General features: G+C 35.4%; 5 protein-coding genes across 5 annotated transcripts; 2 read left to right on the top strand and 3 right to left on the bottom strand.

Moving 5' to 3' along the window:
- Nucleotides 1-8,206: 8,206 nt before the first annotated feature.
- LOC141652622 (uncharacterized) lies at nt 8,207-9,480 on the bottom strand. The gene has a single exon (XM_074460167.1). The coding sequence runs from the start codon at nt 9,413-9,415 to the stop codon at nt 8,546-8,548; it is 870 nt and encodes a 289-aa protein (XP_074316268.1). The 5' UTR covers nt 9,416-9,480; the 3' UTR covers nt 8,207-8,545.
- A 15,099-nt stretch (nt 9,481-24,579) lies between these two features.
- LOC141652621 (uncharacterized) lies at nt 24,580-34,823 on the top strand. Its single transcript, XM_074460166.1, has 18 exons — nt 24,580-24,924; nt 25,389-25,535; nt 25,630-25,720; nt 26,184-26,302; nt 26,539-26,729; nt 26,818-27,028; nt 27,237-27,462; nt 27,877-28,202; nt 28,832-29,024; nt 29,593-29,789; nt 29,903-30,243; nt 30,674-30,758; nt 30,857-31,075; nt 31,300-31,539; nt 31,988-32,197; nt 32,793-33,044; nt 33,242-33,442; nt 34,370-34,823. Exons 1-18 carry the CDS (start codon nt 24,784-24,786, stop codon nt 34,529-34,531), a joined length of 3,552 nt encoding a protein of 1,183 aa, XP_074316267.1. The 5' UTR covers nt 24,580-24,783; the 3' UTR covers nt 34,532-34,823.
- Nucleotides 34,824-48,642: 13,819 nt separating this feature from the next.
- LOC141652620 (7-deoxyloganetin glucosyltransferase-like) lies at nt 48,643-55,368 on the top strand. The gene is made up of 2 exons (XM_074460165.1): nt 48,643-49,230; nt 54,235-55,368. The coding sequence occupies exons 1-2, from the start codon at nt 48,702-48,704 to the stop codon at nt 55,197-55,199; spliced, it is 1,494 nt and encodes a 497-aa protein (XP_074316266.1). The 5' UTR covers nt 48,643-48,701; the 3' UTR covers nt 55,200-55,368.
- A 1,997-nt stretch (nt 55,369-57,365) lies between these two features.
- LOC141653927 (cytidine deaminase 1-like) lies at nt 57,366-57,914 on the bottom strand. Its single transcript, XM_074461793.1, has 2 exons — nt 57,794-57,914; nt 57,366-57,682 (listed from the first exon to the last, which is right to left on the bottom strand). The coding sequence occupies exons 1-2, from the start codon at nt 57,912-57,914 to the stop codon at nt 57,366-57,368; spliced, it is 438 nt and encodes a 145-aa protein (XP_074317894.1).
- Nucleotides 57,915-67,060: 9,146 nt separating this feature from the next.
- On the bottom strand, nt 67,061-68,580 carry LOC141653926 (cytidine deaminase 1-like). The gene is made up of 2 exons (XM_074461792.1): nt 68,058-68,580; nt 67,061-67,119 (listed from the first exon to the last, which is right to left on the bottom strand). Exons 1-2 carry the CDS (start codon nt 68,578-68,580, stop codon nt 67,061-67,063), a joined length of 582 nt encoding a protein of 193 aa, XP_074317893.1.
- Nucleotides 68,581-72,089: the final 3,509 nt, after the last annotated feature.

Here is a 72,089-nt window from a genome sequence, read left to right as displayed (position 1 = left end):
TATTCTCAGAAGCCATGGATTTGGACGCCATTGATGTATAGCAAGCTTATGATTGAAGAAACTGAGTAAATTGATTTGAGAGCAAATGTAAATAGAATTGTTTGATCTTATTGAGAAATGAAAAGTGAATAACATTACAGTATTAGCTCTGTATTTATACACAGTGTGGATTTACAACTAACTACAGCTATTAACAATAATATCTGTAACAAACTGAAAATATCTGTAACAAACTCTATAACAAACTTTGACTAATAGTTGACTATAGGCTGACGTGCTGTTTGTTGCTCCTGATCCAAGAGGTAGAATGTTCCAGAATAACATAAGCACAACATACTGTTCCATATCCTCCCCTCAAGTTGGCACTGAGTTTGCAGAACACAGTCCCAACTTGGAAGTCAAAAAGTGATGCTGTGACTCTCCCAAGCCTTTAGTCATGAGATCGGCTAACTGAAGAGAAGATTTAACATGAACGGTAGAAATGAAACCTTCCTGCACTTTGTCTCGTACATAATGACAGTCGATATTGAGATGTTTAGTGCGTTCATGGAAGACGGGGTTGGCCGCAATATGTTGAGCAGCACGGTTGTCACAAAGAAGGGGAATCGGTAATGAAACTTTGAGCTGTAAATCATTAAGTAACCCTTCAACCCATTCTAACTCACTGGTGGTGGCACTCATGCTACGATACTCTGACTCGGCAGAGGATTTAGAAACAGTTTTTTGCTTTTTTGTTTTCCAACTGATGAGTGCCGTCCCAAGAAAGACACAATAACCAGTAAGAGACTTTGCTGAGAAAGGGCAGTTACCCCAACTAGCATCAGAATAACCATGAAGCTGCAAGTCAGAAGTAGAAGGATAGAAAAGCCCATGATTGAGAGTGCCTTTTAAGTATTTAACAACATGTAAGGCAACCTGAAAATGAGAATGCCGAGGAGCACTAAGAAATTGAGATAGTTGTTGTACTGAAAAGGATATATCAGGGCGAGTCAGATTAAGATATAGCAAACGTCCAACAAGCCGCCTGTAAGATTCAGCGTCAGACAATAATTCACCATCATCATGAGATAATTTGACACCTCGAGGAAAAGGGATGACAGCCGGTTTACAATCCTGTAAACCAGTTTCATGAAGCAAATCAACAATATATTTCCTTTGATTCAAGAGTATACCATGGTGATTACGAGCGACTTCAACCCCAAGGAAAAATCTCATAAGTCCAAGATCTTTGATTGTGAACTGCTTATCAAGGGCCGTTTTAATTTGTTGAATAAAGGAAGAATTAGAACCAGTGATCAAGAGATCATCAACATAGACAAGTATTATTGTGAAATCGGAACCTTGGGCCTTTGTAAAAAGAGAATAATCATGTTTGGATTGGGAAAAACCCAAACTTTTCATGAGAAAACGAGATAATTCAATGTTCCATTGGCGACTTGCTTGCTTTAATCCATAAAGAGAGCGTTTTAAATGGCAAACTTTTCCTGGTTTTGCCTTTGTATATCCTTGAGGAAGCTCCATATATTCTTAGAAGGAGTAGAAGAATTAAAAGGGGAAGCTGTAGAAATAGATTCAGAGGAAGGTGTTACCAGAGGAAGTAAGATTTGAGAGGGAGAAAAATTGGAATTTCCATGATTAGATTTGTATGGAAAGATATTCTCATAAAATTGCACGTCCCTGCTCAAAAAAATTTTCTGAGTATCCAAGTCAAAAAGCTTATATCCCTTGCTCCCAGGTGGATAACCAAGAAGTATACAACGTCTTGCTCTTGAATCAAATTTATCTCTATTAATGGTTCTGTTATATGCATAACATAAACATCCAACAACCTTCAAGGCATCATAATCCACGGGTTTTTTAAGCAGAAGCTCGATAGGTATTTGCCAATCAAGCACAGAAGAAGGAAGCATATTGATGATGTGTGTGGCAGCAAGAAGGCATTCTCCCCAAAACCGTTTAGGGAGGTTAGCATGAAATCTAATTGCTCTTGCTGTATCAAGCAAATGACGGTGTTTCCGTTCAACCCGTCCATTTTGTTGAGGCACCCCTGGAATACTACGCTGAGAAATAATACCCTTATCTGCAAAAAGCCGCTTGCACGAACCATGTATAATTTCTGTCCCATTATCACTACGAATTTGTTTAATGGTAGTATTGAATTGGTTCTCTACATAAGCAATAAAGGCAGACAAGATATAATAAACTTGGTGCTTGTCCTTAAGCAAATGTGTCCAAGTTGTGCGTGTGTAATCATCAAGTATTGTGAGGAAATAAGTATCACCAGATATGTTAGGAACACGATAAGGTCCCCACAAGTCAACATGTACCAAAACAAAAACATTATGTGCCCTTGAATCACTTCTTTCAAATGGAAACTGATGAAACTTTTATTTGAGACAAATTTCACAATCCAATTTAGTAATATCTCTACAAAAATTGCCAGGAATATGCTTCAATTTAGAAACTGAACTATGTCCTAGCCTGGCATGTAAAACGGAAACATAACTATCATCACTTGTTTTATCTTTTATTACATTATTCATCGAACTAGAAATGCAGTCTTTATTTATGCTTCTCAGGAAACCCAAGCCTTCATGGTCATTGAGTAGCTTGTATAGTCCCGAGCTCTTCACCCCACAAGCCAGAGTAAGCTTAGTTGTAGGGTCCTGAAATACACACCCCTTGTTATCAAAAATAACCTGATAACCAGTATCCATAGCTAACTTGCCAACAGAAAGTAGATTATGTCGAAAATCAGGAACAAACAACACATTCTTCAGCAAAATATGTGCATTAATTCTTATATCCCCAACTTGTTGCACAGATTTTACCCTGCCATCAGGTAAACTAATGCAGATATGATGATGCAATTTCCTCAAATTTTGAAATAATGAAATCCAAGGACTCATATGATCAGACGCCCCTGTGTCTACTATCCAATGCATAAAATCATTTTGCGTATGCATATTAATGGCAGATAATGCAGAATGAATACCTGCAAAATTGGCCAAATTTGCAGCACTGGTAGATTCACCAGTCTGCTGATTGAGGTTCATGTTTCTGACGACTTGTTGAATGACGCGAGTGAGATAACCTTCATCAATAGTCATTGATGGAAACTGATTGCCTTGCCTTGAATTAATATGAGACTGATTGAAATTGTCAGAAAATTGAGATGAAGAAGGATTGAACTGTACTTCAGCATTCTTGTTGAATTCCAGTGGATCTGAAATACTTTCTTCAGCAACATTAGCTGCAAATCTTGATGTGCCTGGATTTCCATTAGATTTGTTTCCCTGCTGTTGCTGCTGCTTCTTCCTCTTGTATTCAAGTATGCGGCAGTTCTCAATGTTATGATTATCCCTTTTGCAATATTTGCAAAACATAGTTTTAGCAATCGCATCAGATGAGTCTCCAGTTTCAGCTCCATAGTTGTTGAACTTTGATCTCTTGAAGTCTTTGTACTCCTTGTGCTCTTGGCCTTGATACTGATTCTTGTGATTATAATTTTTGGAAACAAATAGAGCAGTAGATTCCTCATTGACAGGCAATTTCTCTGTGATTGACCTCTGGCTTTCAGCTTGCAATAATCTTGAGAAGACCTGATTAACAGTAGGCAAGGGATCTTGTGCAAGGAGAATCTGTCTGAGATGATCATATGCTGGATCAACTCCCATCAAGAACTGAATTAACCTTCTGTTATTCTCAGCTTCTAGGAACTTCTTTAGAAGGCTACAGGAACACTTTTCAAGAACTCCACACACACATTCCGGAATTCCTTCAATGTTTTGCAATTCTTCCCATAGATGCTTCATTTTCCCGTAGTATTCAGCTATGGACATGCTTCCTTGTTGAAGATTATACAAATCTTTCCCAATCTCATAGTACATAGGACCATTAGTTTGACCGTATCTCTCATTTAGATCATCCCAAAGGTGCTTTGAACTATCAACATAGTCGAAATCTCCAGAAATTTCTCCTGCAATTGTGTTCATAATCCAACTTGTGACCATATAATCCACCTGAATCCACTTTTGATGATCAGAATGTCCTTCAGCAGGTTTTTTGAGACTTCCTGTGATGAAACACGCCTTATTTTTTGCTGCAAGAGCGCGTTTAATTCCTCGGCTCCATCTTGAGAAATTCTTTCCATTGAAAGGTACTGTGAGTAGGTGCATCCCTGGATGATCACCATTAGTAAGATGATAAGGATCATCAAAGATTCTTGAATCTGAATTCGAAACAGTAGAATTTGCTGATTCTGTAGGCATTTTGTTTGATTTGAAAATTTTGATTGATTTGTGATTGAATTTGTGGAAAAACGATTTTTTTTTTTTTTTTTTTTTTTTTTTTTTTAAATTTGTGAATTTTAAGAAGTTCAATTGAAGGATTGAAGAAAAATTATGTTTTAATTTGCGGAAGCTTTGAAGTATGCAGAATCAGGATCTAAGATCCTGCTCTGATACCATCAGAAGCCATGGATTTGGACGCCATTGATGTATAGCAAGCTTATGATTGAAGAAACTGAGTAAATTGATTTGAGAGCAAATGTAAATAGAATTGTTTGATCTTATTGAGAAATGAAAAGTGAATAACATTACAGTATTAGCTCTGTATTTATACACAGTGTGGATTTACAACTAACTACAGCTATTAACAATAATATCTGTAACAAACTGAAAATATCTGTAACAAACTCTATAACAAACTTTGACTAATAGTTGACTATAGGCTGACGTGCTGTTTGTTGCTCCTGATCCAAGAGGTAGAATGTTCCAGAATAACATAAGCACAACATACTGTTCCATATATTCGCTATTATGACTCCTTTTACACTCAAAAAAAAAAAATATAAGTCTCATATTATTGTCTCTGAAACCGTACTATAGGTTTAGTATCGATAACATGCCTAATTATTTGAATTTATAACATATATGTTGACATTAAAATTTACATTATATGAAAAGAGAAATGCGAAATCGGTTGGAAATTTAGAATAATGTCATTCGAATAGTATCCTTAAAACTGACTTACAAATAATTATCATAATAAAACTATATGATATACTATCATATTCTAGTTGGCAATTGATAACATCCTATTGTCTTAACACAAATTCTTATTTCAGACCGCCATATTCGTTTGAAATTGTCAGGCGGATATCATTTCCTCTCACAAAAAGCCCATTTAGGGTGTGAGTGGAAAAGCACATGGGTTGTCTCACTACTCATGTGCTTCTCACTTGTGAGAGGTCTTTTTACGGTCTGAAATAAGGCGGTCTGAAACAAGACGGACTGTCTAACACAAATGAGTGGGTTTACACACTTTTTACAATGTGATGTTGATTCGTCTAATGAGGTAATATCATGCTTCCTTGATAAAATGGACCAACACTTAATTATCAATATGAAAACGTACGTACATCATTTAGTTTGCCCTTACACTACAAACGCCAATGCTTTCTAACGTGTACCACTTATATATATAACTTAAAAAAAATGGGTTTAAATGTTTAATAGGGTAGATGTTCACTTTATTTCTTAAATATGAGGTTAGGATTTCGATCCTTGTTTATGAGAATGGAACAAACTCTTTGATCAACCATTTATGATTTACCTTCTCGTAAGATCGAGCACTGAACACCCATGATAAGTGGATTATACATTGTTATCGACGGTACACTAGAATAATTGCCTAAACAAATGGATAAGCTGCCACACTAATTGCCTAAACAATGCTCTCATAATTGAAACCCAATTAAAGAATGATTTATTTCTTGGTTTCCCACTAATTGTTAAGTACAACTTACAACCCCCTTTGTATTTGGGAAAATTTCCACACTTTCCAAACTTGATTATGAAGGGTTGTTGTTTTGTGGGGTGGCACTTAGAATAATTATGGAGAATGACAAATAACACAACTAAATGAAGGTATTAAGATGGATGGGGTCATGAGTTTCTGTTCACATCACTATCTTTCTCTCTAATTCTCAATTATTCATGGAATTATGGTACGTATGTAGGGTATTAAATTGATTTTGGAGGTCGTAAGTTAAAGTCCTGAAATTCATAAATTCTTATTTAAAATGGATATATCCGTCTTGAATCTAACAAGGTCCACTACATTATTTCATTTTACAAGATATAATAAGTTATAACAGACGGCAAAGTAACACAATCGGTCATAATCGACTAACCTATGTGGACCGTAAGCCACACGTTTCTTATAGTGTACACAATTGTGAATAGTGTACAAAAGTGAAATAGGTAGAGTGGAGTTGAATGGAGGAAGTATATGATAGCATTTCGATTCCTTTTAGAGATAAAACAGATATCTAATCCTAACAAGACCTATCGATGAAATTCAGGGGCATGATTGACTTATTATGTCCAAATGTATCTCTATTTATCCCCATTTTAGAGCAGGTGAAATGGTTGTGTTAGTCTTGTTTTTTTAGGGGAGATCCTTTGTCTCATTTTATGTCTCATCTTGTGTCTCATTATCTCTCCTAATGACACATTAGTGCTTTGATATATAATATTGTCATTTTTATTATTTTAAGTGTGATGTGTCAAGATCTTAAGGGAATGGGACATAAGATAAAACATAAAAGTGGGACAGGTGATCTCTACTGGTTTTTTTGTTAATAAAAACTTTAAAAATAAAATTCTTTCATTATGGGTGTCAGCGTGTCACTGGTCTGTCAAAATAAAAACCAGTTCTTATATTATTGTAAGAAGTAAAATAAGTTAATGGAAGAATAAAATTAGTAGTGGGTCGTAATTTAGAACACACAAAAAAAATTGTACTAATTTGAAAAATTATTAATCTTAGTATTTGGTGAAAAATGACTTGATAAAACACATACTTGGCGCATTTTTTTTGGATTTGAAACTTATATGATCTGAATCGAATCAACTTATAAGATCTCGAATCGAATCAACTTATAGGATATGAACTCAACTTATAGGATCTGACTTAACTTAAACTTATAGGATCTGAACTTAATCAACATATAGGATCCGAACTAAACTTATAGGATCTCGAATCAATCAATCAACTTATAGGATCTGAACTAAACTTAAATTAAGTGAGTATAGGATCTGAACTGAACTTATAGGATCTGAACTGAACTAAACTGAACTTATAGGATCTGAACTGAACTAAAATTAAGTGACTTTAAGTTCAAAAAAACAGGGCCTTAATATGAAGTTTTTCCATCGCACTTGTAACTATGGAAAGTTAATTCCAAATCTACAACTTTATACTCCGTAAGTAAGCTGCCGGAATATTCAAAATATTGATTAAGAAATAAGAAAGTGGGCACTAAATCACTAATCAATCAAAGTACTTTAGTTTTATTCAAACATCAAATTATGAGAAAAAAGAAGGAAAGATAGACATTAAGGTCGTTGTCGATACAGCTGATATTCACTACTGAATCATGAACTGATTATACTAACCTATTTTATCCTTTCTTTTTTGTTTAATAACATGTTCATCAATCTCATCACTTTACATTTTAATAATAAGAATATTCAAAGATTAATATTTTTTCTCATAGTGGCTTTGATTATTCTTCTTGTTCATTATCATGACGAAAACTTCTGATTTTGTCCATTAAAGACTAGTTCAAATAGAGTATGACTTTGGTATTCAATATTCTAGACAAAATCTTTTGTTGTGAAACACAAATATTTAATAGATATTGCTAGGATTTGATATTAGGGGGTCGAGATATTCGAGAAAACTAGAAAAAAAAAAATCGATAATATAAATTACAATTTTTAACTTTTTCGTTGTTTAGCGACGGCCCTACTAGTCCCAGTTTAGCTCCGCCACTTTCATCCAACCAAGAACTATACGCACATTAAAAATGGAACATTAACCGACAACATATATATCGATTTCTCAAAATATACGTCCATTTCTTTGCGAGTTAAATCGAAAAGAATCCACTTATGTAGATCATATATATATTCATATATGGTATTTGAACAATAAACCACTATCAACAATTGGACATCCCATTATATTCATCAAACAATAATGAAGACGACTTACCCTTAATCTTAAAGTAATTTAAGTTGGATGAATATGAATCCAAATAAAATACTTCCATCGTATGCAATAAAGTAAATTATACTACTATTCAAACATTACTTTTCTTTGCTTTATTTATTATTCAAAAATTACACATGGTACAAAAGCTAATTAAACAATAAAAATAAAACTTTAATATTTACAATAACTATAGCGTAAAACCGTTTAGGCGTCTACATAGTTAGACACCGAGACAATACCTCTATAAGTCTATACAATATATAAAGACACTCTTTTTTTATTTATTAATAGTAGTAATAAATGAGTGTAAACCAATAAAAAGACGGTATTTCCTATCACTCAACTCCTCACGTATTTAAAACTCGATTTTATAAAAATATCATTATCGTAAACACTTTAAATTTTGGTCCAAAAAGGAAAATAATAAAAAAACTTTAGTTAGGTGGACACCCAATATACACATGAAATTAACAAAAAGTAATCAAAATGGGCGGATAGTCCGACTTATACCGTTGACATTCGAAAATAACCCAACTAAATCTTGCCGATACGGTAAATACGATTTCTTCTTCATTTCCCCGGTCTTTTTACCCGCATTAAAACTATTTACCGCGGCAACATTATCCCTCCCCTTCATTTCCCTTCCGTCACTTAAAAAGACGAAACTACCCTTCCCATCACTATTACTCCTGTGTAACAAATCCTTAAATCGCCACCGTTTTGACGATCCTACCCCTGTCCCCGTAGAATTACTCTTTTTCTTCATCGTTAATTGTTCCTCATCGTTGTTCTTTTTTGGGGCCCACACGCAGTAGGTCTCCGGTGGGACCCCCTCCAGCTCACCATCCGATGACGAACTCGAAACGCTGTCGTTTCCTCTTTCTATTGGTTCGCTCATCATCAATTTCCTCAACGGCAACCTCAACGACACCGTTTTACCCTCATCCGACGCCGTTTTGGCTCCGTAGATTAAATCCGTATTGAACAGAGGATAACTCGTCTTGATTTGACCGTTGGAAAATATCTCGTCCGCTGAAATCGGTGATGACGTGTCCTCGCCGCCTAACACTGCGAATTCAAATTCACTTTCCTCGTCATCGGACACGTCATCTTCCACGTCATTGTCCACGTCGTCATTGGCTTTGATATCGTCATTGTCGGGTTCAACGGCGTCGTTTTGGTGGATGGAAGAGTAGAACTCGTCGTCGTAGGGGTCTTCATGTGAAAGGTTGAGCTCGTGTACAACACGCGCAGCGATATCGGCAATGTTTTCGGAAGAGTAGGTGGTAAAGCTCGGCGATGTCGACGAGAGTGATGAAGACGCGCCACTATTCCAATTCTCTTGCTGCATTTTGTGGTGATCTCTTTTTTCCTTTGTTTAGAAATATTGAGGGAAATTTAGGGAATTGAGATTTTGAAGGGATTTGGTGGATCTTGAATTGGGTATTTATAGAGGGAAAATAAGTTTGAAGTCAATGACTAAAATACCCTTCATTTTTCTTTTGAAGTACTTTAATTGAAAACAATAACTACTTTAATTAATTGAAAGAAGTGAAAATATACGCGCTTTTTAGAGGAAAGAGGCATGTGTATACAATTATTAAAGTGTATGTTGGCCTCCTATAATTTTTTGTATTAGAAAGTTTGATTGATTGGAAACACAAATTACATAATAAGACGATTTTACATTGTAAGATAGTCCGATTTTATAAATAATTATTCATTTAATAATAATAAATAAGTTATTTTAATACATTAATGAGACTGTGATACAATAATTATTGGATTGAAAATTGGTATAATAGTACTATAGTAGCTTTCTTGGATTTACACGTCGTACAAGTAAAGTACGTATTTTTATTTTAGTTCGTTTTATTAAGTTTACACGTTATTACATGATTTTATATGGTGGAAAATGAGTCTTGAAGTTTATATCGCACTTGCATATATGTTATCTTAAGATCAGAGTGTGTGGGCTATACCACCATTTATAAGTGATAGAATGCGTGTCAGCAACAATAATATGTGACAACATGTATACCACAAACATAATTAGTTTTTTTTCATCCAGATTAAACATACTAGTAGTATATAATGTACAATAATGCGCTACATTGTATAATCTTAATTTAAATTAGACTAAGACAAATGGAACATTCTTTAATTTATATTTAGTCAATGAATAAATCGAGCCACATTAATTTCACCTAATAGGAGATGGTGATGAAATATGCACATTGTTTAAACAAACGAGTAAAGTGTTGAATAATTATTGTGATTTTCTATTACAATTTGTACAAAACTTCAATTAAATGCAATAACAATTTACAATTGGTGTATGTTACGTAATTAGGGGAGAGGAAGTATAAGAGTAGGAAAGTTGAGGTTGCTTTGTTCACACGGTAATATACAAATACGTGGAAGGGGACATGATTTGGTAAGTAAGAAGTGTACCAAGAATGTGCAATGTGTCAATATACTTAATTTTAAGTGGACAGTGTTCACATCATTAACATAGGAATTTTGTGACCCAAGTTTTGCTTTTTTTTTTCTTTTTTAGTTTTGGGATAAAGTTTTCTCATTTTATTGGTCTAGAAGATTGAAAAATCATGGGTTGGCGTCTTTCTTGTGAGATTTGATTTGGGCCACTTGCTATTTAGCCAATTAGGGTTTGTTTAACTTGGATATGTAGTCATTTTTGGGATTGAAATTTGGAATATTTGGGTTAGTTTCTCTAGAATATAGTTTGAGCAACCGTCATAATTAATTAGTTTATAGTTACTCAACCTAATGTGGAATTTTGTGACGTATGTGATTATGTTACACCAATATGAATTAGTGTAGTCGATTACTCCCTTCGTCCCAGTCAATAACTTTCACAAAATAAAGTAAATGTAAACTATTCACTGAGACATGTAGTACATTTAAGATGTTGAATGCGCTATTGAAATAAGGTGCACAATATCTATATACACACAACACACTTTTACTAAGTAAACCTTCTAAGAAAATTAGAATGGAGCCGGCTTTAAATCAATGTCGGACTACGGCTCGCGACGACCACAACCCCTTGCATAGCTTTTCTCGCAGGAATATCTGATGTTCTTGTTGTTCTTGCTACTACTATTTTATCATCTTGAGATTTTTATTTGAAGTCTACATTCTGCAACATACCCTTCTCCGATCCGTTTATTTCCTAAATAGATGGTAATAATCTGCAATATGAGCTCTAAATTTAAGGGCTAAAGTCCACTCACCCCATGTTGTGTTTTATGTTTCTAGTCGAAATCATCATTTATGATCTCTAATAGAAACAATGAAGAAATATAACTATTTAAATTTGCAGAGGATTTTAGTTATGCGAGAGGAGGATCCATAACCCCTTATTTCTCATCAGTTGGTCTTCCTTCAGACGGACCATTTTGGTCTGAAACAATAAGACGGGATTTTGTTACCAGTTGACAACCAAATGTGGCCACTCCTGGAAAACAAGTTACCATAAGCTGTAACACTGACTAAACCATTGTGGTTACATTTGACCATAAAACGGTCACAAAATCCCGTCTTATTATTTCAGACCAAAATGGTTCGTCTGAAACAAGAATTTGCGATTTCTCATATTTAAGTGGAAAATTAAATTGCTATCTAACCTTCCTTAACTCAATAACTAAGTCTTAACTATTCAAACAAACTCAATGTTCTACTCATTTACACCAAGACCCACCGCTAAGTAAGACCTACATGATGCAAAGCATATAAAATTATGTAGGTGAACAATCAATGGGAACATACTCAACAGCCATAATATGCAGAACTACATTGTTGTAACTTGTACGTACATAGATTGATTATAAGTAAAGGATGGGTTTTGTATGACATTTGGACAATGCATATAGTCTTACATGAAATTTGGACGGTCATCATTCAATTCACTATGCCGGCATGCCCATATCATGCATTACACTTGAACATCGTCCTAATTTAGCTATATTGAGTACTTGAGTTATAGGTGAAATAATACTTCATATACGCAAGTGTTGAATTAATTTGAAGTGCAATTCTCTGGACACGTGTGTGACCTAAGCCCAAGCACCTGTCTTGTTGGTTATCAACTAACTCTATGATGGAGTATGTATGGATTTAAATCCATAATAATAATGAGCTAATGATTAATGATTAATCTACTCAATTATTGTTGAAATATTATATAATTCCATTTTTTAAGCTGAATTAATGTGTACTTCGTATATATTTGGTTGGTTGTAGGGTATCAGATTGTTAATATTGTTAATGCATTATGAAATGGTATATAATTTGGAACGGATTGACGTATATTTAATTATATATTGTGACTATTTAAACGAATATATTGTTTCACTTGTTTTGAAAAGTAGAGTTTCATTTTAGTTTTATTTTTTTCACTTACTTTTTTTTTGGATGGTTTAAAAAAATACTGATAAATAAGTTTTTCTTATTCGAAATAGAAGAGGACTAATTAATTTGAAAAAAGTTAAGAGGAAAAGGGAAATATGTTTACTCTCATTCATTCCCCTAAGGCCACTTACTTACTTCTAGTTAATTCTACAATAACGATTGTAAGTAAGACTTACGGATTCGACTAGCATCATTCAAATTTTATGAGAATCATCATCATAAATTCATAATATTTTAGGCCCTGATTGGCAAACAACAGAAGTAGATTCATAACGGATAACGTTTGCAGAATATGGTTAGCAGATTTTAGTAGCAGGTTTGACTATCAAACAAATTAGCAGAATTAGAAAAGGGTGTTTGGTAATTAGCAGATTTTAGGATAATTAGAATGGTTTCATGAATAAATTGAATATGCTAATGCAATATGCTTTTATTAGCAGCGTATTCATAAACAGTAGATTCCGATCAATATGCTATCCGAATACGCCGTTTACCAAACACATGAAAATAGCAGATTGTTTGGTCAAACTACTAGTTAGGCCGAAATCTACTAATTTCGCTCAATATATATGTTATTTACCAAACAAGGCCTAAGTAGGGGTGTAACGGAGCCGATTTGAGCTCGAGCTCTAGTGGGCCTAGAATCAGCTCAGAAACTTGAGCTTGAGTTCGGAATTTTCCGAACTTAAAAAATCAAAGCTCGGAATCAACTCGGATTAGACTCGAGCTCAACTCGATCTATTGAATCATTATTTTTCTTTACTTTCTTGAACTTTTAAATCAAATTAAAAATAAAAATATTTTAAGAAAAAATACAAATATAAAATACTTATCAAATATTACAAAAATATAATTATAAATGCTAAATAACATGTTATTAAAAATAGAAACAATTGTAAAATACCAAAATAAATACTAATAAAAAATAAAATGAGCCTAAATGAGCTTCTGATTTCGAACTTAGTTTTGATTGATTTTGAAATCGGCTTTGACCGATCTGATTCCGAGGGCTATACGGACCGGCTCAGATCATTTACAACTCTAGGCCCAAGTGACCTTTTTTTTTAATGAGGAACCCGCAGCCGCTACCTTCGGTGCGCACTGGGTAAACTCGGGTATACGTGATAGTCTGCAAACCACATATATCAGGTAAGACACCGGAGGGTAACAGGCTCAAAGTCTATTAGACATGGACTCATGTCAAGAATGTTCTACAAGATGAATTTACCCAAGTTTTAACCATTAGATTCTACCCTTATGACTTACGAGCGCCTAAGTGACCTTAACAAAATGAGAAACGATTTGTTTTGTCAACGTGAAAGTAAGGCAATATTTATAAAATTGCAAATCTTTCCTAAGACCATTTCCAAGCAAGGTTATCGGCTGGGTCGTGACCTTGTTGCGTCACTTTAATGATACCTTAAATTAGGAATAAGGGGATGATTTTGGTGACCTTGAAGTACTCAGGGTCAATTGGTGACCTTGAGTTAAGTTGGTGACCTTGTTGGTGACCCGGTAAGTGGCACTCTCCCATTGGCTGGAAAAAAAAAAAGGACAACCGACAAAACAAAAGGAAGGTGACCTTTGGTTGAGTATGGTGACCCGGTAGGCGACACTCTCTCATTTGCTGAAAAGTGAAAAATAATTGGGTTCCTAACCTAGGTCGTGACCTTCTGCTTGGGAGGGTGAAAGTGGGTCAAGATAATTAAAGTGTGATTAAGAGGAAAAATGTCGGTGACCCGATTAACTCGACCTTCTACTTGAGGATGGTCCAAAAGCCAAAATTGCGGCACAAAATTCAAGTCAACCGAATCATTAGAGATATTGCAAACATGTTAGTAACATGGGCACCATATCAAATGTAATCGGTCTTTCTCGAGACTGTCATTTAGGGATAAAACGGATTAGGCACTTGTATCATCCATTCATCCCCATAAATAGGTGAGACAAAATTCTCACCATTTTTATTTTGTATCATCTATTTATCTAATTAATTCCTTATTTAAGACGGTTATACCCGTCTCAAGTAAGAATTTGTGTATCAATTTAGTCATTCCATCATATCTCATAAATTGGTGCAAAAATAAACGACAATGTCAAAGTCAATGACACTACATATGAAATCTTTGTGTGGAAGACAAGGACGAGTTGCTTGGGCTAAAAGGTTTCATGTGTTATTAAGCGTAAGTCACCCTCGTGATCCCTAGAAATTATATCATCAAATGGGGCAGGTGAGCGTGACACCGCGAGTATATATAGGACTAATACTAGTCTCTAGAAGATCTAGAAGATAAACAAATGTTATTAAGGGCACAAGAAATGTGTGAACCATCACAATATATATAATAATCTACTCAATTATCCTTGGAAGTAAATCCAATTATTAGATTATCTTTTTAGAGCACTATTATTATACACAGCGTAATGGCAATAAGTCTCTCTTAAGACGGATATATCCGTTTTAAGTTACGACGGGTCAAGTAGTATCCACTTGTAAGGATAAGACAAAAAAAAAATGTCTTGGGGAATAACAAGCTCTTTGTCTTATCTATGCAAATGGGTTATTACTTGACCCGTCTTAAGCTTAAAACGGGTAGTTCCGTCTTAAATCAGAATTTGTGGAGTAATGGTGGGGGATTCTTATATTTTGAGGGATTCAGAGTTTGAACAAACAATCCAAGGGGCTGTTCAGAATTAGAGTTGCAATACCTTTAAGGCAATGCCTATTTTTTGAACAAATAACGGTGTTGCTCTTTCACATACGACTTTTACTCTTTCACATACAATTTTTCACAATGTTTCCAAACAGTACCCTCCCTCAACAAAAAGAACCTTGATTTTATTTTGTCTTCCTCCTAAAACCTAATTCAATTTCACTCAAATTCATTAATTTTCACATTCAACAACTACTTCGATTTATCAAAAAATTACATTAATATGCGTGTTTGTTTAGGGTAGGCATCAAAAAATTACATTAATATGCGTGTTTGTTTAAGGTAGGCAAGGTATAACGGACTACACAATTGGCAAATTTCAATCAACTTGTCATTTAAGACTTCATTGTTTGTCAAATTGTTTATGGTTCCATTTCTTTCGATAAATTTCTTTCTCCACTAATTCAATATGAAAAGAATGACAAATACAATATCCATATTGCTTGTCAATTTGAGATTTTAATTAAATAGTCATTCAAGATTTAATTGTCTTGTCAAATTTTTTTCAATGAATGAACTCCACTATACATAAGAGTACAGTATACATACATAAGATTACAGGGAATATGGATGATGTGCGTTGGGAGTGGACAGGTTCATCGTGGTGTGCAAGCATAACATCGGGATTAACTAGGGCTGCTTGAAGGATCGTTCGTTTGTTGGTGGAGTCGTGGTTGTGGTCGTCGGTTGGGGTAAGAGCATGGTGTCTCTGGTCGGTCCATGATGGACTGGTCGCTAGCGGGTAGGATGGCATGGCTGGTGATACGGATGGTTGGTGTTCAGGTACGGGAACGGTGGAAAAGGGTGAATGATTTCTTAAATAACTACTCCAATGTAGCATGAGAGATGAGGGATGAGGGAAAATATGAGAGGGGTAAGAGGTAATTTGCGTATGCAAAAGAGTAAAATGTGTATGTGAAAGAGCAATACCCAAAAGAAATTGAGGCTCTTTTTGTGAGGCAATTTTCTGAAATTAAATGCAACAAATAAAAGGGATATAATTATCAACTCAATTTCCAAGCAAGCACATGAAATTAAGCTAATAATTTGGACAACTTAATTTAGAGCAACCAAGCAAGCACATGTGACTCAAACTTAAGTAAACAATGAAGGCCAACAGCTCCAAGCAAACACATGAGTTGTTCACACTTCACCATAGGTACTTAATAAACTCCTAAGTAAAGCAGAAGGAGTCACCAAGCCTGACTTACAACTAAGCAATTTGTCCAAGTTGATAAGATTTAATTTTTGAGAGAAAACTCAGTTTTTCATTCAACATAATCTGAATATTACAATGGAGAATTGCTCTTTATATAGAGCTTACAAATGCAGCAAAATAAAACCCTAAGAAAAATCTAACCATTGATGTAAAGCTACTTTAATCTAAGGGTTGATTTTGAATAAAGTAAGAGGACAAATTGATAGGATCTGAATGTCAACTATTAAGGACAAATAGGAGTTGTTGTATTGCCTTCTTATATAGTCCAAAGCTGCTAAGGACAGTGCAGAACAAAAAAGAGGAGACAAAGGGAAGAAGAGGACAAGCTGTCACTTTCATTGTGTCTCCTCAAAGGTAAACTGCTTTTGATCACAGGTGAGGGTCTTCTTTGTAACACTCCGACCCAAACCGGGTCGGGAGCGGTTACTTATGATAGCTCACCAGGCTGTGTACATGGCCCACAGATCAACACGGGTCTTTTCCAGCGCATTTTGTCCTCACTCATGCGCATCCCGGAAACCTTCCCAGGAGGTCACCCATCCTAAGACTACTCCTAGTCAATCACGCTTAACTTTGAAGTTTTTTTTTTCATGGATAACCGAAAAACAAAGTGCACTTTGTTGATATGAGTAGTACTTCCAATCCCTTTAAGCACTAGTCATTTAAGCCTATCACTGGACCTCTTCAATTAACACGGGGTCTTACATCCTTTTATTGTTTTCTTATGCTCACATACTTGGAATCAATTAGAGATCATTTGGCATCCCTGGACGTGCCATTCAAGCCATGTAATTGGACAGGAATGCCCCTGCTACACACATAATGCAGAACAGACAACTTAGTATCATTCAGAAATCAGGCCTTCCTTGCAGGAGCCATAACTTGTTGTCCAAGATGAACTAGGGTGCCTCCCTTATACCAATGGAAGGCTAAATGAGTTAGCTCCCCCCTCCAATTAGAATCATTCAAAGATCATGTCCGGATCTTCTCTTATAGGCCTTTGAGTGAGTTCAGGTCAGGACTGAACTATACAGCAACTTTCACATATCTGCCTTGTATTCAAAATCATATCTCTTGCCCCATAATGAAATAAAATGCCTCGCAGGTACCAAATGAAAGCTAAAGGAGTTGACTTTCATGTCAAAAAAGAAGCACCTAACAATGTGTCATGGAACTTGAGATATAGATTTTTGAGTAAGAACGGGTCAGGAATGACTGTTCAGCACTCTTCCTGTGCAGTAGCAGCATCTTTGAAAATTCATATCTTGCAACTCAGGTTGGCTAAAAATACCCATGATAACTCAAATGAAAGCTAAGGAAGTTAGTTTCACCTCCAAAAATAATCAACCAAAAATAACCAGTATATTTTGAGTTATCCGAGTTTGAACACTGACAGGTCATTTCAGAAAACTAAATTGCATTCTTGCGTGCAGTCTTTGAAACTTGATTGTGAAACATCTACATGATTAAAGTTGATGATTCCAACTCCATTGGAAAGTAGACTTCTTCAAGATTTTATCCATATAAAGAACATAAATTTTAGTCATGTAAAACTTCAAATATGATCATCTGAAGTTAGACTTGAAATCCTGAGACTGTTGGGAGAATTTCAGGTTTCCTAAGCTTCATTTTGATCTAAAATATGCATTCAATTGTTTCATTGCCTTGCACAACTCCGTGGAATGTTCCTTTGGTTTGAAAATGAAAGACTTTGCCCCTAGCTATTGCTGCATATTATTATTATTATTATTATTATTATTATTATTATTATAGAGAGAAGCTGTAATTATTATTATTATTATTATTATTATTATTATTATTATTAAATATTAAACTTTGTCCTATTTAATTTAAAATAAATTAAACAACAATCAAAAATTACGATACATACTAAATTTTAAAATTCTATGTTTATCATTAGAATAAGATAAAGAAAAAAATCACATCATTCTAAGTTTACGCTATGAGAAACTAATGAATTTTTGTAAATGTTAAATGCAAATTAATAATAGCAAACTAATAAACAATTAACTTTGGCGTTTTAATTGTTGATATAAAAAAAAAATAAAACTGAAAATCAATATCCAAACTCAACATTAAATTACGACGTTACTTGTTAGAATAAGTCAAACTAAACTAAAAATTACATCACTCTAATTTTAAATTGTTTATATATTCAACTCAGACTTTTTGTTATAAAGTTTCCAGTTTAATTAAATTAGATACATTTCATATAATACGTCAAAGAGTTTTTTTGGAGTATGTACCTACTTTGACCGCATGTAATTATAAGAATAATATAGTGTAATAAAAAGAAGTTTTCTAAAGTCAAATTATCATACAATACAAAAAAATATATTACAAGGATATTTTAAAAAAATTGTATTATAAAGAGAGAGAAAATATATTAAACAAAAAATGTACTGTAGTGGAAGATTGTTAATCATTCAATTTACCTTGAGTTATAGTTCGAAAATAAAAATATAGAAATTTCTATTTTGAAAATATTCTTTTAGGTTGAATTAATTACATAAAACAATTGTTTTTAATGAAACAACAATAAAAAGTAGAAAATGACCGAGATGGAGAGAGCATAATAAAAAAAGAAACAAATAGGAAACAATAATAACAATAATCGTTGCAAAACACTAACAAACATAGCAATATTTGTGACAAAATACTATTAAACCGTGACAAAAGTTTAGTAAATTGTGGTCATATATATAACAATAGATATATATATACTTTGACGGTATATTATGACAATATACGTATTGCTTAATAAATTGGCTTTTTTCTTACGAGCCTTATTTTTAGTGCGATCGCAAATCCGGGCTTGCATAACACCACCAACATGACAATATAGCTAGCCCGTAAATTTCACGAGTAATGAAACTAGTTAACTAAAGTGGATTGACTACTCAAGTTGACTTACTAGCTTTCGGTTTTTCAATAACTTTTTCAAAGTATTCAGTACTGACTTTAGGCAAGGCACCATCCTCTTCCAAACTGGAAATCTCCTCAAAAGTAATATCCTCTAACACTTTTACAAGAGCTCTAGACACCACAACTTCCAAATCAGAACCGGAAAATTCTGTCGTCAAAGCACCTTAAACCAAATAACCATTCTATCAAAAATAATCAACACTTAGACTATCGTCTTAATTGAGTACCACCGGAAAAAAGTAGACATGCTTCACTACGTAATCTCTAAAAATTATACTGTAAGATCAACCAAAAACACAAAACAGTTTTGTATACTAACCTATTTTACCAACATCTACGTCTTCACCAATGAGGTTCTCTCTTGCATAAGGTTGGAAAACAAAAAAAACAACGGAAGAAAAAAAATTCATTACCATTGTAAGCAGTTGAGCCACCATCCAATTGTTTCCTTCATTGTCACTCCTCTCTTTTCTTCGTTGTTTAAGATAAACAGAGAGAAATCAAATTTCACAAAAATATTATCAATGAAATTTAAATAATTGTAAAAAAAAGGATTTTTTACATGGTATCTCTCGTTTTTTTTAAGACATTCGTACCTCTAAATTTTATAAATTTCCAAAAATATCCAATCTAAGGGTTAAATTTAGTAAAGAAAATATATTTAAAATTGATTAAATGGAATTACATAAATTAAATATTTTAAAACAACGGATTAAAAGTTTTTGGCTATTTTAAGAAGTTTTTGTAAAGCTTTGGATTACTAATGATATATTCAAACATGACCTTTTGGGTGATATTTGGTAGATTTCAAGTAGTTTGGGTCATTCTCTATGTGGGCTTATTATGTGTAAAAGATATGTGATGTTGTGTTTTGTGGGAGGGTGTGGGATTTTTTTCAAGGTAATAAAACAAAATTGATTCTCTAATATAGGACGAACTTATCTCATTCTTGATAGAGGTAAGTTAAAGCTATCGGATTTCAAACCACCTCGAAAGAGTTGGACATTTTTTTTTTGGTGCGAAAGATTTGCAAAGCCCCGAAATTAACTACTGGCTATTACTCGGGGAATAGCTACTCCAAATATGCATCAAGTATTTTGCGTGGGGGTTTCTTTACCATCATCCATTCACCAAAATTGTCCTTTTCCCAGGATGGAGTCCAGCTTCAATCGAATCATTTGACTTAGAATTTTGAGCAATTGTCTGTGTCGTGGTGTCTTCGAGTTCTATATTAGCGTTGTTCGATAAATTTTTAGGGCAATGATCTATCGAGTGACCTAATTTGCCGCACTAACTGTAACACCCCCTCATACCAAGGTACCTTACCAGGACTACCCCAGCATGAAAGGTTGTTACCATCTCGGTTGCCCGAGGTTAGTATATATCAAAAGCAACAGTTCAAACACATTTATTAATGTACGGTAATTATAAAGGTTACATAGTCTCCAAAATCTAATAAACGAATTATCCAAATGGCAACAACTACCAAAACATTAACTAAAGCTCGTGATGGTGTCATCTAATCCAGCGTGGTGACTCTCCCATGACTGCCCCCAAGCGCAATAATCAGTATCACTGTCACAATCCGCTCACCATCCCCGAATGGATCACCGCAGTTTTACAAAACAACAACACGGGGTCGATACTACTCAATCAATATAAGACAAAGAACATTACCGCTAGCTGATCATCGATCTCACGCACAGTAACCGACTACACACCGTAGTGTGTAGCCCTGCCAGATTACCCATCGCAACAGGTAATCCTCGCCGCCAGTGGGTGACCGCAGCCCATCCCCACCTAGTCCAGCTCATCAACGAGCGACTAACCATCCCTGTCCCTTAATGTGCACATCCCCTCCCGTGGCGGGTTCCACGGAGGGCGAACTAGGGTGTGAAGCCACTCCCGCAAGTGACTCCACCACAATCACAATCACATGACATCACAACCATCTCAATCCGCTCATACCAACATCGTCACAACAATCTCCATACTCCGATGATCAGCAGATAACAACAATTACAACAAGCACAATCTCAAATCAATTGACATGAACCGAGTAGGAAACCCTACCTTTTCGCAATCCGCTATCTTTGTAAATCAACCACACAAATGCATAACAAATATCACGTCGTCACCTACAACAATAATCACATACTACAATTACACATTGCACAATCCCATTTTCCCCAATTCCATATATACAAAGAATCCCAAAAGAATACAAATGACAAGGGAATGAAACTTACCAACAAAGAGAATAAGAGACTACACGCAAGGATCACGACGATTTGCACACACAACGAGATATGAGGATGATTAGGGAGTGATTAGGGAGAGATCGTAGAATGATAAAGCTTTCAAATGATATTAGAAACTGACGCGGAAATATAAAATACCCTAAACATTCCCCAATCAAACCGTCGAAATAACACTCCGCCAAACCGGGCACTCGACCGAGTAAGTGTATACTCGGCCGAGTGTCCCATACTCGGTCGAGTGTTAACTATACTCGGCCGAGTGTTCCTCGGCAGAACCAAAACAACACACAACCTCAGCACTACTCGGCCGAGTAGGCGCTACTCGGTCGAGTAGTCACCAAGTAAAATCCGTAGTGTTACACTAACATATCATTTTTAGGCCTTCATATTGTATTTTCGACAGTAGTATTCGAATCTTGCTTACCGGGGATAGAATCAAACTTTTTGCGTGGGGGTTTCTTCACTATCATCCATTCACCAACATTGTCCTTCTCCTCAAGACGGAGTCCAGCTTCAATCGAATCACCTGACTTAGAATTTTGAGCAATTGTCTGTGTCGTAATGTCTTCGAGTTCCATTTTAGCGTCGTTCGATAAATTTTTAGGGCAATGATCTATCGAGTGACCTAATTTCTCGGACTTGAAACATATCATTTGTAGGCCTTCATATTGTATACAATAGACTTTAACATTTAGGCGAAATTTCGAAAGCAATGGTTTTGAAATATCAACTTCAACACTTAGTCTAGTGAATTGACCTCGTTCAGCCGTGCCGTATTTTTATCAATGCGGAAGACTTATCATATTTTCGAACCTATCTTTTTTAGAAACATCTCGTTGAAATATTCGACGGGTAGGTTTGGAATACGAACCCAGGCTGTCAAATACTTGATATTATCTTCGGATGGAACGACATTTGGAATCCATTTTCTATTCGTCAGATAATGATCGTCAATCATCCAAGGGCCTTGAGTTAGAACGAATTCATAATCCTGTTTAGAGGAAAATCTTGCAACATAATAATTTTCTATAAGATTTGTCAAGGTAAGCTTACCTTTGATTGACTACTTCGCTTGCAATGTCCTCATCAAAGCGATGTACCTAATTTTTTTTATCGAACATTTTGATGATAAGGGAATGGCGATATGGTTTTTGAATGAAAGCTTTTTCCTTCTTCGTGAGACAAATGTGTGGGCATAGCGCTTCGTCCTCTTCCTCCCCATCCTCGTCATCATCCTCTGAATCAACATCGATATCGTCCAAAGACATATCGTCAAATGAATTCTCACCGGAGACAAATCCCAGAACCATCGCTATATACGACACAGGGGCAGAATTTAGTTGTGTATGGTGAGTGCCAGTAGGAGTCCGAGTCAATGGTGGAACTTTCGATACATCGACACTCGATGAACTAGCGGGAAATTCATCGATATGCATCGTTTTCGTTTTTGCATTTTTTTTTATGATGGTGGAGGGGTGCATACGGGGCTGTCACTTATGTGGTCAGCGGTGGATAAGGCAGTGGTGGGCTGATTGTAGGGATGGCAATGGGTGGGATATGGATGGGGTGGAGCCATATCCATATCCATATCCATTTAATTTATGGTCATCCATATCCCACCCTCATCCATTTAATATTTTTTCATCCATCCATATCCATATCCACCGGGTGAAGCGGGTGGAGCGGGTACCCGTTGGATATTTTCACAGCATATAAAATTTAAAGATAATATATCGTAAAAAATTGTGGCGATAAAATTAAATGACATACATAATTCAAGTAACAATATGTGTTAGCAAATAGCAACCTAGTATATATCCAACAACAAAGTGTCTTTGCAAAGCAAGTGACCATACAAATACGCCACGCTAACTACAAAGAAACCACCAACGCATTATATTATTGATTAAACTAACAAAAGTAAGTTACTTTGATTAGTGAAAATAACAATATCCACATAAATACAAGTTTTACTTTTCCTAAATAACAATATGATATTAAAATTAAGTAAAATTTCTGATAAAAAAAATATACTTTTGAAGGGAAATCATTAATGACCTAAATAATTATTAACTTAATAAAAAATTAATTATAAATATAAATTTCGGATATCCACAGGGTGGTTAAGCGGGTGAGAGACGATAATCCATATCCCACCCTAAATTCACCCATATCCATATCCTACTCTAAATTCGAAAAAAATTCGTCATCCATATCCCACCCATTTAATTTCGGGTGGATGGATATCCACAGGGCAAGGGTGGGACTGCCATCCCTAGCTGATTGGCCTCCAGTGGGAGACTGATAATAGGCTCAAGCATTCAAAATTCGACAATTTTCTCTCTCTATAATATAATTTTCTCAGAGTAGGACATGAATGTCCAATAGAAGCCATAAAGTCGGCAACTTTGTTGGCTTCACGAAAATAATGTTTAATTATCAATTTATCAAAGAACTGAAGATCTAATTTTACATCCTTAATAATATATTAAAAATTTCCAAGGAATTTGCCAAGTAGTTAGGCAGGAAAAAAGAAGTTTTTGATGGTTGTATTATTATATTTTATATTTATTATAAATTCCTCCATTTTCATTTTGAACATATTTTTATGAATAACGCCATCTAAATTTGCTTAATAAAGCAAACTGCGAAAAATATATAAACCTAATCCAAACTCGTTAAATCCACATTGTTACTTAGAATATTATCTACAAAAAAAGCCTAGATTTGGCGCGTAATCTAAAGCCAACTCGACTTGACCAACCCAATCACTTGAGCAAAATTTTATAATTAAGCTCAGTCCAATACGGTCAGTCCATAACACCTTTATATTAGCAAAATACCCGAACCGATCCATTATCGTCGCAGTTCAACCCGTAAGTCCTCATCTATTGGACCCGTCTCTCTGGATCAAATAGATCCGGTTTATACCGATTCTCGTAGATTTCCAATTATACCCTCATCTCCTTTCTAAACCCTCAATTCCAGTACCCACATACATAAACCCTAATTATAATTACACCCAAAAATCCCCAAAATTCACGACTCTAATTACACCGTTCCTCTTTCACAAATCACTTCAACATTCAAAACCCAGATACCATATTCACAATTGTAATCAAGATTAGGGTTCTTCGGTACAACAATGGCGGCTCCTGGTAATGGTGACCAATCTCATAAAGCTCATAGGACTAGACAAGCTGGTCCAAAGAAAAGGGTTAAATCTAGTAAGAAAAAGGGTGTTGATGATTCTGAAGATGCAAAAAATCCACCTAAAAATCCCAAGGTTTGGTCAATTTTTAGTAATTGTAGTGTTGCATTTCATGATTTTAGTACAACTTTATGAATTGTTGATTGTATGATGGCTAATTGGCTATCCATTCATATTGTGGGTTTCCGAAACAACCTCTTTGTGTTGCTAACATAAGTGCAAGGCTGCCTAAACCCGACCCCCTTACCTCGCAATTTGCGTAGCTCTTGAGGCAGTGGGTTAATGTTGTACTGTGTTGTTGTTGTTTTATATTATGGGGTGGTATTATAGCAAGAATCCACCTGAAAAATCGTATTCAATTTGCGATTTGTTATCTTAGTTTTTGTTATTGTATAGTTGCATTTGTGATTGTAGTAACAAAGTTTTGAACTTTTGATGGTATGATTGTGGGTTGTCAATAATATGTGTTGGTGTAAGTATTTATGTGGTTGCATTTGATGCTGAAGCTGAGAAGTTTTTGATGAATGTATGACTTTCAGGCCTTTGGGTTCCGTTCAAATGTTAAAGCTAAGAAGTTGCAATCTCGTGCAATGGAGAAGGAACAGAGAAAATTACATGTTCCAAAGATTGACCGGAATATTGGCGATTTTCCTCCATTTGTTATCGTTGTCCACGGACCTCCTAAGGTGGGTTTCGGTTTCGGTTCCGTTGTGTGTGTGTTTGAAATATTTCCTCATGTTTTAAGTTAATGATGTAGATTCATTGTGTTAATTGGTGTAGGTGGGAAAGTCCTTGCTTATTAAATGTCTTGTTAAACATTATACCAAGCATAATTTACCAGATGTTCGCGGCCCAGTTACTATTGTTTCAGGTTTGTTCTAGACTTTGTCATCGTATTTTGTTATTTTATTATTGTCTACATTTATTTTGTACGGAGTAGTATAATAAACATATTGCTTAAATGCTTTAGCTTGCGAAGTGGGTTGGTCTTTCATTTAGAATTAGGTTAATGCATATCCAAGACCGTTCTCTTTATCGTAGCTGTGTCATTGGTGGATGAAAGAGGTCCTCCATGTAGTAATAATATTGATAATGAAAATAGTTGTAAGGGCGATAGTCATAGTATATTTTTATATTATGATTTCTTTGTTTCTTTTGTGCAATAAAAAGACTTCATCTTTTACTGTCCTTGATTGGGGGATGTATCTATTTGGTTGATTTATGCATATTGGTTGATGGGTCTCTAGTGTAGGAATCTTTGTAGGAAGGCTAAATGTCTAACTAGTAAATCTTTTGAAGTTTGTAAAACTGAATGCCGCTTCTTTCTATTGCAGGTAAATTAAGGCGTCTGCAGTTTGTGGAGTGTCCCAATGACATGAATGCCATGATTGATTGTGCAAAATTTGCTGATTTGGCTTTGCTACTAGTTGATGGGAGTTATGGCTTTGAAATGGTGGGTTGTGTATTTCTTTTTTTGTGTTTGTTATAGTTCGTTGGATTTTGTAATCTGAAGTTCTGAAGTGGTTATAGTATCTTGAAGTTTTGTTGAAACTGCATTACTTTAACTGGTAATATACTGCTTAATGGCACAATATGAAACTCAAAGTGAATATCGTTTCCCCTCTCTGTGGTTTATCACTAATTAGTGCTACCAGACTTTTAATATCTCATATACTGGTTTGTTTGTAGGAGACTTTTGAGTTTTTAAACATCATGCAAGTGCATGGATTTCCTAAGGTGATGGGAGTCCTTACGCACCTTGATCAGTTCAAGGATGTAAAGAAACTGAGGAAGACAAAACAGCGTCTCAAGCATCGTTTTTGGACTGAAATATATGATGGTGCCAAGTTGTTTTACTTGTCTGGTCTTCAACATGGGAAGTAAGTACTCTTCAGTTTGTTGTCATTTCTCACGCTGAAGTACAAAATGTGTGCTAGATAATCTAACTCACTTTCACTGCCTAAACAGGTACCTTAATCGAGAAATCCTTAATCTCTCGAGATTTATCTCTGTTATGAAGTTTCATCCACTGTCTTGGCGTACCACTCATCCTTATGTGCTTGCGGATCGTTTTGAAGATGTCACTCCACCAGACAGAGTTCAGACAGACAAAAAATGTGACAGGAATGTTACAGTATATGGGTATTTGAGAGGCTGTAATTTAAAAAGGGGACATAAGGTAGGTGACTAATTTCTCCGGAATTTTGTTCCTTTGGTGGCTCCTTTTAGTTGTTTGTATTCTTGTTCTCTTGGTCCTTGGTGTTCTTCACAATTCATATATTCACCTGCTTTTTTGACGGAATGAGGAATGGAAACTCTGTTGTGATGACATGTATTTTTGGCATGTGAAAAACACGTTTTTATTTTTATTGTTATTTTCCTTGTAGGTACATATTGCTGGTGTTGGTGATTTCGACCTTGCTGGCGTAACTAGTTTGGCTGATCCATGCCCTTTACCATCAGCCGCTAAAAAGAAAGGATTACGCGATAAAGAAAAATTATTTTATGCACCCATGTCTGGTGTTGGTGATCTCATATATGACAAAGATGCGGTCTACTTCAACATAAACGACCATTTGGTACAGTTTTCTGAAGGAGCAGAAAACGGAAAAGGTTTGTCTATAGTTTCTAGCTCTACTCCTCTACCTTGTTTTAACCGTTGATTCATTATCTTTACTTCAGGAGTGACTTTTGTTCATGTATTTCGTTTCTAACATGCTTTGAAATTCTCAAAACAATTGTCGTCATGGGGTCATTTAGAAATAGCCTGTTTGTGTTATCAACACGGAGTAAGGTTAGTCTATCCAACCCCCCGATCTCTAACATGATCTGAAATTCTTGAAACAATTTTCATCATGGGTTCATTTAGAAGTAGCCTTTTTGTGCTGTTAATATGGAGTAAGGTTGAATCTATCCAACATCTTTATTCTGCCATCTGCGGGAGCCTTTAAAACACTAGGTAATGCTGTTGAATTGTTGATGTATCTAATCTCTAACATGCTTTGACCATTGTTCTTGTTTAACCAGGAAAATTTGATATTGGTGTGGAGATGGTAAAATCACTTCAAAAGGTGAAAAATCCTATTGATGAGCAGCTACAAGAAGGCCACCTCAAACTTTTTAGTGGGAGTCGAGATAAACATGAAGCTTATGTGGCTTCTGCTGAAGACAAAGCGTCTGGTTCTGATAGAGAAAGTGACAGTAGTGGCTCTGATAAAAATGGTTTAGACTCGGATGATGAAAAAGATGGTGAAGAGAAGATAAGAAATGATGTCAAGGAACATGCTGAATTTACTGATGGTAGAATTAGAAGGAAAGCAGTGTTTGGAGATGATGGTGATGCTTCTAAGCAGGTACTTGCTACTTCGATACAAGCTCTTTATATCTGCTCAAAATAGATACTTCCATTAGGCTCCTTTTCATTTTCTATTTTGTCTCTCTTGGTGGAAAAGCAGTAAGAATATCGCTTTAGTGACGTAAAATAAAAAAAGTGAGCTCTATGTGTAGGAAGAGTTATTTTTCATCTGCTTGTTTGTATCTAGCATTCGATCGATTGTGTTGGCTGCCTTTTGGGACATGTTTTTCTTGGGAGGGTTTAACTTTTAACTGTATAATAAATAATCACGCATTATGGATGTAATAGATTAGCCATGTAACCTGAAAATTTTATGAAGTACATTAGAAAAAAGAAGTCTTAGGTACATTGTACCTTCTCTTGGTTAGTATGTAGACTATCACACTGACATGTTGTACTTTTTTTCTTTAATTAGTTAATTATTAGGGTACTGCATGTGCAAGGGAAAAAAATTCAGTGTGAATGACTGCTCTTTATCTGGTGTCACAGTTTGTACTGTTGAGTTATTTTTAACTTGATGCACAGAGGGACATTTTAATTCTGATTTTTTAAGATCATAGTAAAAGTTAAATGTATAGCTGTGTTGCTTGGTAATCATTTCTACGTTTTTTTAATTGTTGATTGCAGCTCTCTGATGGAGATGATGATGATGATGATGATGATGAGAAAGATGACAGCGATGGGGAAGATGATGAGGCAGATGACAGTGATGGGGAAGATGATGAGGCAGATGACAGTGATGGGGTTGATGACGGTCAACTAGCTGAAATATCTGGTTCAGATGATTCTGAGGACAATGAGGATGATGAAGCCCATGAAGGTATGACAAGTTTCTTAGTATACATAACTAATCCTTCACTGCTTCATAATTATATTCATATTATCCTTTGTCAGAACATGATTCTGCCAGTGTATATCGATCAGGGAGTGTTCTAGTATTAAATGAGGGGTTTTGATATTATGAAAAGGCTAGAAACCATACTTACTGCTATATGAGACTGATTTCTATGTTCTTTTTTTTTTAATGGAAGTTCCCATACATGATTTTCAAAAAGTCTTGAGAGTAGTTTATAATTCTGATTTAGGAGCGATTGTAACTCAAGTGAGAGCCTTGAAGAGTAATAGGAGACGGCTTGTTTGTGTGCCCCTATAGTCCTACATCAGACAGAGTTCTGGACTACTAAATGAAGGAATTAAATGAGCCAAGCTCCCTGCTTTGATAGATAAACTAGGGTGATCATAGCTACCTCATTAATTCATAGCTTGATATTTTTGAATTCGTGCCTTTCATGATAATTTTTAAGGGTCATGATCTTTTGTTTGTCTGTTTTGGCTGCATATCTGTTGGCTTTGTGTCTTCCTCTATTAACATTTGTTCATTCTCATAGAAGAAGATGCTGGAAACGCTTCTAGATGGAGAGATTCCTTGTTGGAACGAACAATCTCCAGACAGAATAATAATCTCATGCAGATTGTGTATGGGAAATCCACATCAAATTCGACTCCTGATATAACTGAAACCCAAGCCAGCAGTGACGATGAAGGAGGCGATGATTTTTTCAGACCGAAAGGGGAAAGAACAAAGGTTTGTTTATGAATGCCACATATGTGTTTTTGATCAGATTTTTAACTGGCTTTTTCCTTGGGCGAAGCATGTTCAAATATTTGACGAGCTTTTCCTTTTTATATTTTGAACAGAAACTGGCAGATGATATTGGTGCTGTAAGTTTTGATAATGATGATTGCTCAAAATTTGCCACTGCTTTGAGTTTTAAGAACTGGCAAGAAGATGACAAGCTTGTGGAAAGCATTCGAGATCGATTTGTCACTGGAGATTGGTCTAAAGCTGGTCAAAGAGCTCATGAATCTGAGGCTAACAGTGATGATGATGAGGATGGCGATTTTGAAGATGTAGAAATGGGTGAACTTGATGCTATCAACTTGACTGGGGACAGTGGCGCAAAACAGAATGAAGATAAAGCAGCAATTGAATTACGGAAGCTAAAAAAGCTTGCTCTTCGTGCAAAGTTTGATGCACAATATCCTTTTTCAGTTTTTATTCTAAATTGCTCAAACTTTCCTGCTTTCTTCTATTATTCGCTTAAAATTTCTCTCTTTATGCATGGGCACCTCTCCCAGTTCCACCATTATTTTTATATTTTCTCCTGCTTGCACTTAACTTTCCAGTATATATAATCTTTAGATGGAGATGAACCAAATGTTCTCCGCCCATACCCTTAAGAATACCCCCATTGTTACAGGATAAACTCAAAATAATATTATCCCCTCAAACTTTATTCCTTTGTATTTGGTTGTATTTGTTGGAGTGGGTTCTGGATGTCACTTTTCTTTAGTCAAGGATGTCTGGACCTCGGTATTAAAAAATTGGGGTCATTCAAGTTCTGTTTTAATTTATTGTGGTGAACTAATATAATGGATTTGTTATTGTTTACCTTAATTTGAAATTACATACAACGAAGATGAAGATGTAGAGAAAGAAACTGCACCAAAGTCTGATCATAAGAATACTGGTGAAGGTGATCATTATGATAAGGTGAATTTGATGGCATTCTCTCACAAACTAATCTTAAATTTGGAGTTTTAAAGTTATTAACGGTAACATGACACTAACATCTGCCTCTGCATTTGTAGCTTAAAGAGGAAGTTGAGCTTCGACAGCAAATGAATTTAATTGAGCTGAATGATCTAGATGAAGACATGAGGATAGAAATAGAGGGCTTTAAGACAGGGACATATGTCAGATTGGAAATTCACGGCGTTCCTTATGAGATGGTGGAATATTTTGATCCCCACTATCCTATCCTAGTGGGAGGAATAAGTCTCGCTGAGGAGAATGTTGGATACATGCAGGTCTGTAAAGACATGTTTACCCTCTTTTGGTCATGCTCATTACATTACATATTCAATTTGTTGCATTCAAGATACATAGCGCCTTTTTTCAGTCATACTCTGTATTTTGTTCATGAATCTTGGTTGTGTACATCCAAATATGGCATAAGAAAGTTTAAACGTTTAAACATACGTGACTGAGCATACGTTTAAACATTCATGTTGTTCTCAACCGTCTCTTACAGGCCAGGATAAAGCGTCATAGATGGCATAAGAAAGTTCTGAAGACAAGGGATCCAATTATTGTCTCTATGGGATGGAGACGCTACCAGACTCTACCTGTCTATGCAATTGAGGATTCCAACTCACGGCTTCGTATGCTGAAGTACACCCCTGAACATATGCACTGTCTTGCAATGTTTTATGGCCCTCTTGCTCCTCCAAATACTGGAGTTGTTGCTATACAGAATCTATCAAACAACCAGGTTAGATTTCTTTTTTGCCCTTTAAGATATTTTCCCTTGGGGCAGGTGTCTGGGATTTCAACTCACTTCATGACTCATGAGTACTCACTTGGAATACAAGCCACACGAGCTATTTGCCTTAGCTCTTCAGTGTATTCACACAGATTCTGTTTGTTTTGTCATTTACATTCCACTACAGCCCTTTGCTATACTCTGTCTCTTGATGAGTGGTGGTTACTTTCGGTTTGTACCTTTCATCATTTTTAAAGAATGATGATCAGGAGAGGGAAGGGAGAGGGAATAGAAGGAAGTAACGAACAGTAGGAAACAATTCTTTGAAGATTGTTTGATTGGTAGTTTGCTACTCAATTCTTTGTGAAATGTTCAACTATTTACCAGTGTTTCTTATGCCTGATTCTGCGTTGATTTTTTTTTTTCCCTCTTTATCTTTTGTCATGGAATTGCTCAGGCTTCATTTAGAATTACAGCAACTGCTGTGGTACTGGAGTTCAATCACGCCGCTCAGATAAAGAAGAAAATCAAGCTCACAGGTTATCCTCAAAAAATATTCAAAAAGACGGCTTTCATTAAGGATATGTTTACTTCAGATCTTGAAGTAGCCAGATATGAAGGTGCAACAATTCGAACTGCTAGTGGAATTCGTGGAAGAGTAAAGAAGGTAGGGTTTACACAGATATAGTCCCTCTAAAATACTGGATGTTCTAAGACACTAGCACACTATCTTTAGGAAATAGTCTGTTGATTTCTCGGAAAGCCATCTACCTTATATCTTACTTTTTTCCCTTCTTCAAACTACCTTATATTTATTTCTCGCATCTTATATCATTCGTAAGTAAATTAGTCAAATTTGCCCTCAAGTCTCAACTTCTCTGTTGCACTACGTGCAGTTCTTCACTTAGATTTTTAATGTTCATACTCTTAAAGATGACAGATGTCTACCAGTATTAAACCTTTCGGAAGTATAAAAAGCAGCAAAAGTGTGTTTAGGAAATGGTCTGTTGATTGTCATTTGCGTTGGCCGTAACATGATGGTGGTTCCCCCTTTGAAAAACCTCCAGTTGGTTTACGCTTTTTCTAGAATTTTTCTAGAATTATCTGGTCTTTGGGATAAAGATGTTACTCCCAAGACCCGGTAAAGGCAAACTTAGCATGTTCTTTAAGCCGACTTATATGAATGGAGGCTGTATTTATCGATATACTGTATAATTTGAATTGGGCTTTCGGTTGATGCCATAGGTTTTGTGGTTTTGTAGGCTGCAAATGAACTTATTGGACAAAAAGGAAAGGACGGGGGAATCGCAAGGTGTACCTTTGAGGATAAGATCCTCATGAGTGACATTGTTTACTTGAAAGGGTGGGTTTCAGTGGACATCCCCAAGTTCTTCAATCCATTGACAACTGCTTTGCAACCTCGTGATCAAATTTGGCAAGGAATGAAAACTGTTGGACAGTTAAGAAGCGAGCAGAATCTTTCAGTACCAGTCAACAAAGATTCTGTGTACAAGGTAGAAAAACATGGGATATTCTATCATGTTTCCCGTCCCATTTCCTTTTCATCTTTTCTTTTATCTCATTGCATCTCGGGATGTGCCAGTATTCAAGGATGATTCATGTCGGCCAACCTCAAACCATTTTGGGATCAAGGCTTTGATCTTGTTGTAACTGAATCTTTTATACTGTTTCCGGTTGTGATGGATTGCAGAAAATTGAGAGAAAGAAGAAGGTATTTAATAAATTCTCCATCCCCAAGGCATTAGAGCGAGACCTTCCGTTTTCATCAAAGCCGAAAGATATCCCGAAGAAACGAAGACGGGGTGAAAATAGAATTGCTGTTGTTCCAGAACCGAATGAACGAAGAATCAGCAAGCTGCTTCAACAAATCCAGCTTATGCGTCATGAAAAGGTATGACTTCTTAAATGCAACTGTCGAAAACTGTTGGCGAGTCAATAGGACAATGGGTGATGTCTTGCTTTATGCTAGAGGTGAGTAGGTGACCATGGGCCGACCTGTTTTGGAACGATCCATGGCAATTTAAATTTTGTTTGGGCCATTTGCAAACTAACTTTGTGCGTTCTCAACACAAACCTAAGAATGTCGACGGTCGACCCTTTTGGCCACAAAATTCTTTTTTCCTCAATCTACCCATTTACTTTTTGGAGGTCAAACCTTAAAAACTTTGACCGTAAATATAGTAAAAACTATGGAACTTTGAAAGATGAAACTAGCATATTTTACATTTTTTATGAAGTCATTCATAAAATTATATTTTTGTAAAATAAGGTCATGTGTAAATGAAGAAATTTATTGTCAGTGTTTCTTCGAAAACCACACAAAGTAAATGTGATTGGATTTGGTTTGGAGGCAACGAATCGGCTCTCTGGATCTTTCTAGCCCTTGGGAAACTTAAGTTACTGCTATTTAAACAATGTTTATACTTCTATCCCAAATTCTTATTTCAGACGAGCTGTTTTCCCGTCTGAAATAAGACGGATAAAATGTTGTACTTCTATCAACTTGCTCGAACTTCCCAACCTTTTTTTACATCATCTGGAAAACATGTTCAATACTTCCAATTCATGCATAATTTTTGCAAAATATGTACAATCCTGGTTTTTGGAATATTGAAAATATGACGTATACGTGGACCATACACACGTATCGTCAGTGTGTCTTTGTTTTTTCTTATAAGTACATTATGCTTTCAGCTTAAGCCTAACAGAAATGACATCTTACAGAGTATCAAGTAAATATTCATTTAATGTTTGGTAATATATTTGGTAAGTTGAGTTTTAACTCATTAAACGGTATTCAACCGTGGGTATTGTACAGGAAAAGAAGCGGAAACAAAAGGAGGCAGAAAAGAGAGAAGAGTATCAAGCACGGAAGGCCAAAGAAGCAGAGATTCGTGAAAGGCTACAAAAGAAGGAGCGGAAAGAAAGATACCGTGAAGAGGGCAGGGCTCAAAAGAGAAGGCGTATATCCGAAGACTAGTATGGGTTATTTTGATTGGGTCATTTTCCTGGATCCAGGTCAAGTTTTGGGTCAGAACGGGTTAGAAGCTGCGGTCTCGGGTTGTCCACTGGGCCAGGTCAATTGTTGACAGATCTACTGATATAGGAGTACCCGATAAATATCAAGTAATCTACAGTTTTGAATCTTCCTTTAGTGTCGGCTTAAAAATCTGGGATTTTAGTTCTAAGTTATTTTCGGCGTTGACGACAAATGTAATATATAATGATTTTTGAAGAAACTGCGGAAATATAAAGGAATACGGTTGCATTCACCAGTGGTCTTTGAAGAGTTTCTCACATTCTAAATTGTTTGAAGTATATTCGCCCTCCTAACATCAAATTCAGAACCAGTCGCTGGCAAGTGGCATTAGCCTGAAGCTAAGCAAGGGGGTTGTAACTTGTATGTGCATCTTTTTATTCGTGTTTAATTAGACCTGGCAAAACCAACCCGATCCGAAAAGGCTTACCAGAGACCTGAAATTGACTAGAATTACATCACCCGAATGTAATCTGAAATCCGAATTGACCCGAACATGACCTGAGCTTTCTTGACCCGTAACTAACCTACCCCGAAAATGACCTGATCCGAAATCATCCAACCCGTAAATGACCTGACAAAACATAACTCCAATTGTACCGAAAAGACTTAAAGTGACTTTTTCACTCTTATTTATTGACCCGAAAATGACTCGTTCAGAAATAGCCCGACCCGGTTGACTCGAAACAAACCCAAACAACAAACCCGCAACAGACCTGAAACCCGAAATAACCCGAGCTCAATGAAAGACCCGAACTGACCGACTCGATTAACCCGTTTGCCAGGTCTAGTTTTATTCACTTGTATCCCAGAGTCGAAGAATAGGCCTGCTTACAGGCCGACTCGGAGATCCGAAATTACTCGAAATGCCGCACCCGAATGACACCCGAAACTCGAATTGACCCTACCCGGCCCAAAAATGACCAGAGCTTTCATGGACCGTAGCAAACCTGACTCCAAACGACTCGATCCGAAACCACCCAACCCGAAAATGATCCGACAAAACAAAACTTTAATTAACCCCAAAAGATTTGAAATGCCTTTTTATCTCTTAATCTTGACCAGAAAGTGACCCGACTCACTTGAGCCGAAACAAACCCATAACCCGAAATGACCCGAAGCGATCAGAACTAATCCGAAATGACCCGATCCAAACCCGACCCGATTGACCCGATTTCCAGATCTAAGTAATCAATATTATATATTAATTCCAGAAACCAAGGGACTTCAATGTAATTAAAGAAAGTTATACAAATTAGTTATACTATATAGTTTTAAATCACTATCACCGTGTGATGAACCCGATTAAGGGATCTCAATGCAAATATTATATAGTTTGGGTTAAAACTAAATTATATAGAAGCTTGGTAATTTTCCTAAACATTTGTAAGAGACTAAATCATGGTCATATTCCTTAAAATAAAATAATTAATTAAGATGGTCAATTTCAAGGAAAGAAAAAAGATTTTTGGTAACTTTCCTAAATATTTATAAAAAACTAGAAGATGGTCAATTTCCTTAAAATAAAATAATTAATTAGTATAAGCATGTACACTTATGGTATTAATTATTATCATCATAAAATTATATATTAAATTTAAAATTTATGCAATTTTATTAAATTTTATAGTTTATTATATGTATAGAAATGTTAATTATTTAACATACAAAAAATATCTTATTGCATAATTCTTTCGATTTGATTGAATGCATATATGTAATATATTTATATATATATATATATATATATATATATATATATATATATAGAATTAGGTTCAAGTGAGTCCTCTACTCTTAGATGAGTCCCTAAGTCCTATTTTTAACCCTTAGATCAAAAAAATTGGATGGTTAAGATTAAAACAAAAAAAGAAGGGAGATATAAAAGCAAGCAAACCCTAATACATCCTCACTCACTCATTCATTCTCTCTGCCTCCTCCTCTCTCTAACTCCCTCCTCTCTCCTCTTCTCCCTCCTCTCTCTAACTCCCTCCTCTCTAACTACCGCGGCCACCACACGGCCACCACACGCCCATCGTCACCACCATCGCATCCCTCTGCCTCCCTCTCTCCCTCGGCCACACCCCGCGTCTCCTCGCCTAACCTGCTGCCGCCGCCTTTCTTCTTCTTTTTTTTTTCTTTTTTTTTGTGTTGTCGTGTTGGTTGTTGCGTAGGGTGGTTGTTGGCAGGTCAGGCCTCCACCAGAGGCCGCCTCTGTCCCTTTTTTTTTTTCTTTTTTTTTTTAGATCTGAAATCGTTTGTTGTTGTTGTTTGTGGTTGTAGACATAAGCATTTCGCCTGCTTATCGAGTACCTGACATAGTATAGAAACGAAAGTTCTTAACCACAAACACTAATCCGCGGAGTTCAGTGCTTAAATCCCTTGCAAGCTTTGCATTTTTCAATGGCAATATTGCTAATCTGAACAGTAGAGTTGTAGACAGCTCCAGGCTTCCATTTCGCAGGAAGAATTTGTTCATTAGTATAGAAGTATTCTGCATCAAACCCTGATGCAATTATAAATCTGAACTGCAATAATCCTGTAGGTGTGTCGGTGCTCCTCCTTTATTTTTTTTCAAATCTGGTGGGGTTGGGTTGTGGTGGGTGTTGTTGGTGGTCGGTGAAAGTAGTGGCGGTTGGATTGATTAAAGTTGCACACTTTACTGTTAATATTTCATAAATTTTATATATGTGTGGTGAAATGACTCAATACATTAAAGTTTCACTCAAAATATATTAAAGTTCCACATGCACTACATTAAAGTTACAGTTGTAAATTAGAGATATTTCATAAATAGAAATTTATATTAAAAAGGACTAAAAATACTAAAGTTTCAGTTATTATCATTAAAATTTCAGTCATTTAACATTAAAGTTTCAATTTTAAATCAATGAAATTAAAATAATCACAATTAAAATTTTACTCGTCAAATGGCCTAAAAAAATTAAAGTTTCATTCGTCACCATTAAAGTTCCACTCGTTTAACATTAAAGTTTCATTCATAAATCAATGAAATTAAATAAATTTTAGTCACAATTACATCATTACATATATTCAATTTTTTTTATTAAAATAGCCTAAAAAAATTAAAGTTTCACTTTTAAGCATTAAAGTTGAACTCGTATAATATTAAAGTTACATTCAAAAATCAGTTAAATTACATTAACATTAATCACAATCACATCATTTCATAAATTCAAATTTTTATATTAAAAATGGCCTAAAAAAATTAAAGTTTCACTTTTAAGTATTAAAGTTTCACTCGTAAAACATTAAAGTTATATTTAAAAATACATAAATTTAATTTTTTATTTACAAAATGACTTTAAAAAACTAAAGTTTCAATCGTAAAGAATTAAATTTGCTCTCACAGATTAAAGTTTCACTTTTAAAACATTAAAGTTTCATTTCAAAAATTGATTAGAAGTCTCAAATCTCAACCATCAATCTTAGAAGATCTAATGGCTTAGATTAGGACTTATGGACTCAAATATATAGGTGGACTCATTTGAACTTGTCTCTCTATATATATATATATATATATAATTCTCTTAAAATTGCATGCTTAAGTAGTAAAAGTAATTTCGTCAGTAAAGAAAAAAATTGTAGTAACATTGGACATAATTATATGATAGTAATCATTCATTTGAATGGTAAAATTAACAATTTTATCAGCGAGATTAGTGAAAGTGGTAGAAACAAAACGGAAATTGTGAAATAATCAATATTAATGCGGCAATAGTGAAAGTCGGGTGTAGTGAAATTATCAATATTAATGCGGCAGTAGTGACAGTAACAATAATTACGGCGGGAGTAGTGAAAGTAACAATGATTACAGGCAAGTAGTGAAATGTTATTACTATTGTTCCATTAATAATAGTAAAATATTAATAGCGAGAGTAGTGAATTTGTCTCAAAATTTATTTAATCGTAATTTTAAGATATGTCATACAAAAATATATTAATGATAAATTTATGGGTTATGCAACTTTAAGTAATTTTATTTAATGAAAAGAAAATTTAATGGTAAGTAGAGGTAGCCCGGGCGAAGCCGGGCACCAATACTAGTACTACTTATTTTGGGATTTTTATACACGGTTTGTGGAATTTCAGGGTCCCGGAACAAAATTCTATAGAAATCGTACAGAAGGTTCCTCTGGTCAGCTAAAGCGGCAACGCAAAATTTGAGGAACAAAAGAGGATATTTGGGGGTGCCGGTATGCGATAAACTAGCATTCATTGAACATCGGATAATCGTGAAAAATGGATTAATACTCATTATTTAAGGCTAAAATCGAATAGGTTAATTAACTCCTGAAATGACCTCGGACATGTGGTAAAAATCCGGGAAAAAATAAATGTGGTCAGGTACGACCTCCCGAACGGATCAATTTGAACTCTATAATACACGTTTTTCGGGATTCCAGGATCTCGGAACGAAATTCTCCGTGCAAAGAAGGTTCTTGGGATAAGTTAAATCGGCCAGACAAAATTTGTGAAGCAACGAAGGACATTTGGGGGTGCCAATATGCGATAAACCAGCATTCGTCGAACCACCGATAATCGTGTAAAATAGATCAATACCTGTTATTTGTGGCTGAAATCGAATAGATTAACTTCTGAAATGAGCTCGGACACGTGGTAGAAAACCGAGAAAAAAAGAAATGTGGTCCGGTACGACCTCCCAAACGGATCAAATTGAAGTGTAATACACGGTTTTCGGATTTTCAGGGTCCCAAAACAAAATTCCCCGGAAATAAACCCAGTAGGTTTCTGGGTTCAGTTAAATCGGCCAGAAAAAATTTGACGAGCAACGAAGGACATTTGGGGGTGCCAGTATGCAATAAACCAGCATTCGTCGAACCACCGTTAATCGTGTAAAATGGATCAATACTCGTTATTTGGGGTTGAAATCGAATAAGTTAACTCCTGGAATGACCTCGGACACGTGGTAGAAAAACCGGGATAAAAAGAAACGTGTTCCGGTCGACCTCTCGAACGGATCAAATTGAAGTCATCATGACAGAGGCTCATTGCACTCCTTATTTCGTCCACGCAGGAGGTGACAACCTTTATAAAGACCTCAAGAAGACTTTTTGGTGGCCTAATATGAAGAGAGATTTGGCTGAGTTCGTGGCTAGATGTTTGACCTGCCAGAGGGTCAAGGGTGAGCAGCGGAGACCACAGGGTAAAATCCAATCTCTTGAGGTACCTGAGTGGAAGTGGGAGTCGATCTCTATGGACTTCATCGTTGGGTTACCAAGGACACAACAAGGTAACAATATGATTTGGGTGATAGTCGATCGGTTAACAAAGTCAGCTCACTTCGTTCCTATGAAGGATACCTGGACTAAGATACAGTTAGCCTTGAGTTACAGGAAACATGTGGTCCGGTTACATGGTATACCTAAGGATATAGTGTCAGATCGAGATGCAAGTTTTATATCGAAGTTTTGGCAAGAATTGCAGGAATTGATGGGTACGACCTTAAAGATGAGTACAGCTTTTCATCCTGCAACAGATGGTCAGACCGAGAGGACTATCAAGACCTTAGAGAACATGTTGAGAGCTTGTGCCATGGAGTTCGGAGGAAGTTGGGAGGACATACTGGATTTGATCGAGTTCTCGTATAACAACAGCTACCATACTAGCATCGGGATGGCACCTTTCGAGGCTTTATATGGCAGGAAGTGCCGAAGTTCAGTTTGTTGGGATGACAGTTTAGAGGAAGTGGTTTTAGGGCCACAGATGGTGCAAGATATGGTTGAACAGGTTCGGCTAATTCGTCAAAAGATGAAAGCACCTCAGGATCGCCAGAAAAGTTATGCCGATCTACACCGCAGAGACATTGAGTTTTCAGTGGGTGACAAGGTCCTTTTGAAGGTGTCACCAATGCGAGGAGTGATGAGGTTTGGGAAAAAGGGTAAGCTAAGCCAGAAGTTTATCGGTCCATATGAGATTTTGGATCGTGTAGGTGAGGTGGCCTACCGGTTAGATTTACCACCAGCTTTGGATCGAGTCCACAACGTCTTTCATGTTTCACAGCTCCGGAAGTATGTGAGTGAGCCGTCACATGTGCTTGAGGTTGAGAACATCGAACTTAATGAGTCCTTATCTTATGTTGTGGTTCCTAAAGAGATATTAGACCGCAAGGTACGTAAGACAAGGAATGGTGAGACCGTTTTACTCAAGGTGCTTTTGTCTAATCATAATGTGGAAGAGGCCACATGGGAACCCAAGGAGGCTATGCGAGAACGTTTTCCTAACCTTTTTGATCAGGTATGTTTGGTTACGGGGACGTAGCCGTTGTCTTTTAGGGGGGTATGAGATGGTCGCATGTTTGTTTTTGAGTTAGTTTAAGTCGGGTTGGTGGTGGTTTGTGTTAGTCTAGCTAGTTTTGGGTGTCTTGTTGGGTGTTTTGTTTCATATGGTGGGAGTTTCGTGGGTTGTGTCGGTCTGGTTTTATGTGTATAGTGTGAACTTCATGGACGGAGTTCTTTTTAAGGAGGGAAGACTGTAATACTACGGATTTCCTAATCCCGTACTCGGCCGAATATGTCCTACTCGACCGAGTAAGGGACGTTGTGTATTCTGGGTGGCTCACTACCCAGGAATACTCGGCCGAGTATGTGGAATACTCGACCGATTAGAGCATACTCGGTCGAGTATACTCAGTACTCGACCGAGTATCCGGTCTGATGGGTGTTTTTCTGCGGCTTGATTTGGAGATGATTAGAATTATATAAAACGCGTTAATCAGTTTCTAATTACACTCTTACGAAACCTAAACATTCAACGACGCTCTAATCCTCTCCAAATCTCTCCCTAGTGCGTGTCATCGTCAGCAAGGTCTTTCAACTTTTGTTCTATCGTCGGTAAGTCCTTGTTTTCCCCTAATTCTTTGATTAATCTTTTAGGGTTTGATTGAATTGCGAATTGGCAAAATGGGGGTTTTGCATATGGTGATTGTTGTTTATGTGATTGTGTTAGGTGGAGACTTCGTAGAGGAGCCGTTATAGATTGCCTTACTTGTATCTCTTGCAGTTGTGCTAAGGTAGGGTTTCCCTACTCGATTCCTGTTTAATTGATTTGAGATTGTATTGTATTGTGTACGATTGATTGTCTGCTGATCCTTGTTGGAGTGTTGGTGGTGTTGGTGTTGTGATGATTGTGGGGGAGTCACTTGCAGGAGTGGCTTCACACCCTAGTTACCCCTCCGTGCAACCCGCCACGGGAGGGGATGTGCACATTAAGGGACAGGGATTTCGCTCGTTGATGAGCGGGGCTTAGGTGGGGATTGGCTGCGGTCCCCCACTGGCGGCGAGGATTACCTGTTGCGATGGGTAATCTGGCAGGGCTACACACTTCGCTGTGTAGTCGGTTACTGTGTGAGTTCGGGAGACCGGAGGGGGGTGATGATCACTTGGTTACCTTTTGTACTTGTCTTGCTTTGATTATTCAGTAATTGACCCCATTGTTGTTTTATAAATCTGTAGTGATCCATTCGGGGATGGTGAGCAGATTGTGACAGGTGATGCAGTTCTTTAGCTATGGGACAGTTATGGGGAGTCATCACTCTAGTCTAGCTTCCGCCGCCAAGAGATTTAGTTTGCATTCTTTGTAGTTATTAGACATTTCACAGTTGCACTTTGGTTTTGTTTTTGGTTTTGGAGAACATGTAAACTTTAATCTTTTATACTTTAATAAATGTGTTTTGGATTGTTAACTTTGGTATACTAACCTCGGGCAACCGAGATGGTAACAGCCTTTCATGTTGGGGTAGTCCTTGATAAGGTACCTTGGTATGAGGGGGTGTTACAATTTTGATATGAAACAAAAAAAAATTAAATGGAAAACTGATAAAAAAAATTATTTAAGTTGTGAATTTTTTTAGTGAATGTTTTTTTGTCAGGAAGCTAATAGTAAGCATGTGTCAAGTTATTCTCTACAGTAATAATTATTACATTACTGAAAAATTTAGCAACTTTTACTTTATAATTTATATTTATTTTATTTTATTTTAATGAAAAAATCATAATTATGAATTTATTTAAAAAATTAGAGTTTATTTATAAGAATATATTCATTGAAAAGATAATAATGTAATGAAAGAAAATTTTATTTATTACCTTATTTAGCTAGATGCTTTTTGGAGGGAAACTAAGAGAATTTTTATTCTCTTAGCAGTAGGGGAAGTAGTAGGGGGGATTTGGACAAGTTATATTTTGTATTAATTAGATTTAGTTTTATTAAGATGGTTTTCTCAAAGAAACTTTTATTGTATTGCATAATACTAAAAAAAATTATACTTTAGAAATGAAAAAAAATGTTTTTCATTAAATCAAAGCCCTTAATATAAGAAATATAATTGAACGAAATTTCTTCTTTATTTGAGAAATCTTGTAGTATAAGAAGGAAGAAAAATCGTTTTTCCTTTACCCTAAATGGCTAAGAGCATGTTTGGCCTAGTTTGCTTAAAATGAGTTTCTATTTTTTAAGCTTAATTTTTCAAAAGTAGTTTTTAAAAAACAGAAACATCAAATTGATGCTTCTATTTTTATGGACAAAAACATGGTTTTTGAGCTTTTGAGAATCTACTATCAGCTTTTAAATTTATTATATGTTTGGCCAAAAAGTGTTTTTAAGTCCAAAAACACTTTAAAAAGCAAGGCCAAACACACACTATATCCCACCACTTTCATTTTACTAACCAAACAAGTGATTAATATCAGTTTCTCGTATTAGTGCATGATCGTGGGTGTCTATTAGTGTTTTTTATTGGGGAAATATAACAAATCACCCCCATAAGTTTGATACTATGTGCAATTAAACCCTTTAACTTATAAATGTAGCAAATAGGCCTCATAAGTTTCTCTTAATGTGCAATTCACCACATATCTTATTTTTAATAATGAAATTTACTAAATTTAATATATTTACTATTATTAAAAGTCAAAATTACTGATCAAATATTAATCCTAAAATTCCTAATTATTAGAAAACATGTTCAAATTTTTTTTTTTTGTATTTTGGTGAAAAAATATTCATAATATGAGAATTTTTATTTTTTTGTCAGGTTACAATTAAAAGTTACATGCCTTAATTTTTTTTTTATCTTAGATTTGGTTCACATTTTTTGTTGACTATGAAAATATTGTATTTAATTTTTAGTAGATATATATAAAATAATTTTTATAATAGAAAATAATGGGTTTTAGTTAAAAAAAAATGATAGAAAAATTGATTTGGGCTTAATTGCACATTTTTTAAAACTTATGGAGGTAATTTGCTACAAATGAAATTTAGGGAGTTGAATTGCACATAGTACATAAGTTATGGGGGTAATTTACTACATTCCCGTGTTTTATTGTTATCAAGTTTAAAATGGGTGTCTATTAGTATTTTTTGTTTTCTTAAAAAACAAAAAGAAAAATTTATTAGTAGTAGATTGTACGGTTTTAAAAGTAGTTGAGCTGGAATAATTTTGACTATAAGCCGTTTTGATTTACTCCCTTCATACCACACCAATGGTAATATTGACTTTTTCACACTTGTCGAGACACGCAACATGAATATCTTTAGTTACACATTATTAAAAATTATAAAAATTTGATATTCTTATAGCATTCATGACGATAAATAAAAAAAGATTCACATGACTATATTTTGTCTTAAAAATTAACAATAATATCGAAGATTCCCTACGATCATGAATAGTGCCAAAATTCTCAATGTTACCATTGGTGTGGTATGGAGGGAGTACCTTTTTCCGATTTTACTAATAATACATGTGCATCTTACCACAATATCACACATCAATACTATATATTAAATCCAGAAACCAATGGACTTCAATGTAATTAAAGAAAGTTATACAAATTAATTATACTATATAGTTTTAAATCACTAGCACCGTGTGATGGACCCGATTAAGGGATCTTAATGCAAATATTATATAGTTTGGGTTAAAATTAAATTATATAGAAGCTTGGTAATTTTCCTAAACATGGTCAATTTCCTTAAAATAAAATAATGAATTAAGATGGTCAATTTCCTTAAAATAAAATAATTAATTAAGATGGTCAATTTCAAGAAGACTAAAAGAAAGAAGATGCTTGGTAATTTTCCTAAATATTTATAGAAGACTAAAATAAAGATGGTCAATTTCCTTAAAATAAAATAATTAGTTAGTATAAACATGCACACTTATGGTATTAATTATTATCATCATAAAATTATATATTAAATTTAAAATCTATGCAATTTTATTAAACTTTATAATTTATTAGATGTATAGAGAAGTTAATTATTAAACATACAAAAATATAATATAAGTAGGTTATAAATAATTCAAGTTAGATTCCATAATATATAATATTGCATAATTCTTTCGATTTGATTTAATGCATATATGTAATATATTTATATAAATATATAATCCTCTTAAAATTGCATGCCTAAGTAGTAAACATAATTTCGTCAGTAAAGAAAAGAATTGTAGTAACATTGGATATAGTTATATAATAGTAATCACTCATTTGAATAGTAAAAGTAACAATATATCAGTGAGATTAGTGAAAGTGGTAGAAACAACGGGAGTAGTGAAATAATCAATATTAATGCGGCAATAGTGAAAATAACAATAATTACGGCGGGAGTAGGGAAATTATCAATATTAATGCGGCAGTAGTGACAGTAGCAATAATTACGGCGGGAGTAGTAAAAGTAACAATGATTACGGGCAAGTAGTGAAATGTTATTACTATTGTTTGAGGTATTTATAGTTGTAGGGAATTACGGTTTAGGAATGTTCTGGAATGTATAAAACCCTAAACGACTTGATGAACAAGTAAGAGGCAAGGGTAGGAGGAATTCGGCCTCCTAGGGTTTCGGCCACTAGGGTTCGGCCGGCCCATTCGGTCCAATCGGCCTCTATAGTCCACAACAAATCGAGATCGAATTTAGTTGAAACCCTAGGTTGCATGACGACATAAATATCGTGTTACAAACCAATAGTTTATTCAACTTAAATTCTTATTAATTAATTCCAACTAAAATAAATACTCTCTTATTTTTATAAAACATTAAAAATATATTTTCCAAAAATTAACGCATCATTTTTGTCTAGCAATGAAGTTATGGCTATGAGGTCATAACTTCACTAACCTTTAAATCAAACAAAGTAAAACCATTACCGGATGACGACCTATACTATCTAATCTTCAGTAGATCTTTAGTAAACGAATCGTCTCTTCACAAGTCTCTCATCTTGAGTCTCATGGTTGATTTCTGATCTTGATCTTGCTTGAATACAACGATCAAGTGTCTTTGAAGTTGTACTCCTTGGTCCAATACTTCAAGCTTGCGTCATTGTAATTGTTCCTTTCTAAATTAAGACTTAAGCACACAATTACACGCATATGCTTATAATATTAAGTCCACATACAAATCATTACTGTCATTATCAAAACAACTAATTAGGACTAAAGGTCCAACATAAATTAGACTATATTGCATAAGTCTTTCGATTTGATTTAATACATATATGTAATATATTTATATAAATATATAATCCTCTTAAAATTGAATGCCTAAGTAGTAAAAGTAATTTCGTAAGTAAAGAAAAGAATTGTAGTAACATTGGATATAATTATATGATAATAATCACTCATTTGAATAGTAAAAGTAACAATATTATCAGCGGGATTAGTGAAAGTGGTCGAAACAACAACGGGAGTAGTGAAATAATCAATATTAATGCGACAATAGTGAAAGTAACAATAATTACGGCGGGAGTAGTGAAATTATCAATATTAATGCGGCAGTAGTGACAGTAACAATAATTACGGCGGGAGTAGGGAAAGTAACAATGATTACAGGCAAGTAGTGAAATGTTATTACTATTGTTTCATTAATAAGAGTAAAATATTAGTAGCGGGAGTAGTGAATTTGTCTCAAAATTTATTTAATCGTAATTTTAGGATATGTCATAAAAAAAAAAAATGATAAATTTATGGGTTATGTAACTTTAAAAAAATTATTTAATGAAAAAAAAAATAATGGTAAGTAGAGGTAGCCCGGGCGAAGCCGGACACCAATACTAGTAAGATTAAAAGTTGAAACCCATAAATCTCGTTTCCCTTTCCAAATAATAAATACGCCCACAAATAATTTTACACTAAAACTTGGTAATTTTATGCCTAAATATTTTTATATGTCCTCGACGTTTGCCCTTTCCGAAATAATTCTAAATGAATACTAATATAATAACAACATTACAAAATAAATATTTGACATAAACGAAAAATGATGGCTAGAAAAGACCCGTGATTTTCACGGATTACAACAGTAGGTCTCATGAGAGACCGTCTCTCACTAATTTAGTGGGAGACATAAGAGGGAAAAAAAAATTTGATGGGTCCCTCACCCTTCATGTGAGAGGTCTCTCAATAACGCTATTGTGAGACCATCTCTCTGAAGTTTTTGTGAATTACTTACTTTTTTGTACTGGATTTGATTAATGGTTAAGCTCTACTATTTATCCCTTTTGCAAGTTTTACGAGGATGAGGGAAATTTGGTGATAAATTGATATTACAAAAGGTTTTGCTTGTGACGGTCACATATTTGTGACTTCTTATAAGCCTTCCTCCACTTGTTCTCTCACTTATATTTTGGTAGAAGTTACAAGCTTGTGACGAAAAGTGTCCGTCATAAATGAGAATTTGTGTTGAAATTATGACTTCTAGAATTTCTGGTATGTAGGTAAGTTTTGCGGCCTTGAAATATTTTGTCGGCGTCCAAAATAATTAACAGTGTTAAATGAGAAAGTCCTTAACTAAAACACAAAATCTCATTGAAGACGGGCACTATCCGTCACAAATCAAGACGGACGGATAGTCTTCTCTCACAAGATCACAGTGGCAATATGCATGGGTGCTCCATTTCCCCTCCCACTTGCCAACCCACTTATGATTTATCATGAGAGTTTTTCACCATGACGGATATTGTCACACAAAATAAGACGCTTTGTAACTAAAAACTTAAAATATACAAGTCCTCAACTGTATATTAAAAATAAAAAAAGTACAAGATACTTAACTCTAGAAAGGGAATCAATCCCACATCGTACAAACTAGAAGGATGCGTGTCCCACGAGTTCCACGCACAAGGGAATCAATCCCACATCGTACAAACTAGAAGGATGCGTGTCCCACGAGTTCCACGCACAAGAAGCTAGATATGTGAGTGAGTGAGTGAGTGAGTGGGTGTCTGATATACGCTTGAATGCTTTATCCATAGTTTTTACCATCACAAATTCTCATTTGTAACGGCCTATATTCGTCATTACAAATTCTCATTTGTGATGGTCGATATATGTCACAAACTTGTGATGGGTTAAGTAAAATCCACGTGGATAAATAAGACATCATTTATAATTTCCTATGCACTTTAATTTTTGTCTTATTTAACCTTGTGGGTGATATTTAAGCTGTCACAAGGGAGACTCATTGATCCGTCAAAATCCACATGGGAGGATAAAGACAAGTCATTTGTGATCCCGTATGCATTTTACTTTTTGTCTTATCTACCCATGTGGTTGATAGTTGACCCGTCACAAACTTGTGACGGATACTTATTGTTTTACCATAAGTCTCTTAAAACGAATATATATCCGTTTTAAGATTAAAACGGGTTAAATACATGTTCCTTATATTAAGTTTACAAGTAATATTTAGGCATTTTATTTTGTCTTTCTATAAAAAGGGTACTTGATTATCCTATTTAACAAAAAATTGCATACAAACTACCAAACGTCTAAGATCAATTTTCTGACTTGAAAATGCATGGTTAGTTTAGAATCAATGAGATGTTCTAATCTCCAATATAAAAGCCGGACTATCTTGCTTGTGGCCTCTTATTGTCCCTCTCCCACTTGCTCTCCAAGTTAATATATCCTTGTAAGAGGTTATAAGCCTGTGATGAAACATTGTGTCACTCGTCACAAATTCTCTGAGAATATGTGTATAAAAGCAAGAGTAAATTGAATTACTCTTGAAAAACAATCATCCCCACACAAAATACAATACAATTATCATAATCATAATAATAATAATGGAAGAAGGAAAAAGAAACAAGAAACTACACGCAGCATGTATACCATTTCCAGCACAAGGACACATAACCCCAATGCTACAACTAGCCAAGGTCCTCAACTCCAAAGGTTTCTACATTACCTTCTTCAATTCGGAGCACAACCACGAGTGTCTACTCCATTCTCAGGGTCCCAATTCCCTCGACGGTTCACCTTCCTTTCGCTTTGCTACCTTCCCGGATGGGCTTCCGCCTTCTGACACCACTCCCAACCAACCCCGCTCTGCTGAATCTCTTGTTCGTTCCTTAGAGCGAAACTCAGCCCTACTCTTCCAAAAAATTCTCCTTATTTTGATTGAACCTAAACCATCATTGGGAACGCCTCCTGTCAGCATTATCATATCCGATGCCTTTCTTTCTTTTCCTCTCAATGCTGCCCGGGAGTTTATCGACTGTCCGATTGTCTTGTTTACGGCTTCTAGTCCCTCTTGTTTTTTGGCATACTCTCAGTTTGACAACCTTCTCGACAGTGGCGTTCTACCTTTTAAAGGTCAGTTTTCGGTTTGTCACGAGTTATTTTATTCATCGCCATTGTTAGAATTTGGCGCTAGCTTGGGTTTTTTTGAGGGAAATGATAAATACAACCAATGCTTGTATCTAAATATTTTTGAGTGTTGATTTTCGCAGTACACATTTTACTACATATTTGACCATTTTATCCCTCTCATTTCCAAAAATCATGTACTACACGGAAAATTTGCGTAGAAAAAAAGCATCAGAACTTCAACCACAGCCACCTCCTACCAGCCCTCCCCACCAACGATTACCACCAGCGACCACACCCCACCGGCGACCACCCTCAAACCTTTCATGAGTTTCAGTGTTTCATCCATCTAATACCACCATCATCGGCCCACCACTACGCCGTTTACGCCGTCTGTTTCCTTCTCTACCACCACTAGTCCCGCCGCCCCTTTCTGTCGTACCAACATCAGCCGCACCACTCCTCCATTGATGTCCATAAAAGCACCATACACAATAAGAAACCCCCAAATCTGGAAAAAAGTAATCTTAATCCTAAACTAACAAGGCACAAGTAACAAAAAATCATTGATGAAGCAATAACTGATCATTAATCTTTAATGAATAACCTATAATTGGTTTCCAAGTCGAATTACAATACATCTTTGGAAAAAGAACGATGATTTTGAAGGGTATAGATTATGATTTGAAAGGGAATTTGTGTATTTTGATTTTTAATTAAGGGGTATTTCATAAGAATAATCCAACCTATTCCTCCTCTTCTTATAATAATCTATACTATCGTTTAACTGAGAAAAATCTGAACTATTGGCTCATTTATCTTTCAGTGAACTTGTGGGAGGGAGAATTGTACAACCGGTCACCTTGACTTCTAAATCTGAAATGACTTCCTCTCTGCTCTCCTCACCGCAAAAACAACACACATTTTACCCCTTAGTCAAATTAAAATCAGACCACTCATCCTGTCATCCACCTCCTTCCCCATTTTTTCCCCTTTCCTCTTTCAACACCATCGCCAATTCACCATCACCGCCACACTCCCCACCACCCACCCTCCCTACACACTGCCTGACCCACTTACTTCACAGAATACTCGTTATGGGAATAATATCACAACCGCACACCAACCAAGTCCACTCACGTCACATATCACAACCGCACACCATCATCAGCCTCTTCATCTTCCATTGTATATTACCAACCTTCCTTGTATGTAAAGATGATTTATTTACATAAATTTACTAGAAAAAGTAAAAAAATATTTTGAAAAAGTAATCAAACAATTGCACCTGTCGGAATAATATGAATTGAAGAAATAACATTATAAGCTAGGAAGCTCGTCGCTGATGATGAATAAAATGGTGATGGCTCAACAGGAAGGTTGGTGTGGCGGGTTGAGGATGAGTGTTGTTGGAAGTTCAGGCAAGATTGGAAAAATCAATTTTATAATAATTATTTCCCTTAAACTTTACCCAGAATTTAATTTATAGAATCGGGTGGAAGGGAAAGTGTAGGTGATTCTGAAAAAACAATTCTTTAGTCAATGTGTTCGTGGGTTTGTTTTGCTAAATTTCAGATTATAGTTTTGATTGATGGTTTAATGGTTTCTGTTTTGTGTAATTAGGATAATTGATTATAGTTTTTCTGGATTTTTGATGAAATTTAGGTTTTTGTTTTTAATTTGGGCAAGGTTATAGATGTAGGAAGAAGATGAAAAATAAAAAATGGGCCCCATAATCTTATGACCTGAAAGCTTACCTCTTATAACAGGTAAAAATTAGGCTCGGTTTAGTAAAAGATAAGTGAGCTAATAGTTAGGATTTTTCTCAGTTAAATGCTAGTATGGATTAATATAAGAAGAGTGGGCATAGGTTGGATTATTCCTATGAAATAACCCTTTAATTAAGGGTATGCAAATGGAAATTTTTGGCGAAAATGTACTGAGTTGAGTAAAAAACGTACTGCGAAAATAAATTACGATATTTTAATACCCTTTTAAATCCTCTATTTACTAAACGAATAGGCGAATCTAAAAATTTTCCCGCTCAAATTCCTTTAGTTATAAATTGGGCCTTAACACGTTTGATAGTTAATCTCAAGTATCGGGCTAAACATTTTTACTCATTCTATAGGCTATATAAAAGTTGGCCTACCTTATATACAATTTTTATTTGCGATTATTTTTACAAAAGTGTATTCTACCAAAGTACTTTACACTATCATTTATTTTACGTGTGACATATTATACGATATAGGTCAGGTTGTAAGACTTCTATATATTTTACTCATATTATAATCACATTTTAATTATAAATGTATCTTTAAGTATTATATTTATTTGTAGACTCTTAACACTAAATTTAAAATTTAATTATTATATATTAATTTCTTTATATATCACAATCTAAAAATCCGTACATTTGCACGTAATCTACACTAGTTTAGTATTAATTTAGAAATTAGAGAATAAATTACACATGAATCAATATAATTAATGCATTTATTAAGTATTTATTTCATTTTTAATTCCTTAAATACAACTTATTGAAGTAATTGGACATAGACTAGTAGCATAATTGAACCGGGATTATACGTATTGAAAATCGTGAAAAAGTAAATGGGGAAAAACCATGAAGTGGAGTGAGTAAATTAGTTACTCCCTCCATGTATATCAATTATTTCGTCCCTCCTTCTCCATTCAAGTCACCTTTTGTTCCATTTTTTTTTGTAGTATGTTTCGTCCAAATTCAATTACATGTGGGCAATGTATTTTGTATAATTTAAATTCAATTCCTTAATTCTTGTACCTACAAAAAAAGAGAAGAATAATAGACTTGGAGGGGGTATTTGATGACAATTATTAATTACTCTTACTTTTATTTAGAACCGCAAATAATAGTGTTTTTTTAATATGTTTTTTTTAATAACGTAAGAAAACTAAGGCAGACTGTCAATTATATAATCCTGCTCAATTCCTCAATTGTATCAAATGAGATTTTGTGTCAAACGAGTTACTTCTAAAATGTAGCCCATTGTTTTAGTTTCACTCTGTTGTTGAGCCGGTTTAAGGCTTTAGGCTAACATGTTATTTATTGTTGATTAAAATGGAGCTGGATCCTTTTTTATTAAATTATAACCTATTATAGTCAAGAATTTTTAATTTACTACATAATATGCTTACTTGTGCAAACTACTACCAACAAACTTACAATTATACTCAGACTACTACCAATTGGACTAAAAACACAACTTAAAGTGCAAAACTCGCCTGACTTCCTTCTTCTTTTATTTTTACACTAGATTTATACTCATACTACCCTTACTAATTCTAAATTGTTAACCTTACCTAATCAAACCCTTTCTTTTCCTCCATTATCCTCTTTATTCAACCATTTTTTCCCCTTCCATTAAAGGTAGGTTGAGCTTTCTCTCTTAAATTTTGTTCTTGTTTTCCTTAATTCTTCTCTCTCTTTTTCTTCTTCTCCCTTTTCTCTCCTATGAACCGTTTCTTACTGTTCTCTTTTCTCTTTTCTGGTTTTTGTTCTTGTAGATCTGAGTATTGACGTCGTCAACACACTCCCACTCACAATGCTAAATTGACATCCTACAATCAACAATATACAAATCTGGGTGATTAATCAACAACAAATTAAACAATGTATACATCAAGCATACAAAAAAAAAACACAAATTTAAGCCATTAATCATCAAGCAACAAAAACCCCCAAAAATATTACCAATATTAATGTTCATTATAAAGTAAAGGTTTCCAATTAAGAAATAGATCCTACTCTTACTTTCACTGACGGATAGATTATCCATAATGATAATGAAGATGGTGAAAAGCTATGGGTATTGGTGATTAATGGAGGTTGTAACATGGGATTCACAGCGAAGAAGTTATTAAAAGGTTGAGTAATTTTGGGTAAGTTTAGCTTAAAAGATAAGTGAGGGTGGGTAATTGTTGGAGAGTGTTAAGTGAGGGTAAAATAGTCATAGCACATTAGATCGGTAAGCTCATGCGACGTATTAGTAACAAATACCCATTTTTCGTCAAATTAGTAGTAGAATGTATTTAGTTGTAGGGTTTTAGATAGTATTTTGCAAAAATAGGTATATTAGGTAGTAATTTAAAATTTTCTGAATTTAATAGGTAGTAATATGCAAATCGCTCTAATAATTATATAAATTACTCGTATAATCTTTTCATTAAACTATAAACACTCCTTCCTAGAAAACTAAATTACAAACTATTATCACTAGCTTCATGACAAAATATAGTTAAAATAATTTAAGAAATTTATAAAATGATACAATTAGCTTCTCGGTAAAAAAAGTTATTTTCACTAAAATATCAAAATGATATGATTTGTTGCTTTATTATTTTTGTCGTTTTAATTATTTTTCAAATCAAAATGTAGGGATGAGAAATTTGAAAAATTAATTATTGTCGATTAAAAATCTATAAGTAATACATTGCAAAATAAAACTCTATAAATACTAAACATGCATTGTATGAGATCTATACTAATTTATATTGCTTTTTTTTTTAAATTCAAGTCCATTTTAGGACTCGAGGCTGGAACACTTTTATCTAGTCTAAGATCACCTCACTGGCACCTAACTAATTAAATCTGACGAACGGGTCGTGCTGGTTGATTTCAGGTTTGCAAGATTTTAAGTTAGATCGGGTTGGGTTGTGCCTTTTTGGGTCGGGTAATTTTCAGGTCTCTTATCTTTTAGTTATTCGGAGATCATATTCAATGTCAAATAATAAACATTTGCTCTAGTCAATTCGGATTACAGGTTAAAGTTCGGGTGGGTTGGATCGATTTTGTCAAGCACACACTTAGCTACCATGCACCTCCCCAATAAGAAGAAACCAAAACTACCCCAGTAACTTAGTCAGATTAATTATATAATGTAATGCATATAACGCTATTGATTGAATTTGTGCATGTGACATTTAAATTAGTTACATATAATATTTTGTAATTTTTTTTTTTTACAGATGCTGACTACATGACAAATGGCTCGCTGGATGTTAAGCCAGATTTGGAGCCATCTAGCATGAAAGGCATGCGGTTAAGAGATCTTCCAAGCCACGTAAGAACTACAGAAAAGGACAACCCAGTATTTGGGTTCATAAAACGTATCATTACAAGGTGCAGTGATCGACCCATAATATTTAATACCTTTAAGGCCTTAGACCATGAGGTGCTCAAGGACTTGTCTGAGGTCCTAATTGGCCCAATATACACGGTCGGTCCATTGCAGAGCCTATCAAACAACCTAGCTCTTCATGAAAGTGAAGGGATAAGTGACATTGGGTCCAACATTTTGAAGGAAGATTCAGAATGTCTCCGATGGTTAGACTCGCAGAACCCTAATTCTGTGGTATATGCGAGTTTTGGAAGTACCACCACAATGACAAATGAACAACTCATTGAATTTGCATGGGGTCTTGCAAATAGTAAGCACCCATTTCTGTGGGTTATTAGGCCCGATATTATTATCGGGCAATCAGCTATCCTACCAGTTGAGTTTGAAATGGAGGTCAAAGGAAGAGGTATATTAGTAAGTTGGTGTCCACAACAGAAGGTACTTAGCCATCCATCGATTGGCGTTTACCTAACACACAGTGGATGGAACTCAACACTCGAGACTATTAGTAGTGGAGTGCCAGTAATATGTTGGCCATATAAGGGAGACCATCAACCTATAAGTTGGTGGTCTTGCTATAAGTGGGGTATTGGCAAGGAACTTGACATTTTTGTGAAGAGGGATCAAGTTGAGAAGCATATTAAAGAGGTGTTGGAGGAAGAGAAGGGCAAGATGCTGAAACTGAAAGCAATGGAGTGGAAACACTTGGCTGATGAAGCTACAAGTTCAAATGGATCGTCTCGTTTGGACATTGATAGATTCATCGACTATGTTGCCTCTTTACACCATGTAGAGAATGGTTTAACCATCTAAAATTGTTTAAATTATGAGGGTCGATGTTGGTATTAAGACTACCTCAATTGGTTGTGGGCTTGCTATGAGCCTATGACATGATATGTGGTCTAAATTATCGTGTAATTCATGATTAAAAACTGTTTTTTTTAGTCGTTATGCATGGATACTCATTAAAACCTTTCTTTTATCCGGAACACTTTAAGAGACCATGACTCGTGTTTTTGAATTCAAAAAGTGACGATTTCTTTTCAAATCGATCATCTTTACAAGAACTACGATGAAAAAAAAAATTGTCGTATTTGGATGCCGTGTGACACGCCTAAAACGTCGCACTAAAAGACGGCCAAATTAATAATTTATATACCACTAAACACACTAATTAGCACTAATTATAAACTAGTAAAATAGCAAGCAAGGGAACGAACCCAAGAGAAGATAGGTTTTGCAATAGTGAATTTAAAAGAGTAATTAGAACAATTGTAACAAGCTAACAACAATTATGTAAAAAGGGAGGGGGGGTTTGGTTTGGTTTTCAAGGACAATTAAAAGAAATTCAAACAAGAGTATGAGGCAAGCAACAAGTAATCAAGCAAGAATTCTAAGATGGAAATTAATCAATTTGAGAGAGACTTAACCCGACCCAAATTAAGTTAGGCACTTTAGTTGATAAAACCACTCAATCAATCCTTCTAATCAATATTATTGTCCTATTAGTGAGATTAAATCTCCAAATTCCCTTAACTAGAAGTCAATCACAAGGAAATCACACTTAATGATTGACCCAACTTATCAACTCCTCTAGTGGAAATCACACACATAGATTCATTAACAAGAAGATGAAGCAATAGGAATCTAATAGGTGGAATTACTCACAATGAAATCACAATTAATGAGCAATTACAACTTAATCTCTCTAATGTTAATTAAACCAAGAAGAAATCACATTCATTAGTCTAATAACAAGTTGTTGCAACATGGGATTACAAGGAAATCACACTTAATAAACCCAACAACATATAAATTAAGGAACTTGGAAAGATTATCTAACAAGGAAATCACACTTAACCACAATAATCTAACAAGGATTCCAAAATTAAGCAATTAAACACAAGAGATTAAGAACAATAATAATAATTAAGGAAAGATTAGGGAGTCTTACAACAAAAGATTAAGCCTTTGAGTCGGATTAAGAAAGGGAGATTAGTTCTCCATGCTTAGATCTAAACCCAATTCAAAAAGATGAAAATATTCCCAAATTACAACTTTATTAATTAAAGTGAGCCAAAGATCCCTTAACCTACTTGCAAACATCCTATTTATAGTCTAACGTAACCTAATAATTATGGGCTTAACAAAGGAAAGGCCCGTAATACAAAACGCCTCTAAACCCAGATTTTTCGCACCGTGCGAGTTCTGGTGTCTGGAAACTCGCACGGTGCGAGTTTGGTCCTGGAACGCGTCTTTCTTTCGTGCTTTACTTGGTCCTTGAAAGGCTTCCTTAGGGTACTTCTTTGATGCTTGTTCTTGGCTCTTCCTTGGACACTTCTCTCGATCTCTTGGCTTCTTATTTTTCACTTGAAATTATGCTAAATGGTGAAGCATTCGGAATTGGTTAAACAATGTAAAAATCGTCGAAAACCACCCCTAAATGTTACCAAATGAGCTCAAAATGGTGCCAAAACTTAGTAGAAATAGGAGCTCATCACCGTGCTAGGAGTTTTTGTATGAAAGTTTTTTTCACCTAACAAACTTTGAGTAACCATATATCTAGGTTATGAGTTTGAAACTCTACTTTTTTTCAAATCGTAGTAGTTAGAAAGAAATTGGGTATTTCATGCAAAATGTCAAACCTCAAAGGTACCGTATGAATTTTCCGGAAAAAAAAAAATATTACTGAAATACGCGATGTAACACTAGGGGTGAGCAAAACCGTGTACCCGATACGGTTTTGAAAACCGTATCGGGTATACGGTTTTAAAAATCGCAAAAATCACTAAGTTCAAACATGTGAGATCAAGGTTACATAGTTGGAGGTTGGAACAATGTACAAGCATGAAGCATGATGCATTACAGTATGATATAAATAACAATTTTATATTTGGATTAACATGAAGAATGATTAACCTCAAATTACAAATATTTCCATCAAGAAGAAGTAGAATATTTGCAATGGTAGACATGAAATTAACATTTAGGTAAAACAGCCCTCAAGAACAACCTCACAGTATCTTCCTGCCTAACAAACCCACCTTCCTTCTCAACTAGCACAGCACTCACAATCTCCCCATACCCTGGCTTGATCTCGCCTGTGGCTGCAATATAAGCAATCATGGCCGCCTGGGCTGGTCCAAGACTGGGATTATAAGCATCAGACTCCATATAAGACCCTTTAAATATGTTCCCATGTTGATCAACCAATGCCATTTCAGAAGGGCAACCACTATAAGGCGCATGAGATGCATTTGCAGCCTCTAGTGCACCCAAAACAACATCTTTTATATCTTCAAATATACCCAACTCTATTTTAACTACCAATAAACTCCAAACTATATAAGGGTGTTTCTCAAAATACTCCAAACTCTATTTTAACTACCAATATACCCAACTTTTACCTCCCTTCTCTTTTATTAAAACAAGTGGAAGGGCTACCTGCTGGACCGGTTGGTTTATCTTTAGATTCTCATTTTCTTTTGTAAACACCATTAATCTTCTCTGTCTTCTCCAAAACTCCATTTTTCCTCTTCAAAACCCCATTTTTTTCAATTTAAATCCCCCATCTCTCCTCTCGCTTTATAGAATTTAAATTAACATAAAAATTAATGTGTAATTGAAGATTCAAACAAGTGGAGCTACAATTGATTGGAGAAGCAAACCAAACTTGATTTCCATGATTATTAATTTTTGTTTAATGTAAAAATTAATTCTTACCGTAGCAACAATAAGTAGTGTTGAATCCAAATCACAAATATAATCATTTGTACATTTTTTCATCAAAGTATGTATCTTTGCCGACCAATATATTGTTCATATGCTCATATACATGCTTGTGTACTTCTTTTTGTTGTTCATATTAATCAAACCAGCCTACTTTGCTTGATTCTTTAACCTGTGTTCACCTATTTTAATATTTTAGTTTTCTAAAAACCCAGAAAACCACTGATTTTTAACCCTAACCATTTCTTAATTAGTCCTTTTTTCCATGGCGATGGTGAATTGAGAAGGGGGTAAAATTGTAATCAGGAATTGGAGGGGAAAATGGAGGAAAATTAAAGAAAACTAAAGTTGATGGAGATAAATTGGTGGGAGGAGAGACGAGAGAGGAGTAGCACTTCTGGACTCCTGGTAAATGGAGGTAGAATAAAGAAGAAGATTAGTAAAATTATTATAAAAATGAAAGCGAGCCCAGCTTATAGGTTAACCGGTTGTTTCAAGTCAAAAAATAGGCAATTCACAAATTCTTATTTGTGACGGACACTATCCGTCACAAACAAGAGACGGGGCGAATAGATACCGTATTAGCAATATGGGCCGGATAGTAGTGGGATAGTGGGGTATGTTTGAAATATATAATATTGTGTTAGATTGTGAGTGGGAAACATATTGTACAATTGCAATTAATGCCAACATACATGAAAAACACCACCATATCATCTTTACGTCAAATGCTAATTAACTCTCCAAACTTCCTCATCTATGGACACAATATTCCATCAACCCTAATCCACTCATTCTTCATAATCATACATTAAAATTATCATCAAATCTTCACACTTTTCTCACAATCATAATCATCCATTCAAAGTATCATCAAATCTTCATACTTTTCTCACAAAACCATGGATATATGGTTGGGAACTCGACAATGGAGGATGAAAATAATCAACAAATTTTTGATGTATAGACCGCTAATTCTGTCGGCTGATGGTGTATTGGTTGATGGTAAAGACGATGATTTTGCGACGATGTTGATGAGCAAAGGTTTGTTTTTTATTTATTTTTATGAGATTTTTGTGACGATTTTTTGACAAATTTAGAAGCATAAATGTTAGAATGCAATGTTTGTGTTGTTGATGAGTTTTTTTGACGATTTAGATTAGTAAAGGATTGTATTTATTAAGCTATTTATTCATATTTTTGTTCATGACATTTTATGTAACATCCCGTAAATTTGAAGACCTGTATTATATTTTAAAAGTAATATTTTAATCTATTTTAATTTTATATTAATTTATTTGAAATAGAATTTATTTGATAAAATATAATCTTATTTTATTTTGAAGAAATGTAATTATTTTTGATAGTTTAGAAATGTTTAAAAGTGATTTAAACTATATTTAAACCTTTCCCCTTGATAAAATAGATTTCGGATAAAAGTCGTAAAATTGGGATTTTCCCATTTCTTACGGTCGTTGGGTAAACGAGTTTGGATATTGGGCATATGAGTACTTAATCTTTTAGTAAAATCGTGTTTAAGAACTTTAATTTTCTCGGAAATCGCGTTCGACGAATATTTCTAATTTCCGTCGAAACGAACCAAAACGTAAACAATTGAAACTCACCCAAACACCCTACTCCAAACCATGCACCCTCCATCCTCCATGGGTCTCCTCTTCATCTTTCATTTCCTCAATTCTCATCCCCTCTCTTCCTTTCACCAAACACCAATTTCATTTCACAAACCCTCCTTACAATCCCTAAATCCACCATAAATCCTTCATTTCTCCACCAAATCTCATAAAAATTATATATTTGGAATCCTCTCTTCAATCCTCATCTACTAGTCCATTTCCCCCAATTTTGTTTTAAGACTCATCTTTTAGGGTTTTCGAATTTAAGCTTAATAATTGTGTTTTTGTTGTTTTTATAGGTGAAGAATTTGAAGATGAGTTAGGAGACTCATATATTGTTGAAGATGAAGAGTAATTTTGGGGTTTAGAAGCTTTCTCAAGTTATTACTTGTCTCTTTGCTAGCTTAAGGTAACTATTCCGAGTTACTCGACGATTTAATGTCACATTAGTGTTGTTTATGATGTGTTGGATGCTTATGTGATTAATAACATGTTAACTTTAATTTTCACATGAATGGTTGTTGTTAAAGTTTGTTAAATATGTTGTTTTTCACATGTTTAATTGTTGAAACGGAATGAATATTGTTGAATGTTGCTTGAATATGTAAACTATTGATTTCCTCCCAAATATATATGTGGAATTCCTTGTTAATTACATGTTCTTGTTCAATCGGATTGTAATGATAATATGAGATTGACTTGAGGATGAAGATTTAGTCCGTATGTGTCGTGGTAATCAGGCCGTTGCCGCAGGCTCCGGCCACCACCGCAGGCTCCGCCGACACCGCAGCTCCGGCCACTATCGCAGTCAGGTTTAGGCCCGACCATTTTTGTAAAATGGCCATAACTTCTTCGTTACTTGTCTGTTTGAGGCTTATGACCTACCGTTAGAACCGTAAGAGGATAAGCTATCATCTCCAATTGGTTTCACCTTATTTATATATTTAGAACTCAAGTTATGACCGTTTGAAGTTGACCCTTGTTACAGTCGAGTACTAAACTTGTTGTTATAGATTGGGTTTTGAGTTTCTTGTTGGGTATGCATCTTAACCTTGGTTCTAACGCTTGTGTATGGTGTGTTGAGACTCTTTTATCATGGGAGTACTAATTTACCGTGATGTGGGCCAAAGTAGGCCAAGACTCTGAGCTGGGCCAGATTGACCGAACGAGTTTGGTCAAACTAGGTTTAAACCGGTCAGCCTCGATTTGACCGATGACCCGTCGCGGGACTCGGGTCGAGGGTTTGTCTTTGAGGTGAGATTGAGTGTTATTGGATGTTTTACGTTATGCCTTGATATTCGTAATTATCATTTCACATGTTGGTTGTTGGATGCTTTGGATGCCTTATGCTTGAGTCTTGTTGCCTCTTTGCCATATTAGCTTGTTCTCATGGATTACGGTACTGTTGGTTAGCTGGAATTTGGATTACTATTGATATTGGAGATATTGTTGGATTGTCAGCTGAATATGCTCTTGCGTAGCCTTTCATATGCTAGGGTGTGTATGATCATTTGTGTGTGCAAGTTTGGACTCTTTGCCCCTCTTATGGTTAATTGGGTGTCCTACTTGTCTTGTGTGGTGCGGGCTAAAGTATTCAAGCTGGGACTAGGTCCTAGGTGAGTATTTCGGCCTTCGTCATAGATAGGCCCTTATAGTCTTTGACGAGTGTATGTTCACCGCTTAATAGCCTTTGTGTCTTAGCTTGGTGGGTTTATATCCAAGTTAGGGCATGACCTCCTCGCGTACTCTTAGAAGTATGTGGTCAGCTTAAGTACTAGCCAACCCTTTGGTGGACTCCTTAGGGGTACTCATGTGTGTGATCATGGATCTTGGATGCGGTATTTTCCGCATGTCGCTAGGTCTCAAGGGTTTAGGACTAGGGTGTTTACCTTACCTCGTGGTATAGACTCGAGTTCTGAGTGACTATTGATTGTACTAGGAACTTATGCCTGTCTCTAGATATATTGTCCTTTCTTGTTTGATGATTCTATGAATCATAGAAGGTGAGATGCAAGCCGGCTATGGTTGATAGAGTTTGGATTCCTGGATGTTATGTGATTCACATGATAGTGTAGTATGAGTCGGTCTAGTATTCACATGCTAGGACTATGTGTTGTTATATTGTTGTTCACATGATAAGCATGATTGTCTAGCATCTATATGCTAAGGCTATGTGTTATTCATATTCATACTCTTATGTTTACATGTTATATTAATTATGACATTTCGTGGCTGGGAGAACTCGGAGTTACTCTCCACTGACTGTGGCTTTCGTATTTGTATAAAATGCGATTGACAGGTAGGTGATGCATATATGGGGTACATGGACGAGCTAGCGAGCAAAGTAACCTTGGGACCTAGATTGACTTTATCTTATTGTGACCCTTAAACACTTTTTATGACATGTACTTTTGGGGGACATATGTCTCCCTTTTTCATATTTGGGTTGTATAACTTTGTTTCGCGACTTTAGCGATGTTTTATTTATGAAATTTATTTTAGACCTTGCATGTTTGACACCTTCCCGTTTGGATATTTTTATAACAGGTTCAGGTTTTAAAATTTACAGGTTTTTACCCAAATGAACCTATTACAAACATATCCATGCAGTTTTTATCTAGAATTATGTGTTTACTTTTCCGCAATAAATGAGGGTGTCACATTTTAGGGCAATTTTGACGGGTTTTTTCATGAGATTTTTGACGATTTACATGAGATTTTAGGTCAATTTTTAGATTAATATGTGGGAGTTAATCTGTGTTGATGTTGTTGGAGTTGAAGATGAAGATTAATTGTGCATAAGCTAACGTCTATAAAACTGACAACAGCTAACTTTAAAGAAACACAAATGTGTTTTGAACAGATTATCATTTTAGGTTATAGTGTGACTATTTTAGAGTTCAGTGTATTCAGTTTAACCAAATCTTAAAATTTGGTTGCTCGTTATAGGTACTGATCTTTCATATATGTTAGCATTGTCTAGTGTATAGTGTGACCATTTTCTAGTTCAGTGTTGCCCTTTTAACAAGGCATTCTTCTATTTACCTTGTCATAGGAACTAATCTGTAATATATGTTACCATTGTATAGTGTACACCGTCACCATTTTAGACTTCAGTGTTACCTTTTTAACCAAACCTAGTTATTTTGTTTATCTTGTCATAGGCATTAATATTTAAACTTTAAATGGTGACAATATGACTAAAGTTGGTTACATTTTGATGTACTGTTAAAATGTGACCATGATAGTTATGATATGTAGACGTTGTAGTATGAAATGTGACACCATCTTGTGTGTGTTTAAAACTTAAAATGGTGACGTCCTGACTAAATATGGTTACATTCTGTTGTACTGTTAAAATGTGACCATTATAGTTGTGATATGTAGTTGTTTTACTATGAAATGTGACAGCATGTTATGTGTTTAAAACTTAAAATGGTGACATTCTGACAAAAGTTGTTTACAATTCAGTGTTGCCTTTTTAAGATCTTTAATATTTGTTACCATTGTGTAGTGTAGGCTGTCACCATTTTAGACTTCAGTGTTACCTTTTTAACCAAACCTAGTTTTTTTTGTTTATCTTGTCGTAGGTATTAATTTTTAAAATTAAAATGGTGACATTATGACTAAAGTTGGTTACATTCTGATTTACTGTTAAAATGTGACCATGATAGTTATTATATGTAGATGTTTTAGTAAGAAATGTGACATCATGTTGTGTGTGTTTACAACTTAAAATGGTGACATTCTGACTAAATATGGTTACATTCTGATAAATTATTAAAATGTGACCATTATAGTGTGATATGTAGTTGTTTTACTATGAAATGTGATAGCATGTTATGTGTTTAAAACTTAAAATGGTGACATTCTAACAAAAGTTGTTTACAATTCAGTGTTTCCCTTTTAACCAAAGCTTAATATATCTTATCATAGGTACTGATGTATCAGGTTGTTTACTTGGAATAAAAGCTACAAATGGAAACACATCTTCATCTTGTATAAGAAACATTCGCAACTTAAGGGATTTAGTATCAATAAATCAACTATCTCATCGCCAAATGTCAGAATGTTTTTGATGCAAGAGCTGTCGTGGGTAATCTATTTATTAAAGCTAATGAGGAGGTCGAATTGTTGCTTTCTAAGCTTAATATGGAGGAAGATCAACCAACCGTAGATGTGTCCGTGCCTTATATTCTTGACCTCGTACGTTGTAGGACAAAGGGTCTTAGTCAACAAAAAAAAGGAACATGTGGACAAGGAAGAAGGCTAGGAAAGGGACTGAAGTTGGGGCAGGGGGAGTACTATGTACGTCATTGTGCCGCGTCTGATATGACATACCATCTACGTCGCGCTCCCTCGCTTGTTTGACTAATATGGACTAAATCAGTTAATGTCACCAAAGTAGTGGACTAATGTTGCGAAGTTTGATTGTATGTTTTTGCTATTTAAATGGTTGTTTTTTTTGGTAAACTTCGAAGCTTACCTTGTGACAGATTTGTGTAAACATTCTGATATATACCAATATTTGCTTATTTTGCTCACATATGTGACCATTCTTGCTAACAAATGTATCATTATTTGCTCAATATGTTACCATTTTAACTAATAAATATATACATATATGAAACATCAATACCTATGACAAGATAATATGTTCTGGTTAAAAGGGTAACACTGAACTCTAAAATGGTCACATTATAAACTACACAATGCCAACATATATGAAAGATCAGTACATATTCTGTTCTTTTACACAATACAATATCTATAAAATGGTTACATTATACACAATGCCAACATTCACAATGCCATATGTTACCATTTTAACTAGATAATGTGTTCTTTTTTGGAAGGTGATAAAAAAATGTTAGCTTTCCTAACATAAATGACCAACCATGATCACACATATGTCAGGGTGGATTTGTGCAGTTCGGATCCTCTGTCCCATTATCGTGTTCCATCTTGTGTCACATTGCCTTAATATGTTGACACCTCATCCTTAGATAATATCTACATACTTATTTTTAATATTTATTGCTTATGTGTCGAATGGAGAGATAATGGGACACAAGATGGGACACGAAAATGGGACAGAGGATCCGAACTGGGATTTGTGTTTACAGCCAAACATAATACTCTAAAGATGGTGACATATAAGTAATTGTTGAACATGTTACCACCCTAAGATGAACATGTTACCACCAAAAGATGTGCATTGTTATAAAAAGACAAGTCTTGGAAACATAAGGACTAAATGATCAGTTCTGCTTCATAACCACATGGTCACATTGCTGCACAACATTAAAATGTGACCGCATTACTACTAAACTGTCATCACATTGTTCTACATAGGTCACAACTGTCACAAAAGAAGGATTGTCGCACAATCCTTACCACCATGAACGTCTAAAAAGTCTTACCCAAAATATTACATCATTAACCAAGCAACCAATAACTACGTCAAAATATTACACTGTTAACCTAACAACGACGCTTACATTAACCCATCTTCATTTTTTCTTGCCAGGCTTTTGGGGATGGGTTGGGGAAGGGGCATGATCCTTAGCGTTGTTATAAACTGGACCTCATGGGGGACGGTCTCTAGCACAGGTGTACCTCAGCTCATAAGACCGGGCTGGTGCCGCTTCCGGAATGCCAATGTCGTCTATCCCAGGTCAAACGAGGGTTGGAGCACCATGTTGTCCATAGCCTTATCCACATGATCAAGCATGGCAATGAAGGCAGCATAGAAGACGAGGTCGTTTTCCAATTGTTGCGTGAAGGTCTGCTCTGATTCTTCCGCTTCTCCGACATCTGTCTGCTGCTTTTGTGCTCTCACTCCTTCAGACACGGTAGGCTCCGCCCCCATTTCTGTTGCCATTTTACGATTTTTATTTTTAACAAACATGTCACCATTTTAGAGAAAACATGTCACCACATTAAGCTAAGCTTATTACACTACTCTAATGTTCAACTCAATTAAACACATCTACAACTAAGGTTATTACATTTTAATACTATAAAATATGTCATCAATCTTGATACTTATTGTTACCATTTTTAAATGCTTTCACATACATTCAGCCACATCAACAAATAAGTACATCAGCTAACAAAGAAGGCGACATTTTTAATACTAACAAACATGTCACCATTCTAGAAGCATAGCTGTCACCATATTAAACTAAACTTATAACACTATTATAATATTCATCTCAATTAAAAAAATGTACATATTACAGCTTAGTCGGTCACATTTAGAACTATAAAATATGTCATCATTCTGCCTATTTATTGTTACCATTTTTTGTATGCTTTCACATTTAATCAACTACAACTTAAAATAGGTACCTCAGATAACATAAAAGGTCACTTTTTTTAGTATTAACAGACATGTCGCCATTTCAGACTCATATATGTCACCATATTAAACTTAACTTATAACACTACTATATTACAGCTAAGATGGTCACATTTAGAACTATAAAATTTGTCATCATTCTGCCTACTTATTGTTACCATTTTCTTATGCTTTCACATTCCATCAACCACATTCTAAAATACGTACCCCAGCTAACTAAGATTGTCACATACTAACACTCAAACATATGTCATCATACATCCTAATTATTGTTGCCATTTTCAGATGTTGCTACCTATAAACAATAACATCATCAAATGAGTACATCAACTGACTAACATTATGACATATTACCAACTAATATATTTTATAAGTGACGCCATATGTGACCATGTTTTAACCTTAGATGTTACCATGTTCAGCTTAGACGAAACCAGGCAAAAAAATGGTGATAAAAAAATTCTGACAATTAAGAAGGTTACATTTTTAACTAAACATATGAACATTTTATAAGTGACACTATATGTGACTATGTTTAAACCTTAGATGTTACCCTGTTTAGGTTAAACGAACCCAGGTAAAAAAATGGTGATAAAAAAACTTTGATAAGAAGGTTACATTTTTAACTAAACATATGAACATTTTATAATTGACATGTGACCATATTTTAACCTTAGATGTTACCCTGTTGAGGTTAGACGAACCCAGGCCAAAAAATGGTGATAAATAAACTCTGATAAGAAGGTTACATTTTTAATTAAACATATGAACATTTTATAAGTGACACCATATGTGACCATGTTTTAACCTTAGATGTTACCCTGTTGAGGTTAGACGAACCCAGCCAAAAAATGGTGATAAATAAACTCTGATAAGAAGGTTATATTTTTAACTAAACATATGAACATTTTCCAGAATACATGGTCACATTTTCAACTTACCGTCTACTATGCTTGCCTGTCCCTTGCTCTTCTTTCTGCCACTTTCACAACTTTGTCAAGTGCATCTGCATGCCAACATAACCCATTAGTAGTACACATAAAAAAAACAAATCTAAAATCATTAAAACAACAAATTTGCTAAGCTTCACCTTGCAAACCATCATCTTCGGATCCTGAAACTTCCTTACCACTGACTTCCCATTCCTTTTCACTATTGATTTTTACCTTTTCACTAAGATTAAAACTCCAAACCTCTCTAATTTGGATAAAATTCTCATTTTTGTATCAACAACCCTAGATCTACAAATCAAAACACAAGATTCAAGCCTTTTTAACATAAAACAAACAAAAACACAATAAAATTATCAACTTTAAGTAAAAAACGACATAGATATTTAAACGTTTTGCATAATTAAAAAAACCCAACACAATAATCAACTTTTTACCTTCGATTGATTTTTTCCAAGCTTCTTTGGATGTGTTTTTTTAGCATTTTTTTACCCAGATCTTGATGGAAATGTTACCACCTTATTTGATGAACATTTTGATGGAGATGAAGATGATGTTTCTAGAGAGAGGAATTAATTTGGATTTTGAAAATTGTATGAGAGAGGAAAGGTGGATTCTGAAAATTGGGTGATGGTGATTACTGCAAAAGAGAAAAAAGAGCACTAGTCGTCTGGGAAAGCTCCCATATTTTGTTTTTTCTTTTTTTGTTTTTTATTTTTTTATTATGTATTGTCAAATCAACTTTAAACTAATTAATATAAAAACGGGTCAACTTTACCCATATTAACCAATATGGTATGGAACCGACCCGTCTCTCCCTTGTGATGGATAGTGCATGTCACAAGGGAGACTAATTGTAGGCAATTTTAGTAGAAGAGAAGCGGTATAAAAGTTGGGTATATTGGTAGTTAAAATAGAGTTTAGAGTATTTTGAGAAGCACGTTAATAGTTTGGAGTATTTCCATTAAATAACCCTTAATTTTAACTAAATTACCATTTTGGCCATTAATGAATTGTTGACTCAATAAAATCATCCCATTATCATGTGTTTCCAAAATCAATGGAACATCTTTTTCTAACAAATCATGTGGACAAAACCTATTTGGTAAAAAATAAGACAAGGGTCTAAATTCATTTTCTTCCATAAAATCATGATCATGGGTTTGTAAGACAGAGATCTGAATATGAGGGGCAGCCCTAATTTCCTGTAAAAATTGACGACACGGGTAAGCAGAAACGACGACGTTTGTGAGAGTTGTTTGAGGGTAACAAGTGAGATTAGCAATAAGAAATTGCTCGGCGTGGATAGAGTGATGGAGGGGTAATCCTGGAAATTCAACATTGACTCTGATGAAGATCCGACCGTCGGATGCTAATCCAACGGCAACAACTGAGAACCCGGATATTGGCGGGCGGGCTACTTTTTGGGCGGATCTTACAATGATTGGAAGGAAGTCGAAAACTGAATCGAAGCCCTGTTTTTTAGCAATTGATTTTGCATCATATGATTCAATCATAAATTTGAAGAGGTCCAATTGTTGAGTGAAATTAAATGCGTGCCCCAATTTTGTAGACGGACTGTTTTGGACGTAATTACGAGAGTAGTGATTTGGGTGTCTTTGTAGTGTTTTGATCCGCCTGGTGGATTTAGTGTTGGGCCATCAACTATTGCTTTGGTTGCATGCATGTGTGTCATTGACGTTTTCGAGCCAGTCATTATTTGAGTCTTTGGATCTTTGGAAGCTTGGATGGTGCTTTTGGGGATCTTTTGCTGACCTTTACGACGATTTTGGGTTCATTTCTATCTTTGGTGTAGTTGGCTGGTTTGGAGGTGGTGGTTTAATTTAAATTGATGTCATCACAAGTTTATTTTATGTTGTTTTTGTGTTTTAATACTCTCCTTCTATAGAAGTCTTTGTTTTAGTAATGGGGTACGTTCAAGGTTCTTAGCTGGAAGATTAGTTGTGGTGTGTTCTCTAGTCCGTCTAATCAATTTACTTGGTTCTTTGGGTTGTTGGTCTTTGGGCTGTTGGGGTCGATCACCATGGAGTAAGAGATTCTTCTCCGCTGAAGACAAGCTTTTTCGGCTCATTCTTCCCCCTTTCTTTCTACGCTCTTGTGGCGTAAGTGCACTTAGTCTGTCCCGTTGGCCTCACAGAATTGTTAGTAACGCACTTGACATGGATGAGGCTGCTCGTGGTCAACTTATTCTTCATCGTCCTGCTCTCGTTACTTCAGTTTGCTTTGTTGTAATTTTTACTTTTAATAAATGTTTATGTAATCTTTAAGGTTTGCTTTGATGCACTAGTTTTGCTAGTCGGGCTTCTAATGCAACTTAGTCGACTAGCTTGTTCTGTAACTTTTGGGGTACTATAATTACCCTTTCTCTTCATGTAAAAAAAAAAACTACTTTCATATAAGTAGTTATCTTTTTTGTACACTATTCATAAGTAAGAAGAATCTTCTCATTTTCTCCAAATATATAAGATAAAATATATTCATGTGGGATCTTATTTTATTCGTGTTTAAGAGTACATTTAAAATATCAAACTTTTAGAATTTTTACAAATGTGTAACTAAAGATATTTACAAAGTAAAACTCGCGTTGGCAAACGTGAAAAAGTGATAAGTACCATTTAGAGTTGAATGGAGCTTGATGTGTGCATTTTACATAGTCTTTATAGGCCATTTATGCACACGTTTCTATGCTATTTTAGTAGTAATTTGCTACGAATATGCCCCGAATAGTCTACTTTGGGTTCTCTTGTCATATTTGCAGGTATGAGCCAGAAAGGAGTAAATCAAGCCTAAAACATGTCTCTAGGCATGCATTTAGGAGATGAGTTGAATTGGAGCTTGGGAACTATTTATTTGAGATGCGCGCGGAAGTAAAGAAGCTAGGCGAGCAAAACAAGAACTCCAAATTACAAGTGCTTAATTCAAAGAGCCATATCTCGAGTTCTACAACTGATATTCAGGTGATTCGAATTGGAAATGAAATCTTATCCTCTTAGCTTTCCAACGCCACAAAAATCGCTTGATTCAGACAAGTAACGAAGAAATGGCAGCCGTTTGAAGTTCAGTGCGCGAAGCAGGAATTACGCGCTAAGAAGTCCTCGATCGAGAGGAATTGTTCTCGATCGAGAGGAATGCTAAGGAATATCACTCGATCGAGAGCCTTAAGTGCTCGATCGAGCAAAAATCTTTGACGGGCTTGGCCTGTTTTGTTATTTAGGTTTAGCAAGTCATTATTTTGTTATAAATAGGCTCGCACGCCAAACACATGAGATACACAGACGGGACTGGAGCTCTTCTCCAGTTTCGACCCTTTCTTATTCCGGATCTTGAAACTCTATTCTATTCTTAATTCATTTCGGTATTTTCTCCCCCTTCTTTTATGCTTTATTCTTTAATTATGCATTGCTAATTCTCTTGCTAAGACAATAGGGGATCCATGATTTTGTTAGATTAGTAATCAATTTATTATGATAATGCTCGTATGATTTATGTTGTTGTCGCTACATTTAATTGCTATAGTTTAATTGAGTCGACGCAATTAGATTATAAACCTTAGTAAACCTCGTCCTAGACCGAAAGGTTGGAAAGGGTGAGACTCGTAGCGATACATTAGGGCACGGTAGTGAGGGCGAAAGCTAAGCTATTTGTGTTTTAGGGCGAATTAAGGACCGAAAGGTGACGTTCGTTACCCCTTAGATCTATTTGCTTGACATTAGACCTAGATTGCTAAAATGATTAATCATGGTGAACCGACTGTCTTAGCTATCCGTCTTCCCTTGCTTTTCTCTTACTCTCTCGAACTCGTAGTTTAGAAAACCAATTATATAAAACCCCCACTTGTGACCGAATAAACGAACCGTTAAAACAGATATCTTGCCTCCCTGCGGATCGACCCTTATTACTACCTTTTAGTAATTTGGTTTTATAAATATTATTTTTGATACTAAAACGACGGTATCAAATTTTGGCGCCGTTGCCGGGGAGGAAATTGTCCTATTTGTTTTTCTTGTTTCGTTTATTTCCCTTCCGTCTCAGGGAATTTTATTTCCTGAGACAGTTCTTATTCCTTCTCTAGTGTTGTTTGATAGGTCTTACAGGTCCTATTGGCGATGCTTCAGGAGGTATTTTGTGAGAGATGTGGTGTCGTGGGACACGATGCGATTTGTTGCCTTGCAGATCTTGACGATGTTTATGCTTATCGACAGTATAAACAAAGTCATTTTGCCTCGCTCCCACCGCGCAGTTATACGCCACATCCGTACTATCAAAGTGGCTTCCAAGAGCCCTCCTATCCTTTTTCGCCGCAGCAACCAACCCCCGCTCCCGCTGTCAACAATGAGGAGTTCGATGAGTTAAAATCGCTATTAGCGTCACTCACTCTTCAAGTGGAACAAACGAGGAATGCCTCAATTGAGAGTCTTATGCACCGGGTCGCTCAAGTAACAATCGAGCCAGACTTTGATGTGTACGACTCAGACTCCGAGGACGATTACTTTATTGCGATATTTGACAAGGGAATCCCAGCAGAAAAATTGGTCGATCGAGCTCCTCAAAGCTCTCGATCGACTGCTGGTGGGGAGAAGTTGTTCGATCGACCTGCTACCACTGATCGATCGAGCAGATTAGGTGAAGAAGAATCTCGATCGAGTGCTGCAACCTCTCGATCAACCACAGTAGCTGCGGACATCAATGGTTATTCATCCGATTCTGTCCCAATTAACGATGTGAAGGCTAACGAAGGTCATACCGCTCCAATAGAAGGTACTATCATTCCTTTTATTGACCTTAGTACGACTAGTTTTAGTCCTTCCGTTGATTCATATGCTGTTTTTGAATTAACACCTCCGCCCCAACTCGGGAGCAATTTGGAGGAAAATCGTTTTATTTCTTCTTATGCAGGTCTAACAAGCTGGGACCCGGGAAGGGAATCGAAAGTTTCTATCCCGCCTAGGAAGAAAGCACGACAATGGGTAGATAAAGTCGTGATGGAGGCTGTGATAGGCCATTG

This window comes from Silene latifolia, chromosome 4 (genome assembly GCF_048544455.1).
Source record: "Silene latifolia isolate original U9 population chromosome 4, ASM4854445v1, whole genome shotgun sequence".
In the NCBI taxonomy this organism is placed as follows: domain Eukaryota; kingdom Viridiplantae; phylum Streptophyta; class Magnoliopsida; order Caryophyllales; family Caryophyllaceae; genus Silene; species Silene latifolia.
The sequence above is the reverse complement of the archived record's forward strand: the minus strand, read 5'-3'. Positions and strand labels throughout refer to the sequence as shown.

Coding starts and splice junctions, on each gene's coding strand:
- LOC141652620 (XM_074460165.1), top strand. CDS start 48,702: ATGGAAGAAGGAAAAAGAAACAAGAAACTACACGCAGCATGTATACCA. Junction 49,231..54,234: donor TGGCGTTCTACCTTTTAAAG/GTCAGTTTTCGG, acceptor TTTTTTTTACAG/ATGCTGACTACATGACAAAT.
- LOC141653927 (XM_074461793.1), bottom strand. CDS start 57,914: ATGGAGTTTTGGAGAAGACAGAGAAGATTAATGGTGTTTACAAAAGAA. Junction 57,683..57,793: donor TTTAATAAAAGAGAAGGGAG/GTAAAAGTTGGG, acceptor GTATATTTGAAG/ATATAAAAGATGTTGTTTTG.
- LOC141653926 (XM_074461792.1), bottom strand. CDS start 68,580: ATGATTGAATCATATGATGCAAAATCAATTGCTAAAAAACAGGGCTTC. Junction 67,120..68,057: donor ATTCATTAATGGCCAAAATG/GTAATTTAGTTA, acceptor GTTGGCATGCAG/ATGCACTTGACAAAGTTGTG.
- LOC141652621 (XM_074460166.1), top strand. CDS start 24,784: ATGGCGGCTCCTGGTAATGGTGACCAATCTCATAAAGCTCATAGGACT. Junction 28,203..28,831: donor ATGGTGATGCTTCTAAGCAG/GTACTTGCTACT, acceptor TGTTGATTGCAG/CTCTCTGATGGAGATGATGA. Junction 31,076..31,299: donor AGAATGTTGGATACATGCAG/GTCTGTAAAGAC, acceptor CGTCTCTTACAG/GCCAGGATAAAGCGTCATAG.
- LOC141652622 (XM_074460167.1), bottom strand. CDS start 9,415: ATGCAGCAAGAGAATTGGAATAGTGGCGCGTCTTCATCACTCTCGTCG.